We start from the raw sequence: 72,089 nt of genomic DNA on the forward strand, positions 1-72,089 counted from the left end.
ACTTTGAAATGTAGGGGAAATGTGAGACACCGCTGAGGAATTGTGGACGGTTAGCTCTGGAGAGTGAGACCGAGTTTCATCAATGGTTGTCTCCACTCAACCAGCAGTCAGGGAAGGTCGGGTGCGACAATGATGCAAACCAGTCTGCGACCCTTCTTCAGGGCAATGTGACACACGTGCCTTGTATGGCTCACGTGTTGAACCTGGTTGTCCAGCAATTTTTAAAACACTATCCCGGCCTACATGGCCTTCTGCAGAGGGCACGGTGTAACGCCTGCCTGGATCGACACACTCAGATGGGCTGTAAAGGATAGGCTAGAGGCAAGCCACTCACCAAGCTGGACACCCAGAACCCTGAAACCCTTTAACCCCTATACAGTGATTTGGAATTACACAGGGCCCAAGTTGATAAATACCTGTGGAAGGCTGCAGTTCCAGAGAATAGTAGTCATGCAGGGTCAAAAACATTAATTGAGGAAGAGGAACAGAATGGGATGGCCAGGACTTAATCAGAAAACAAGCAGAGGTGAAATGCGGATCGGCCAACGAGGTACATAAACAGCAAGCAGGAAACGTAGTCAGGTAACAAGCACACAAACTCATAAAACTGAACTGGGGGTAACAGTAACAAGAGGTTCATAGCTTTGTCTGGCAGTGGTCTGCAGACAGGAGGGGCCTAAAAAAGGGTGTGGTGTCTTCTCATTGGGACCAGAGTACAAATTGATTGAGTGGACTACGTTGGTGACTTAACAGCCGTGTGCGGCAATGATGCAAACCTGTCTGCGGCCCTTCATCAGGGCTATGTGACACACGGGCCTTGTATGGCTCACGTGTTGAATCTGATTCTCCAGCAATTTTTAAAATACCATCCCGGCCTACATGGCCTTGTGCAGCGGGCACGCTGCTATGTGCTCACTTTCATCCTTCGCACCCAGCAGCTCAACAACTTTCATCGCTCCGGACGTCTTAGGGTCTGGCAGTTAAACGCCGGAAATGCGATGTTCCGACACGCAGGAATTGGAATCTGCACATGTTGCAGCGTGTGTGGCAGCACCGCAGAGCCCTGCTGAAATACGGTATGACGTATACCCTGGGCTAACTTGATCCAGAGGTGGTGCAGATCACGCTGCTGGAGTTGTGTCAGATCAAGGACCTATGCACCCTTCTACACAGTTTACAAATGTCGACGAAGATGTTTAGCACTGGCAATGCCATTCTCATCGTGACAATTCTGGTCATCTACATGATGGAGCACACTGTAAGCATTATTCGGAGTAAGGTATTGGTCCAAGAGGAAGGTGAGGAAGTACAGGAGGAGTCATATGCAGAAGGGATAATAAGATCTACAAGGTCCATACGGTAAGCGGCACCTAGGCAGCAGTTATGGTGGGGGATAGGGATTAACAATAGTATCAGCAAAAAATGTTGAGGAAGGTGCAGGAACCATGAAGAAATGGAGGACGAACTTGCGATGGGCATGGAAGACTCAGCAGATGAGTGAGAGCTTGCTCACATTTCGGTTGTGCGAGGTTGGGGGGAGAGGGCAGAGGAAGGAGGCACGATCCTCACCTCTCTGCCACCAACACACCAAGGACTTGGTCCTCCTGGATGCACAAGACACATGAGCGTCTTCTTGCTGCACTACCTACAACATGACCCTCGGATTGTACGAATTCCAAGTCATGCTGACTACTGGGTTGCCACACTGTTAGATCCCTGGTACAACACAAAATTTTGCGAAATAACTCCTGCCATAGAAAGGGACGCACGTATGCAGGAGTATCAGCAGAAGGTGTTACGCAATCTTACATCTGCTTTTCCACTAAACACCAGGGTGCACAGAGTGAATCTCAATGCTTTTTCATCGATAGGAGGAAATTGTCTTACTTGTCCACATCTGAGGGACCAAGGGCTGGCTGCTGTGCTGAGACGGCGTTGAGTACGGTGTCTCTGCAGAGTTGCATTTTTGGTCATATACAAACTGAGTTGAAAAAGGACAGATGCTGGTGGAAAGGGGAACAGGTGTGTTGGAAAGGGGAAAAAAGTTTGTGTCCGTGGGTTTGGTGGTTAAGCAAAAGTAACATTTGCTGAAGAAACACCATCTGTTACGGTGGGACTGGCAGATTTGGATAAGGTGGTATATACTATGTTACCGCTATATAACAAAAATTAATAAGAAAAGAAAGAGAAAGGTATATATCCCCATCAGCAGTCAGTGTCCACCGTGCTCCCAGATGGAAAAGGAGAGGTTGGCAACTGGAAGGTTCGGTGGAGGATACAGAGCTGTGTGGCTATGAAACTAATAGTAGCCTGAACCAAGTTAGACGCCACTCGGATCTTGAGACTGGGAGCCCTGTTAGCGTCACAGGGTCCACACGCCCACCCAGCCCAGGAACTCCCTGTTAACATCACAGGGGCCATTCAGTATGCTGACCGTGTGCATTGGGGCCACACCTGTGGACAGCAGGCACATCAGTAGCAGCAGGCCTGTTAATGCCACTGGGCTGCACAAGCAGGACTTGTAGGACAGGAGCTGGTCTTAACCGTTCTGCGTTACCAACTGTGGTGGCGGCCTGCATCGACGCCCTATCCCTGCCTACCTCTGGCCTAAAGCCACAATGGGTTCAACACATGGAGGTGTGCTCTTTCGGAGCATAATAGAAGACTGCGCACCTCCTTGTTGGCTCCAGCCCCTTTTATAACCTGTGTCCGCCCCAAACCAGGGTGGACCACAATGCACCTCCTGGAGACAAAAGCAGAGTGATACGTCATGAGTGGCATAACTAGCGTCCTATTTGGAACCGCAACTTCAATGATGACCTCATGGCTGCCATGACCCAAACACCTCACCAGTCATCGTCTGACCATCAATAATGCGGTGACAAGTCATAGGGGCAGGCCTCTGCAAGCCATTTGGGAGTGGCCTGGCCACATTGTCAGGACACCTGATGCCCTGTGGTCTATATGGGACCACATCAGGGGCAGGGCCAAAGAGTTCATTACCGGACATAGTCTCTGATGCAGTAAGTGCCTGAGCATGCTCAGTAGCATGAAATACAGTGTCTGAAAAAAGACTATCAGCTTTATGGTGTCTAGGCACAACACAGGACCTAGACCCGGCACGGAGTGCAAGTACCTGTGCAAAGAGGCTTTTCGCACTAAGTGTGGGAGCATGCGCTGTATCCCGAAATGAAGACTTAGCCTCAGCAATGGCACAGTCAGGCTGAGCATACTCACTAGGCGAAACACTGTAGTTAGGCTGCGGCTGGGGTAAATCGGCACACACATGCGCACTAGCTGCCTCTCCACACTTAGACGTGGAGGAGAAAGCAGCCAGCTGGACAACCCAAGGCACAGCCCTAAATGGCAGCTGACGCCTGGGCGCAAATGAAATCGCAGCAGGCTTCAGGTTACAGGTTTTGTAACAACAAATACCATCCAAAAGAACAGGTGTACTTCTTCCCATGGATAATCTGATATGATCCCTTTTTTCATGGACACGACCATCGCTAACAAATGTAGATGAGGCCAAAACAGCAGCTGCTTCAATGGATCTGAAGTGCTCCATAAAGTGGCCTCTCCTCCACCCCAATTTCAAGATCCCAAATACTCCATTCCTCTGTGGTGTCAATCCAATCGCACTTGCTTCCTAACAGCTCTCAAGTTTCCACCAGCCCTGCTGAGTATGGGGTGACAGAGATGGTTGAGTTTGCATAGCTGTTCAGTCGCACTATAGCCTGGGAATCAGAGGTTTGCTCCAAAGCTGCAATGAGTACAGACAAGGAAGTTATTATTATTTTTATTATTATTGATTTATAGAGCACCATTGATTCCATGGTGCTGTACATGAGAAGGGGGTTACATACAGAATACATATGCAAGTAACTATAGACAGACTGGTACAGAGGGAAGAGGGCCCTGCCCTTGCGGGATTACATTCTAAAGGATTTTTGGGAGGAGACAGTAGGAGTGGTTTAGGTTGAGCGTCAAGTACGTATGGTGGTGGTGTCATTGAAGGTTATAGTCATTTCTGAACAGATGAGTTTTCAGATTCAGTTTGAAGCTTGCGGGTGTAGCAGATAATCTGATGTGTTGAGGTAGCGAGTTCTATGAGAAAGGGAAATGATCTGCGCAGATGGCCAGAAGCTTTGTGAGTGGGTTCCAGGCCCCGATGAAGAAGGTGCTGAGCCTAATCTACACCCTAATTTCCAAAAAGTAAATCCTCCTGGTGGAGACAATGGGGAACATGATGAGGAGCACAGATACCTGATTGGAATGACAACTTTACTCTTCGGTCAGGGCAGGAAGAGGTTGTCTCGGAGGACTCAGGACGAGGGGAATGAAAACACACAGGGTTATTGATGAGGTTGGAGACCACACTTACTGTTAAACCAAAGTCAGCCAGTCGATGAGGTCAGCAGAGGAGGTGGAGGAGGATGCTACTGACGACGAGGTTACGTTGCGTCTTCCTGGCCAGAGACAAAGTACTGGAAGCACGTCAACAACTGAATCCTGGACCACAACTTTGACTCTGAGCAGAAGTCGTGTTGGCTATGCAGGTCGCATGGGCTGTAAGCCTTGCCGAGCCTGTGAATTTTTGGACATTGCAAAGGATCACCCAAGTCATGGAATCTGTAAGATTTGTCAACAATCTGTAAGTAGAAGGCAAAAACTCACACTTTTGAGTACTTCCTCCATAAATTATAACGTGGATATGAATTGACAGCGTGAAGGTGTATTGCTCAGCTTTAGCAACTGTCAACGCAATATGCTTATTTGCCGTTCATTGCATGCATTGTTGCAGACTACACACAAGGGGCTGCTGTTTTTTTGGATCTGCCTTTGTTTGGTCACTATAGTAATATAAAATTGCTCTTCGGGTGTGGACTTGGAGATGCTGTCTATGAACAGAAGGAAAAGCTAAAGGTGTGTGTTACAGCAAGGAGCCACCGCGGAAACAGTTCATTCAATTGTGAGGGGAGTTGTGTTGTACTTTGATGATGAGCACTGTAACGTCAGTGAGCAGCATCCTGTGCCACAGACCAACATTCTTACGGTGCTGTCTATACTGTTTACCGTGAGAGGAGCGTAAAGTCTGTATTTCTGGCAACTGGACATCACAGTACCCGGGTACGGTAGGCTGTGCCCAGACAATAATGCGGGCACGCAACACTTTGTTTTATTAGCAAAACACATATCTGTTCTGGGTAGGCCGACTATATAGACAATAAGACTTGCTGCCTCTGCATTGTAAAATTGTCACGTACAGTTTAAATCATAGAGGGACAGCGATACATGTTTGCATTGACTGTTGCTTTTCAAGATTTCCATGACTGTGTTGCAGAGCTGTGTGGTTTGCATTCACACTGCTATCATCTGCCTTATCTGTGAGGCTTCAGCTAACAAGGGTATTCAGGGGGGGTAATGTGTTTTGTCTATGTTTAGGTAGATAACTTGGAAGCTCTTGTGATGCGACAGTGGTAAGTCGTGTTCGCACACACACACACACACACGCACAAACACACAATTACTGCTACACAGAGGGATTAGCAGGTAGTAGGCAACAGAATAGATTGTTCAATTATTTAAATTGTATGCATGGTTCTTATTGTTTGTTTTGGTAAAGTTAAACAATCATTTATCAACCCAACTGCCTAGAGTCCTTTTCCTGTTGCCTGGTTTTGCTGCATACTGGGGAGCCCACCCTGTACACGACTTAAAATGAAGCATAAGTCGCAATGTGAATTTCACTGTGCTACAATGCGGCCTAGCGTGCCTGTGCAACCACCGCCTGCCCCATCAAGTGCATCTGCGTGCTCTTCATCCTCTGTGACTGTGGGGACAGCAGTCACACATGGTTTTTCACACTGAACTTCCACTCCTTTACCCGCAACAGGGAGTGTGATTGGCAGGTCATCACTTGTTTTGGAAGTGGAAACAGAAGGTATTGTTGAGCTGTCAGACATCGAGAGAACCATCATTGGATGCAGGCTACATTATATCCACGCCTGCACCTTCGTCACAGATTGGCTGGACTACCTGCAGTTAATAATTGCATTCCAGAAATGGAAAGGAGTGTAGAATGCACATGTGTTGTACCTTGCTTGGCAGCAAAGGAACACTAACTTAGTATTCCAGACAATTTTAGGATGGCAGAAAAAGAGTCAGCTCTTTGGGCAAATTAAATAGCGTGGCAAAAGTGGACAGATGGGTACAGTGGCCGTGTTCTGTGGGTACCAGGACAGTAAAAGAAGCCTCACTTTCTATCACTCCTAATGACCAAATGCAGCAAGGAATTCCCTGAGTTTGCTATAAAATTAGCATAGCAAAATGTGCATGAGGGTAGAATGCAGAGGTGCTTGAGATTGCTTGGCACAAGTGGCACAATAAAGGAGTCCTACAGCCATTTTTTGTATGCCACTAAGTTGCAGTATTTTTTGCTATCATTATAGCTTATTAAAAACAGAGCAGGAGGGTGTCCTGCACAGGTGCTAGAAATAGCTTGGCACCAGTGGGACAATAATGAAATACAACAGCCAGTTCTTGTATGCCACCAAATGGCAGCATTTTTTTTGCTATCATTATAGCTTATTAAAAACAGAGCAGGAGGGTATCCTGCACAGGTGCTAGAAATAGCTTGGCACCAGTGGGACAATAATGAAATACAACAGCCAGTTCTTGTATGCCACCAAATGGCAGCATTTTTTTTGCTATCATTATAGCTTATTAAAAACAGAGCAGGAGGGTGTCCTGCAGAGGTGCTGCACATAGCTTGGCACCAGTGGGGCACTAATGGAGTACAACAGCCACTTCTTGTATGCCACTAAGTTTACTCAATTTTTGGTATTATAATGTATTAGTAACAATGAGTTTGAGTGTGCAATGCAGACAGACGTGCTGCAAATATCTTTGCACTAGTGGGACTATACAGAAGTCCAACAGCCACGTTTAGGATGCCACTAGGTTCACTGAGTGTTTGCTAGTATAATAGCTTAGTAACAATGAGTTTGAGTGTGCAATGCAGGCAGATGTGCTGCAAATATCTGTGCACTACTGGGACTATACAGGAGTCCAACAGCCACGTTTAGGATGCCACTAGGTTCACTGAGTGTTTGCTAGTATAATGGCTTAGTAACAATGAGTTTGAGTGTGCAATGCAGGCAGACGTGCTGCAAATATCTGTGCACTACTGGGACTATACAGAAGTCCAACAGCCACGTTTAGGATGCCACTAGGTTTCCTCAGTGTTTGCTAGTATAATGGCTTAGTAACAATGAGTTTGAGTGTGCAATGCAGGCAAAGGTGCTGCAAATATCTTTGCACTAGTGGGACTATACAGAAGTCCAATAGCCACGTTTAGGATGCCACTAAGTTCACTCAGTGTTTGCTAGTATAATGGCTTAGTAACAATGAGTTTGAGTGTGCAATGCAGGCAGACGTGCTGCAGATATCTGTGCACTACTGGGACTATACAGAAGTCCAACAGCCACGTTTAGGATGACACTAGGTACACTCAGTGTTTGCTAGTATAATGGCTTAGTTATAATGAGTTGGAGTGTGCAACGCAGGCAGACGTGCTGCAAATATCTGTGCACTACTGGGACTATACAGAAGTCCAATAGCCACGTTTAGGATGCCACTAAGTACACTCAGTGTTTGCTAGTATAATGGCTTAGTTATAATGAGTTGGAGTGTGCAGAGGACAGGATGGTACAGTGCCAGGATTGTGGGGCTCTGGGTAGAGGAATGGAAGCCTGCCTTTCTATTCCCTCCTAATGGGGAAAAGCAGCGAGGAAATCCCTGACCTTAGCTACACAGACGCTGTCGCTGTTTTCAGGACCTGTCACCTATGGCTCTGACCCTGCCGGTACGAGCCCTTAAAAGGACTGATAGAAAGTGCTCCAGCGCTGTGTATGGAGCGCATACAGCTGTATCGGCGATAGGACTCAGGATGGAGCTGCGACAGTTATGTCTGACACCAAGGACGCAGAAGGCAGATAATGGCGTGCTGGAGGAAAATGTCCGTTTTTATAATGCAGGGACATGTGACATGGACATCCTATCACACATGCCGTTGCTTCTCTGGCTAAAAGTCCACTTAGCTGTGTGTGTGTCTGGGATTGGCTGACATGTTGGCCCGCCCCACTACACGCGCGCGCTTAGGGAAGGAAGACAAGGAAAAAAACATTATACAAGCAGCAGTGATCTGAAGGCGCTGTTCACGCACACTATACACTGAAAATTCATAATAGTGTGAGTCACAGAGTGACTTACACTATTACAGCGGAAAGCCAGCTAGGAATTAGTTTTTTTGCTGCTAGAACCGTTCTCGAACGTTTCTAGAACTATCGAGCTTTTGCAAAAAGCTCAAGTTCTAGTTCGATCTAGAACAGGCCCCAAAATCACTCGAGCCTAGAACTGGAGAACCTCGAACCACGAACCACGCTCAACTCTAGTCAACTGATGCCAGTCAAGTGGGGTGTGTGTGGCCCAATTAGTGGCAACAAGGGAGACTGTGGTTGGAGTCCCCTCGCTGTGTTTCTAAAAGAACCAAGATGAACAAGTCATGGCTCTCAGAGGACTTTTCTTCCCCTGGGTCAGCCAGGGGACGGGAAAGGCACGCGTATTTTTGAGAGTGCTTCATGCAAAGCATCTTTTTCATCTTGAAAAGGGGGATCAAGTGATGCCAGTCAAGTGGGGTGTGTGTGGCCCAATTAGTAGAGATGAGCGAACCGGTCCCGGTTCGGCTCGAGGTCGGTTCGCCGAACGGAGGTCCCGTTCGAGTTCGGTTCGTCGAACGTTCGACGAACCGAACTCGAACCAATAGGCTATAATGGGAGGCAATCACAAACATATAAAAATGCATGATAAATGTACACAAACAGTTAATAAACATTGCCATAACACTTACCGGTCCCCGCGATCCCTTCTGCACTCTGTCTCCTGCCGCTATTCCATCCGATGATCGCTGAATCCTCCCGGCGACCGGCACTGCCAGCAGAGATGCAGGACCTATCGTGACGTCAAAATAGCCATGTGACCAGTCACGTGGCTATTATCTCATTGGCTACAGACTGGTCACATGACTATGACACGTCATGTAGGACCTGCGAGTGCATCTCTCCGGTACACGGTGCACATATGTGTATCACCGTGTACCGGCGACATGCTCTAGCACACGGTCGACTCTCCGTCCCGTTAGGGACCGGCTGACACAGCCGGTCATTAACGGAGATCACCGTTGCCATAGCAACGCAGTTAGCGGTGACGTCACCGCTAACCACGGCTCCGAGAGCACCGTTGCTATGGTAACGCATCTATCAGCGTTACCGCTGACAGCCAGCACTGATCACTCACGGAGTGAAGGCTGCACGCTGCTTCCCGATTGTAGTGAGGATTGTACTGAGGATGAGGTTCCCCAGCCCCAAGTGATGAGCTGGTGAACCTCATCCTCACTACAATCGTCACTACTACTACACTAGTGAGGATTGTAGTGAGGATTGTAGTGAGGATGAGGTTCCCCAGCCCCAAGTGATGAGCTGGTGCACATCATCCTCACTACAATCGTCACTACTACCACACTAGAAAGAAAGAAGACAGAAGAGCAGGATCGTGGAGGGCTGACAGGGGGTAATAAAGATGGAGTCTCTAATGTGTCTGTGTATTTATTTCTATTAAAGTAATTTTTTCTGTGTGGTGTTTTTTTTTAACCCTTTATTGGAGATTCTTAATGGCCGGGTCAAACGTGCCTGACATTAAGAATCTCTGGCTTAATACTGGCTAGTAAAACAAAGCCAGTATTAACTCATGATTACCCAACAAGCCACCCGGCTCCAGGGCTGTTGGAAGAGTTGGATACAGCGCCAGATGATGGCGCTTCTATGAGAGCGCCATTTTCTGGGACGGCTGCGGACTGAAATCCGCAGCAGAGGCGCCCAGAAACCTCGGGCTAACCTGTGCTGCGGATTCCAATCCCCAGCTGCCTAGTTGTACCCGGCTGGACACAAAAATGGGGCGAAGCCCACGTCATTTGTTTTTTAATTATTTCATGAAATAAGTGAAATAATTAAAAAAAAACGGGCTTCCCTATATTTTTGGTTCCCAGCCGGGTACAAATAGGCAACTGGGGGTTGGGGGCAGCCCGTGGCTGCCTGCTGTACCTGGCTAGCATACAAAAATATGGCGAAGCCCACGTCATTTTTTTGGTGGGCAAAAAAATTCTGCATACAGTCCTGGATGGAGTATGCTGAGCCTTGTAGTTCTGCAGCTGCTGTCTGCTCTTCTCCATACAGACAGACAGCAGCTGCAGAACTACAAGGCTCAGCATACTCCATCCAGGACTGTATGCAGAAGTTTTTTGCCCCCTGAAAAAATTATGTGGGCTTCGCCATATTTTTGTATGCTAGCCAGGTACAGCAGGCAGGTACGGCTGCCCCCAACCCCCAGTTGCCTATTTGTACCCGGCTGGGAACCAAAAATAAAGGGAAGCCCTTTTTTTATTATTTCATGAATTTCATGAAATAATTAGAAAACAAATGACGTAGGCTTCGCCCCATTTTTGTGTCCAGCCAGGTACAACTAGGCAGCTGGAGATTGGAATCTGCAGCACAGGTTGGCCTGAGCTTTCTGGGCCCCACTGCTGCAAATTGCAGTCTGCAGCCGCCTCAGAAAATGGCATTTTCATAGAAGCGCCATCTTCTGGCGCTGTATCCAACTCTTCCAGCTCTTCTCACCTAGCTAGCATACAAAAATATGGCGAAGCTCACGTCCTTTTTTTGTAGTTTTTTGGCAAAAAAAATAAAAAATGCTTCCCTGGATTTTCCATTGCCAGTGAAGGTAACACCAAGCAGTGGGGGTTAGCAGCCAGTAGCTGCTTGGATTACCCCTAGCTAGCAATACAAAAAATGCAGCGGGAGCCCATATATATTTTTTTTAATTATTTATTTAAATAGCTAAAAATAAAATGGGCTTCCCTGTATTTTGATTGCTGGACATCACAGTGCTGTAAAAATAAATCTTTAAAAAAATGACGTAGCGCTCCGCGGTATTTTTGATTCTCAGCGCAGATAAAGTAGACAGCTATGGGTTGCCACCCCCATCTGTCTGCCGTTACCTTGGTTGGCAATCAAAATACAGGGAAGCCCATTAATTTTTTCTATTTAAAAAATAGTTAAAAAAAAAATGACGTTGGGTCCCCCCATTTTTGATAGCCAGCTAGGGTAAAGCAGACGGCTGTAGCCTGAAAACCACAGCTGGCAGCTTTACCGTGGTTGGGGATCCAATGTGGAGGTCCCCTCAGGCTCTTTTTTATAATTATTTTATAATATTAATAATTACACAATAAAAGTAGGGTCCCCCCCAAATTGGATCACCAGCCAAGGTAAAGCGGACAGCTGTGGTCTGGTATTCTCAGGGTGGGAAGGTCCATAATTATTGGGCCTTCACAGCCTAAAAATAGCAGGCCGCAGGCACCCCAGACGTGGCGCATCCACTAGATGCGCCAATCCTGGCGCTTCACCCCAGCTCATCCCGTGCCCTGGTGCAGTGGCAAACGGGGTAATAAATCGGGTTGATACTAGCTGTAAAGTAACCTGAGATCAAGCCCAGCAGTTTGTGATGTCATGGCGTCTATTAGATACCCAACATCATAAACTGTCAGTACTAACAAAAAAAAAAAAAATCGACAAAAGAAATTTATTTGAAAAAACAGTCCCCAAAACATTTCCTCTTTCACCAATTTATTGTAAGAAAAAAAATAAAGGGGTCCCACGACGACTCTGGACCGTCTAGAATATGGGGGACACTCAGGGAACGTATCCCCCATTTTCTAGGAGTGCACACCCTTCATGTGAGGAGTGTGGGTGCAATGAATCTGCACTCACTCTTCTCAAGTCCACAGCAGCAGAGTCCATGTCGTAATGGTTGCTACCAAAGCTGCAATGCCCTGCTCATGAGGTAAGGGCATGCCTAATCAGGAGAACTACTGTAGAGGAAACTCTGCTCACTGGTATATAGGTGCTCAGAGGTAATAATAGATAAAATTAGTGAGTAACCTCGGCAGTCTAAATCTCCCAGACTAAGTCAGTAAGTCACAACGGATAGTAATGCAAAATCACTCTTTATTGGTCCGTATTAAGAAAAAAAAAATTTCATAAGCATATATGTTTTTGTCCAAAACAAATTACAAATGACGTTTCGGCCTGAGCCTTCGTCAGATTGGACTTATCTGCATGTAATCATGAAAAATGACAATAATCAGCATCACATAAGAGTGAGAGAACAATAACATAAACTCGAACAATGTAGAGGTACAATTGGGATGCAGCAAAAAAATTGCAACACAGCAAGAAATGAAACACATGATACAAATGTCATAATACAGTACAAGGACAATATAGTAATGACAAATATGGGGTCAGAGTAGGCTTAGACAGCTCTGGTACGAAAGAGATGTCAATCATAAAGTAACATGTGCAGTAGGTGTAGAGCTACAGTATGCATGGCAGAGCTAATGGGTAGACCGACCATAGAAAAAGAACGGAGAAAAAGTGGAGAAAAAATGGAGAAAAAAATGGAGAAAAAGTGGAGAAAAAGTGGAGAAAAAAATGGAGAAAAAGTGGAGAAAAAGTGGAGAAAAAGTGGAGAAAAAGTGGAGAAAAAAATGGAGAAAAAGTGGAGAAAAAGTGGAGAAAAAGTGTAGAAAAAAATGGAGAAAAAGTGGAGAAAAAGTGGAGAAAAAGTGGAGAAAAAGTGGAGAAAAAAATGGAGAAAAAGTGGAGAAAAAAATGGAGAAAAAGTGGAGAAAAAGTGGAGAAAAAGTGGAGAAAAAGTAGAGAAAAAGTAGAGAAAAAAATGGAGAAAAAAATGGAGAAAAAATGGAGAAAAAGTGGAGAAAAAAATGGAGAAAAAGTGGAGAATAAGTGGAGAAAAAGTGGAGAAAAAGTGGAGAAAAAGTGGAGAAAAAGTAGAGAAAAAAATGGAGAAAAAGTGGAGAAAAAGTGGAGAAAAAGTGGAGAATAAGTGGAGAAAAAGTGGAGAAAAAAATGGAGAAAAAGTGGAGAAAAAAATGGAGAAAAAGTGGAAAAAAGTGGAGAAAAAAATGGAGAAAAAGTGGAGAAAAAGTGGAGAAAAAGTGGAGAAAAAAATGGAGAAAAAGTGGAGAAAAAGTGGAGAAAAAGTGGAGAATAAGTGGAGAAAAAATGGAGAAAAAATGGAGAAAAAGTGGAGAAAAAGTGGAGAAAAAAATGGAGAAAAAGTGGAGAATAAGTGGAGAAAAAATGGAGAAAAAAATGGAGAAAAAGTGGAGAAAAAGTGGAGAAAAAGTGGAGAAAAAGTGGAGAAAAAAATGGAGAAAAAGTGGAGAAAAAGTGGAGAAAAAGTCGAGAAAAAGTGGAGAAAAAATGTAGAAAAAGTGGAGAAAAAGTGGAGAATAAGTGGAGAAAAAGTGGAGAAAAAGTAGAGAAAAAGTAGAGAAAAAAATGGAAAAAAAGTGGAGAAAAAATGTAGAAAAAGTAGAGAAAAAATGGAGAAAAAATGGAGAAAAAGTGGAGAAAAAGTGGAGCACCCTTTGGTGCCTTTCATGTGGCACTAAGGGGTGCTTAGCTTTGTATTTAGCCAAAAAAATGAAAAAAAAAAATGACGTAGGGTTCCCCCTAGTTTTGTAGCCAGCTAGGGTAAAGCAGACGGCTGCAGCCTGCAGACCACAGCTGGCAACCTCACCTTGGCTGGTAATCCAAAACTGAGGGCACCCCACGCTGTTATTTTAAATTAAATAAATAATTAAAAAAAAAAAACACGTAGGGGTCCCCCAAAATTGGATCACCAGCCAAGGTAAAGCAGACAGCTGGGGCCTGATATTCTCAGACTAGGGAGGTCCATGGTTATTGGACTCTAACCAGCCTAAAAATAGCAGGCCGCAGCCGCCCCAGAAGTGGCGCATCCATTAGATGCGCCAATCCTGGTGCTTCGCCCCAGCTCATCCCGCGCCCTGGTGCGGTGGCAAACGGGGTAATATATGGGGTTAATACCAGATGTGTAATGTCACCTGGCATCAAGCCCTGGGGTTGGTGAGGTCAGGCGTCTATCAGATACCCGACATCACCAACCCAGTCAGTAATAAAAAAAAATAGACGACAAACACATTTTTATTTGAAAAAACACTCCCCAAAACATTCCCTCTTTAACCAATTTATTAGAATGAAAAACAAATCCAGGTCTGGTGTAATCCAAGGGGTTGCCATGACGATCCACACTGTCCCAGTCAATGAAGAGCAGGATGTTCCCCATTGGCTGGGAGAGCAGTGCAGTGACCTGAGCTAACATCAATGGGTCAGCCCAGGTCACTGCAGGGCATGACAAGTACTGCTGTCAGCGAGGTACATTACCTGCGCTGATCTCCTGCACACTGACAGCCCCTGTCACTGAGTTCAATGACCGCCGCCTTCACACCAAGTATCGCGAGAGGCCCGTGACGTCACCGCTAGTCAGTCTCGGGTCGGAAGCGAGAGAAGGTGATGTGACAAGCGGCGGCCATGGAGGACAGTGACAGCGCTAAGGTCGGGATGGCGGGACTTCATCACCGCAGGTAAGCCGAGCGGGACCATGTGTGTGTGTGTGTTTGTGTGTGTGTGTGTGTGTGTGTGTGTGTGTGTGTGTGTATGTAAGTGTACATGCCGCGGGCAGGAGGGGGCGGAGCGATCTGAGCGGGGAAGTGTGGGCTTCCTGCACGTAACTAGGATAAACATCGGGTTACTAACCAAAGCGCTTTGGTTGGATACCCGATGTTTATCTTGGTTACCAGCTTGTGGCAGGCTGCCAGCGATGGCTCCTGCACACTGTAGCTGTAAAAAGCCCTGCTTTTTGCTGCTAAAACCGTTCTCGAACGTATCTAGAACTATCGAGCTTTTGCAAAAAGCTTGAGTTCTAGTTCGATCTCGAACAGCCCCCAAAATCACTCGAGCCTAGAACTGGAGAACCTCGAACCTAGAACCGCGCTCAACTCTACCAATTAGTGGAAACGAGGGAGACTGTGGTTGGAGTCCCCTCGCTGTGTTTTTAAAAGAACCAAAATGAACAAATCATGGCTCTCAGAGGACTTTTCTTCCCCTGGGTCAGCCAGGGGAGGTGAAAGGCACGTGTATTTTTGAGAGTGCTTCATGCAAAGCATCTTTTTCATCTTGAAATGGGGGATCAAGTGATGCCAGTCAAGTGGGATGTGTGTGGCCCAATTAGTGGAAACGAGGGAGACTGTGGTTGGAGTCCCCTCGCTGTGTTTCTAAAAGAACCAAGATGAACAAGTCATGGCTCTGAGAGGACTTGTCTTCCCCTGGGTCAGCCAGGGGACGGGAAAGGCACGCGTATTTTTGAGAGTGCTTCATGCAAAGCATCTTTTTCATCTTGAAAAGGGGGGTCAACTGATGCCAGTCAAGTGGGGTGTGTGTGGCCCAATTAGTGGAAACGAGGGAGACTGTAGTTGGAGTCCCCTCGCTGTGTTTCTAAAAGAACCAAAATGAACAAATCATGGCTCTCAGAGGACTTTTCTTCCCCTGGGTCAGCCAGAGGACGGGAAAGGCACGCGTATTTTTGAGAGTGCTTCATGCAAAGCATCTTTTTCATCTTGAAAAGGGGGGTCAACTGATGCCAGTCAAGTGGGGTGTGTGTGGCCCAGTTAGTGGAAACGAGGGAGACTGTGGTTGGAGTCCCCTCGCTGTGTTTTACATGCTTTTAGAAGGGCATGACATGGCTTGGAGGTTGACTTTCAGCATCTGCAAACTGTTGGCTACCAAAATGCTGCCTTTCCAACCTTTTTAACCGAGGATTTTCGAGACCTTATGCCCATCGCAGTGCCCCAAGAGCCGATGCCAAGGCGCCACTCCTTCTCCAACAAAGGCGTGCACGCGCTACACCAGCATGTCGCACTAAACATCACTGATTCCTTGAGAAACTCTGTGTGACAGGGTGCATTTCACCACAGATAATTGGCCCAGTAAGCATGGACAGGGGCGTTACATGTCGCTGACTGGGCAATGGGTTACTGTGGGGAGAGATGGAGAAGGGTCTGCTGTACAAGTCTTGCCGTCCACACGAGTTGTGTCAATCCTTCTTCTGTATGTAGAAGTTAATACACTGCTTCTGCCTCTTCAACCTCATGTGGGTCCTCCACCTTGGCCCAAACCCTGTGTGGTCAGGCCACCCTTCCTTGTAACTGCGCACAAGGAATACCACACACCTCCTTACTATGCTGGCAGCAGAGCTCAATGCCATCAGGCGGTCAAAGGTTTACTTTGAAATGTATGGGAAATGTGAGTCACACCGCTGAGAAGTTGTGGACGGTTAGCTCTGGAGACTGAGTTTCATCAATGGTTGTCTCCACTCAACCAGCAGCCAGGGAAGGCCGGGTGCGACAATGATGCAAACATGGGTGCGGCCCTTCGCTGTGACAATGTGACACACGTGCCTTGTGTGGCTCACGTGTTGAACCTGGTTGTCCAGCAATTTTTAAAGCACTATCCTGGCCCACATGGCCTTCTGCAGAGAGCACGGTGTAACGCCTTCCTTGATCCACACACTCAGATGGGCTGTAAATGATAGGCTAGAGGGAAGCCACTCACCAAGCAGGACCCCTAGAACCCTGAAACCCTTTAACCCCTATACAGGGATTAGGAATTACACAGGGCCCAAGGTGATCAATACCTGTGGAAGGCTGCAGTTCCAGAGAATAGTAGTCAGGCAGGGTCAAAACATTAATTGAGGAACAGGAACAGAATGGGACGGCCAGGACTTAATCAGAAAACAAGCAGAGGTGAAATGCGGATCGGCCAACAAGGTACATAAACAGCAAGCAGGAAAAGTAGTCAGGTAACAAGCACACAAAATCATAAAACTGAACTGGGGGTAAAAGTAACCAGAGGTTCATAGCTATGTCTGGCAGTGGTCTGCAGACAGGATGGGCATAAGAAAGGGTGTGGTGTCTTCCCATTGGTTGTAGCTGAATAATGGTACTTCATCTGTGAGATACCCACCAGCTACATTCAGCCAGAGATTCTGCATCTGTCAAGGTAATGCAGCCCAGTGTGAGCATCACCTGCGTCCACCTGCGCCGCTGGCATCGACTCCTCTCCCATCATCAGCACTATGCATGAAAGGAACACGTTGTCACCTGGCGACCGGAGTACAAATTGACGGAGCGGACTCCGTTGGTGACTTAACAGCAGTGTGCGGCAATGATGCAAACCTGGCTGCGGCCCATCATCAGGGCAATGTGACACACATGACTTGTATGGCTCACGTGTTGAACCTAATTCTCCAGCAATTTTTAAAACACCATCCCGGCCTACATGGCCTTGTGCAGCGGGCACGCTCGCTATGTGCTCACTTCCATCGTGCGCACACAGCAGCTCAACAACTTTCGTCGCTACAGAAGTCTTTAGGTCTGGTGGTTAAACGCCTGAAATGCGATGTGCCGACACGCAGGAATTTGAATCTGCACATGTTGCAGCGTTTGTGGCAGCACCGCCGAATCCTGCTGCAATACGTTATGACATATAGCCTGGGATAACTTGATCCAGAGGTGGTGCAGATCACGCTGCTGGAGTGGTGTCAGATCAAGGACCTATGCACCCTTCTACACAGTTTACAAATGTCGACGAATATGTTTAGCACTGGCAATGCCATTCTCAGCGTGACAATTCTGGTCATCTACATGATGGAGCACACTGTAATTATTATTCGGAGTCAGGTGTTGGGACAAGAGGAAGGGGAGGAAGTACAGGAGGAGTCATATGCAGAAGGGATAACAAGATCTACGAAGTCCAGATGGTCAGTGGCACCTAGGCGGCAGTCATGGTGAGGGAGAAGGATTAACAAGGGCGCATAGTATCAGCAAAAAGTGTTGAGGAAGGTGCAGGAGCCCATGAAGAAATGGAGGACGAACTGGCGATGGGCATGGAAGACTCAGCAGATGAGTGAGAGCTTGCTCACATTTAGGTTGTGCGAGGTTGTGGGGAGAGGGCAGAGGAAGGAGGCACGATTCTCACCTCACTGCCACCAACACACCAAGGACTTGGTCCTCCTGGATGCACAAGACATATGAGCGCCTTCTTGCTGCACTACCTACAACATGACCCTCGGATTGTACGAATTCGAAGTAATCCAGACTACTGGGTTGCCACACTGTTAGATCCCCAGTACAAGACAAAATTTGGCGAAATAATTCCTGCCATAGAAATGGACGCACGTATACAGGAGTATCTGCAGAAGGTGGTACGCAATATTAGATCTGCTTTTTCACTAAACACCAGTGCTGCACAGAGTGAATCTCAACGCTTTGTCATGGATAGGAGGAAATGGTCTTTTACTTGTCCACATCTGAGGGACCGAGGGCTGGCTGCTGTGCTGAGATGGCATTGAGTACGGTGTCCCTGCAGAGTTGCACTTTTGGTCATATACCAAAATGAGTTGAAAAAGGACAGCTGCTGGTGGAAAGGGGAACAGGTGTGTTGGAAAGGGGAAAAAAGTTTGTGTCCGTGGGTTTGGTGGTTAAGCAAAAGTAACATTTGATGAAGAAACACCATCTGTTACGGTGGGACTGGCAGATTTGGATAGGGTGGTATATACTATGTTACCGCTATATAAAGAAAATTAATAAGAAAAGAAAGAGAAAGGTATATATCCCCATCAGCAGTCAGTGTCCACCGTGCTCCCAGATGGAAAAGGAGAGGTTGGCAACTGGAAGGTGAGGTGGAGGATGCAGAGCTGTGTGGCTATGAAACTAATAGTAGCCTGAACCGAGTTAGACGCCATTCGGATCTGGAGACTGGGAGCCCTGTTAGCGTCACAGGGTCCACATGCCCACCCAGCCCAGGAGCTCCCTGTTAACAACACAGGGGCCATTGAGTACGCTGACCGTTTGTGTAGGGGCCACACCTGTGGACAGCAGGCGCATCAGCAGCAGCAGGCCTGTTAATGCCACTGGGCTGCACAAGCAGGACTGGTAGGACAGGAGCCGGTCTTAACCGTTCTGCGTTACCAACTGTGGTGGTGGCCTGCATCGACACCCTATCCCTGCCTACCTCTGGCCTAAAGCCGCAATGGGTTCAACACATGGAGGTGTGCTCTTTCGGAGCATAATAGAAGACTGCGCACCTCCTTGTTGGCTCCAGCCCCTTTTATAACCTGGGTCCGCCACAAACCAGGGTGAACCACAATGCACCTCCTGGAGACAAAAGCAGAGTGACACGTCATGAGTGGCATAACTAGCGTCCTATTTGGAACCGCAACTTCAATGATGACCTCATGGCTGCCATGACCCAAACACCTCACCAGTCATCGTCTGACCATCAATAATGCGGTGACAAGTCATAGGGGCGGGCCTCTGCAAGCCATTTGGGAGTGGCCTGGCCTGGCCCCATCAGGGGCAGGGCCAAAGAGTTCATTACCGGACCTAGTCTCTGATGCAGTAAGTGCATGAGCATGCTCAGTAGCATAAAATACAGTCTCTGAAAAAAGACTATCAGCTTTAGCATGGTGTCTAGGCACAAAACAGGACTTAGACCCGGCACGGAATGCAAGTACCTGTGCATAGAGGCTTTTCGCACTAAGTGTGGGAGCATGCGCTGTATCCCGAAATTAAGACTTAGCCTCAGCAATGACACAGTCAGGCAGAGCATACTCACTAGGCGAAACACTGTAGTTAGGCTGCGGCTGGGGTAAATCGGCACACGCATGCGCACTAGCTGCCTCTCCACACTTAGACTTGGAGGAGAAAGTAGCCAGCTGGACAACCCAAGGCACAGCCCTAAATGGCAGCTGACGCCTGGGCGCAAATGAAACCGCAGCAGGCTTTAGGTTACAGGTTTTGTAACAACAAATACCATCCAAAAGAACAGGTGTACTTCTTCCCATGGATAATCTGATATGATCCTTTTTTTCACGGACACAACCATCGCTAACAAATGTAGATGAGGCCAAAACAGCAGCTGCTTCAATGGATCTCAAGTGCTCCATAAAGTGGCCTCTCCTCCACCCCAATTTCAAGATCACAAATACTCCATTCCTCTGTGGTGTCAATCCAATCGCACTTGCTTCCTAACAGCTCTCAAGTTTCCACCAGCCCTGCTGAGTATGGGGTAACAGAGATGGTTGAGTTTGCATAGCTGTTCAGTCGCACTATAGCCTGGGAATCAGAGGTTTGCTCCAAAGCTGCAATGAGTACAGACAAGGAAGTTATTATTATTTTTATTATTATTGATTTATAGAGCACCATTGATTCCATGGTGCTGTACATGAGAAGGGGATTACATACAGAATAAATATACAAGTAACTATAGACAGACTGGTACAGAGGGAAGAGGGCCCTGCCCTTGCGGGATTACATTCTAAAGGATTTTTGGGAGGAGACAGTAGGAGTGGTGTAGGTTGAGCATCAAGTACGTATGGTGGTGGTGTCATTGAAGGTTATAGTCATTTCTGAACAGATGAGTTTTCAGATTCAGTTTGAAGCTTGCGGGTGTATCCAGGCCCCGATGAAGAAGGTGCTGAGCCTAATCTACACCCTCATTTCCAAAAAGTAAATCCTCCTGGTGGAGACAATGGGGAACATGATGAGGAGCACAGATACCTGATTGGAAGGACAACTTTACTATTCGGTCAGGGCAGGAAGAGGTTGTCTCGGAGGACTCAGGACGAGGGGAATGAAAACACACAGGGTTATTGATGAGGTTGGAGACCACACTTACTGTCAAACCAAAGTCAGCCAGTCGATGAGGTCAGCAGAGGAGGTGGAGGAGGATGCTACTGACGTCGAGGTTACGTTGCGTCTTCCTGGCCAAAGACAAAGTACTGGAAGCACGTCAACAACTGAATCCTGGACCACAACTTTGACTCTGAGCAGAAGTCGTGTTGGCTATGCAGGTCGCATGGGCTGTAAGCCTTGCCTAGCCTGTGAATTTTTGGACCTCGCAAATGATCACCCAAGTCATGGAATCTGTAAGATTTGTCAACAATCTGTAAGTAGAAGGCAAAAACTCACACCTTTGAGTAGTTCCTCCATGAAGTGTCACATGGATATGAATTGATAGCGTGAAGGTGTATTGCTCAGCTTTAGCCACTGTCAATGCAACATGCTAATTTGCCATTGCATGCATTGTTGCAGACTACACACAAGGGGCTGCTGTTATTTTGGATCTGCCTTTGTTTGGTCACTATAGCAATATCAAATTGCTCTTCGGGTGTGGACTTGGAGATGCAGTCTATGAACAGAAGGAAAAGCTAAAGGTGTGTGTTACAGCAAAGAGCCACCGCGGAAACACTTCGTTCAATTGTGAGGGGAGTCATGTTGTACTTTGATGATCAGCCCCGTAATGACAGTGAGCAGCATCCTGTGCCACAGACCAACATTCTTACAGTGCTGTCTATACTGTTTACCATGAGAGGAGTGTAAAGTCTGTATTTCTGGCAACTGGACATCAGAGTACCCGGGTACGGTAGGCTGTGCCCAGACAATAATGCGGGCACGCAACACTTTGTTTTATTAGCAAAACACATATCTGTTCTGGGTAGGCCGACTATATAGACAATAAGACTTACTGCCTCTGCACTGTCAAATTATCACGTACAGTTTAAATCATAGAGGGACAGCAACACATGTTTGCATTGAATGTTGCTTTTCAAGATTTCCATGACTGTGTTGCAGAGCTGTGTGGTTTGCATTCACACTGTTATCATCTGCATTATCTGTGAGGCTTCAGCTAACAAGGGTATTCAGGGGGGGTAATGTGTTTTGTCTATGTTTAGGTAGGTAACTTGGAAGCTCTTGTGATGCGCCACTGGTAAGTCGTGTTCGCACACACACGCACAAACACACAATTACTGCTACACAGAGGGATTAGCAGGTAGTAGGCAACAGAATAGATTGTTCAATTATTTAAATTGTATGCATGGTTCTTATTGTTTGTTTTGGTAAAGTTAAACAATCATTTATCAACCCAACTGCCTAGAGTCCTTTTCCTGTTGCCTGGTTTTGCTGTATACTGGGGAGCCCACCCTGTACACGACTTAAAATGAAGCATAAGTCACAATGTGAATTTCACTGTGCTACAATGCGGCCTAGCGTGCCTGTGCAACCACCGCCTGCCCCATCAAGTGCATCTGCGTGCTCTTCATCCTCTGTGACTGTGGGGACAGCAGTCACACATGGTTTTTCACACTGAACTTCCACTCTTTTACCCGCAACAGGGAGTGTGATTGGCAGGTCATCACTTGTTTTGGAAATGGAAACAGAAGGTATTGTTGAGCTGTCAGACATCGAGAGAACCATCATTGGATGCAGGCTACATTATATCCACGCCTGCACCTTCGTCACAGATTGGCTGGACTACCTGCAGTTAATAATTGCATTCCAGAAATGGGAAGGAGTGTAGAATGCACATGTGTTGTACCTTGCTTGGCAGCAAAGGAACACTAACTTAGTATTCCAGACAATTTTAGGATGGCAGAAAAAGAGTCAGCTCTTTGGGCAAATTAAATAGCGTGGCAAAAGTGGAGAGATGGGTACAGGGGCCGTGTTCTGTGGGTACCAGGACAGTAAAAGAAGCCTCACTTTCTATCCCTCCTAATGATCAAATGCAGCAAGGAATTCCCTGAGTTTGCTATAAAATTAGCATAGCTAAATGTGCATGAGGGTAGAATGCAGAGGTGCTTGAGATTGCTTGGCACAAGTGGCACAATAAAAGGAGTCCAACAGCCAGTCCTATGATGCCACTAAAAGGCAGTATTTTTTGCTATAATTATAGCTTATTAAAAACAGAGCAGGAGGGTGTCCTGCACAGGTGCTGCACATAGCTTGGCACCAGTGGGGCACTAATGGAGTACAACAGCCACTTCTTGTATGCCACTAAGTTTAGTCAATTTTTGGTATTATAATGTCTTAGTAAGTAAAAATGAGTTTGAGTGTGCAATGCAGGCAGACGTGCTGCAAATATCTTTGCGCTAGTGGGACAATACAGAAGTCCAACAGCTACGTTTAGGATGACACTAAGTTCACTCAGTGTTTGCTAGTATAATGGCTTAGTAACAATGAGTTTGAGTGTGCAATGCAGGCAGACGTGCTGCAAATATCTTTGCGCTAGTGGGACAATACAGAAGTCCAACAGCTACGTTTAGGATGACACTAAGTTCACTCAGTGTTTGCTAGTATAATGGCTTAGTAACAATGAGTTTGAGTGTGCAATGCAGGCAGACGTGCTGCAAATATCTTTGCGTGAATAAAACAATAAAGGACAAAATGTGGAATCATTGCTTATTCCAGTAGACTAAACCCAATAAACAATCATATTAACCAGGAGAGAGCTGGGAATCATAGTCTACACATATGGTAATAAAGTATCAAAAAAATCTTGCATTTAAAAAAGTTTTTTTATTTTACCAAAAAGTATTATTAGCAAGATTGTGAATACATTACATTAAATAGTGGTTATATCACATACAGGTTAATACAGGAGGGGATCCTGACAAAATGCACTGTGGTCCAACACCAAAACATGGCAAATTCCAATATCCTAAAATGTTCATAAAAGAAGGCCTCACATATGTTACAGTCATCAAAGACATATATTATGATATTAAAGACATAAATGCATTGTGGGCATTCAAAGAGTCAATAAGGATTAATATGCAGGCTGCCGTAAGAGAAGGGGAACATCAAATGGTCATTATAGTGACAAAGTCACGAAGTCACAGAGTAAACAAGTTTTTCCCCGACTAAACATGCAGCCATACAGGATTAAACATAATTACCCATATTCAGGTGGATGCCAGTGTGGAAAACGTGCCCCGACGCGCACGTTTCGTTAGCTTCCTCGGGGGGCCGTGGTGCTTTGCGCTAGTGGGATAATACAGAAGTCCAATAGCCACGTTTAGGATGCCACTAAGTTCACTCAGTGTTTGCTAGTATAATGGCTTAGTAACAATGAGTTTGAGTGTGCAATGCAGGCAGACGTGCTGCAAATATCTTTGCGCTAGTGGGACAATACAGAAGTCCAACAGCCACTTTTATGATGCCACTAAGTTCACTCAGTGTTTGCTAGTATAATGGCTTAGTAACAATGAGTTTGAGTGTGCAATGCAGGCAGACGTGCTGCAAATATCTTTGCGCTAGTGGGACAATACAGAAGTCCAACAGCTACGTTTAGGATGCCACTAAGTTCACTCAGTGTTTGCTAGTATAATGGCTTAGTTATAATGAGTTGGAGTGTGCAATGCAGGCAGAGTTGCTGCAAATATCTTTGCACTAGTGGGACAATACAGAAGTCCAACAGCCACGTTTAGGATGCCACTAAGTTCACTCAGTGTTTGCTAGTATAATGGCTTAGTTATAATGAGTCTGAGTGTGCAGAGGACAGGAGGGTACAGTGCCAGGGTTGTGGGGCTCTGGGTAGAGGAATGGAAGCCTGCCTTTCTATTCCCTCCTAATGGGGAAATGCAGCGAGGAAATCCCTGACCTTAGCTACACAGACGCTGTCTCTGTTTTCAGGACCTGTCACCTATGGCTCTGACCCTGCCGGTACGAGCCCTTAAAAGGACTGATAGAAAGTGCTCTCCCTAAGCTGTCCAGCGCTGTGTATGTAGCGCATACAGCAGTATCGGCGATAGGACTCAGGACAGAGCTGCGCCAGTGATGTCTGACACCAAGGATGCAGAAGGCAGATAATGGCGTGCTGGAGGAAAATGTCCGGTTTTATAATGCAGGGACATGTGACATGGACATCCTATCACACATGCCGTTGCTTCTCTGGCTAAAAGTCCACTTAGCTGTGTGTGTGTCTGGGATTGGCTGACATGCTGGCCCTCCCCACTACACGCGCGCGCTTAGGGAAGGAAGACAAGGAAAAAAAAAAAAAAAATGGCGATTGCCATTATCCATACAGCAGTGATCTGAATGCGCTGTTCCCGCACACTATACACTGAAATTTCATAATAGTTTGAGTCACAGAGTGACTTACACTATTACAGCGGAAAGCCAGCTAGGAATTAGCTGTTTTTTTGCTGCTAGAACCGTTCTCGAACGTATCTAGAACTATCGAGCTTTTGCAAAAAAGCTCGAGTTCTATTTCGATCTAGAACAGCCCCCAAAATCACTCGAGCCGCGAACTGGAGAACCACGAACCTAGAACCGCGCTCAACTCTAGTGCTGACAGATAAGCGCATGCGTCTATCCAATGACAATGTGGACAGACTAACGTTCATCAAAATGAACAAGTCATGGATCTGCAAGGACTTTACTACCCCTGTGTCATCCTGGGGAGAGTAAATGCTTGTGGATTTGGAATGTGCTTGATGCAAATGTACCTGTCAAGTTTGCAACTGGGGCACAAGTGCTGCCACTGAAGTGGTGTCTGTGGCCCAATTTTTGGAAAAAAGGGAGACTCTGCTTGGAGTCCCCTTGCTGTGTTTTTAAAAAGGAGACAAGATTAACAAGTCATGGTTCAGCAAAGACTTTGCTACCTACCCCGGTGTCATCCTGGGGATAGTTAAGGCTGGCGTATTTTGGGATGTGCTTGATGCAAATCAACCTGTCCAGTTTGCAACTGTGGCACAAGTGATGCCACTTAAGTGGTGTCTGTGGGGCACAAATTTTGGGAAAAAAGGGAGACTCTGCTTGGAGTCTCCTTGCTGTGTTTTACATGATTTTAGAAGGGCATGCCATGCCTATATCTGTGTCTCCTCCTCTTTTTCCTCATCCAGCTGTTTAGTTTTCGCATGGGTATTTGTCCTTGTCACTTTCCCATGTGTTTGTGTTGTCTTGGGAGTTGTTTGGCACCTTTTGGACAACTTTGAGAGTGTTTTCCAGGTGTTTCTAGGTGTTTGTGATTGCCTCCCATTGTTTTCAATGGGGTTCGAGAGGTTCGTCGAATGGCTCATCGAACGGCTCGTCGAACGGGCCACTGTTCGACGAACCGAACTCGAACTCTAGGGGGGTGGCTCCTCTCTAGTTTCGACACAGTTGGAGAAGTAAATACTCTAACAGAGAGAAATGTAGAAAAGCTAATCTGCGTCGGAGTAGTCCCCAAAGATATAGAAAGCCCCCCACATGTAAAGATTATGGTGATATAGGAAAACACAATACGTAGCTAGAGAACAGAGTCAGCAAAGATGAGGCCCAAAACTATCTGCATAGGAAAGAATAGGAAAGAGCACTGACTGCCGCCGTAAAAACCCTAATAAATACCAGCACACCTGACATGGAAAAATACTGAGCCTGAACATGCTCTCCCCCGCTATATCAGTACTCTGGTGTTACTGGGATCCAAGAAAAATGTTGATAGAAAGAGGGGACTGAATATTGTAGCAAGCATGACAAAACACAATACGTAACAGAACATGGAGCAAGGTACACAGATACTCCCAGTAGGGAATAATCCAATTCCACCAGGAACTCCACACAGGCAAAATCACGAGAAAGTTAAAAACCATAAGCAAAGGTACAAGACCAACTTATCTGAGAGGAGTTCTGGTAGACACAGAACAGGGCTGGTTTCAGGAAGTCCTTAAAACACAGGAAATACAATTGAGCACCGGCAAGGAACAAATGGAAGCTACATAGTTATATAGGCCCAAACCAAATGGCTTGATTGCAAATCCTACTCAGCTGTCCAGTTCCCACTCAGTTGCATTACCAGCATTGACCACAAGAGGGAGCCCCAAACTGGAATCTAATTCAAATGTATTCACAACAGGTGGTACTGTTAAAGAAAATTCAGTTGGGGTACTACTAAAAAAGGCTAAGTGGGATATTCCTAAAAAGGCTCTGTTGGGATACTCTGAAGAAGGCTCTGTGTGGGCACCCTTCAACAGACTCTCTCAGTGTTCTCTTCAAAAGACTTTATGGGGCTATTCTTAAAAAGCCTCTAGGGGTACTTTTAAAAAAAGCTTTGTGGGAGTACTTCTGAAAAAGGCTCTGTAGGAGAAAACATAAAAAGGCTCTGTGTGGGGGGTGTGGCCTGGCCTGAGATGTGAGAGGAAGCTAAGAGGAGAGCTCCTGGAACTGCCGATTATCCTGACTTCCACTGGGCCGTGGAGAGGACAAAAATCATCCGTGCAGCAACCAGAGACCACCCTGCACTTACTGCACAGCTTGGACGGAGGTTACATGGCTGGGGGACGAGCAGGAGGCAGAAGGAGGTGGCGGCAGGAATGGAAGGTACTGCACAAAATGGTGGTGGGACACAGACACCAGCCTCCAAAGTAGGGAGAGCTGCAGCCATGCATGCTGCTGAAAAGCTGTTTGAGTATGCCAGGGGCACAGAATGCAAGGCTCCCATGGTACACAGGGATGAAGGAGCTGAACTGGGGAGCTCCAGGCAGCACAGCCCTCACAATGCAGTGGAGGAGGAAGGAGGAAATAGTGGAGACTCATTATTATTATAGCAAGGCTTGCAAAACAAGCTGGAGCTCCCTGCAACCATGCATAATAAATGTCCCCCTGAGCCTGCCACAGCTTTGCAGGATGCTGAGCCCACTCTGAAAGACGTGCTTGCATCTATAGCTCAAAATGGCTCCACAATGACATCCCTCAGCTTCCAGATGGGCCAAATCATGGAGGAGTTATCAAGTGTGAAACAGAGCCTCCAAAAAGTGAACGACCGCATGACGGCGTCAGAGGGGAGAATCAGTGACTTAGAGGACAAAATGCCCCAGGTTACCCGTGACTCCCGCAGGCATGATCAGCAACTGGCATTTCTACTTAACAAGACAGATGATTTAGAAAATAGATTGAGGAGAAACAATGTGCGGCTGATAGGGGTTCCAGAAAAAATAGAGGGCACAAATCCGTCAGAATTCTTTGAGAGATGGCTGCAAAAAGTATTTGGCGCAGAGGTCCTATCCCCCCTGTATGCTGTAGAGAGAGCCCACAGAGTGCCCACCAGACCCCTGCCTCTGGGAGGTCCTCCAAGACCTGTCCTGGTGAATCTACTACATTATAGAGACCGGGATGGGATCCTAAGAGCGGCTAGAAACAAAGGGTCCATAACGGTGGATGGCCACAAAATATCCTTCTTTCCTGATTATTCAGTTGAAATTTCAAAAAGAAGAGCTCAATTCACAGATGTCAAACGATGCCTGAGAAATGCACAAGTCTCGTACTCCATGCTGTACCCAGCGAAGCTCAGGGTGGCTGCACTGCAAGAGACATTCTTTTTTGAAAATCCCAAAGATGCTCTCAGATGGCTCGACATGAATGAGCAACGGTTCAGGCAAAATCCACAACATTGATATGTAACCCTTTAAGGACTTTATGGATGATGAATACTCGACTGTCTGCTGCGATTACATAGGATTGGCCCAGTGGATAAAATTATTATGATACCCATTGATTGGTTCCAGCAGAACTCCCTGGAAGAGGAGTTTGGGTTTCCTTTCTTTCCCTTTTTCACTTCCAGAGACGGTTCTTGTTTTTCTCACTTCCCTGCATTTTTCATTGTTCTCAGGTTTGTTTGTTTTTTTCTTGCCTTAAACCATTTTGGGAAGCGGGAATTTTGTCTCTCTTGTTTCGGCTTCAGGATGGACTGGTGCCTCAGTTTCAACGTTTATGTTGCGGGACAACTGTTAGATGCGGGGGGAGGGGGAGTGGTTGGAGGGGGGGAATGTTTCTGCAGCTTTAATGATGCTTTTATATTTATGTCTACTAATGGTTCCCATGTGGTTCAGGAAGGTGGAGGAGGGTTGGAACTCTTTGCCGGGTGTGACTGCTTGCACTACATACGCTCTTGGAATGTCCGTGGCTTGGGGGACCCCACAAAAAGGGTAGCAGTAATGGAACAGGTCAAATCCCACTTTCCAGCAATCATCTGCCTACAAGAGACACATTTGGAGGGCGACAAAATAGCATACATGAATCGCTCATGGGTGGGCCATTGTTTCCACTCAACCTACACAGCTCATTCCAGAGGTGTCAGTATCTTAGGGGTACTTTGCACTCTGCGACATCGCAGGCCGATGCTGCGATGCCGAGCGCGATAGTCCCCGCCCCCTTCGCAGCTGCCATAACCTTGTGATAACTGCCGTAGCGAACATTATCGCTACGGCAGCTTCACATGGACTCACCTGTCCTGGGACGTCGCTCTGGCCGGCGACCCACCTCCTTATTAAGGGGGCGGGTCATGCGGCGTCACTGCGACGTCACACGGCAGGCGGCCAATAGGAGCGGAGCGGCGGAGATGAGCGGGATGTAAACATCCCGCCCACCTCCTTCCTTCCGCATATCCTACGGAAGCCGCAGTGACGCCGGTAGGAGATGTTCCTCGCTCCTGCGGCTTCACACACAGCGATGTGTGCTGCCGCAGTAGCGAGGAACAACATCGGACCGTCGCATCAGCGTAATTATGGATTACGCCGACGCTGCACCGATGGTACGATTACGACGCTTTTGCGCTCATTAATCGTATCATCGAGCCTTTACACACTACGATGTCGCATGCGATGCCGGAAGTACGTCATTTTCAATTTGACCCCACCGACATCGCACCTGCGATGTCGTAGTGTGCAAAGCCCGCCTTAGTCCACAGAGCAATCCCATTTGAGATCATTTCATCCACAGTAGATCAGGAAGGTAGATTCATTTGTGTGCACTGTAAAATATTTAACAAGGAGCTCCTTCTGATAACAGTTTATATACCGCCTCCATATAATAATACTGTTATGAACAAAATTGCGGAAATAATTAGCAAGACCCCCAATGTACAGGGGGTGTGCACGGGGGATTTCAACATTATCATTCACCCATATTGGGACAAACACAATGTGGGTACTCACTTAGAACACTATCCTAACTCCAAATTTGGGGACATGGTGGCTGAACTGGCACTTTCAGATCTATGGCGAATCAGAAACCCTGGAATCAAGTGATTCTCGTGCTATTCCAAAACACACAACACTCTGTCCAGAATAGACCTGATCTTGGGCTTGGAGGGTATACTGCCAATGGTGGAAAACACAGAATACCTTCCTAGAGGTTTATCAAACCATTCCCCACTGTTGACACGACTTAATATTTTACCCGGGCTTGATCCTATCCATAGCTTGTGGTCCTTCAATCCTTTTTGGCTACAGATTATAGATGTGGGCCCGGTTGAACTAGCCCTTGAATACTATTTTCAGGACAACTGTACGGGGGAGATGTCGCTTAACACTGTTTGGGATACTATGAAGGACTGTCTGAGGGGGTCACTGATACAGGGGGTCAGTAGATCTAAAATTAAGTTGGCACAATTTGAAATTTTTCTTAAAGAACGGGTCCAGACGACAGAAGAACAGAAATACATACTGTCAGGGGATACACGGGATTTACTGGAATGGAGGGAGGCACAAGAAGCATATGATTCTCACATTAAGAAACGGGCCACTAACAAAAGACTTTACACAACAGAGATTCTTTGAAGAGGGCGAAAAAGCGGGTCATTTATTAGCAGTGATTGCTAAAGCACAAAGGGGAAACACATTTGTGGGGGCACTAAGGGACAAAACTGGGACCATAGTCAAACAACCTGACCAAATTTTGGCTACCTTCTCTGAATTCTACGAACAACTTTACAGTACTAAACTGCAATATGATAGGGAACAGATAGCTTCTTACCTGAAAGACATCCCCTTGCCCTCACTTTCAGATGAGGACAGAGTATACCTAAACAGTCTACTCACACTGGAAGAGTTGCATTTAGCAGTGTCCTCCATGCCAAATAATAAGTCACCGGGTTCAGATGGGATCCCCACAGAGATTTACAAAAAGTTTGGAGACATCCTGCTCCCCCAGCTGCTGTCGACCTTCCAGCAAGCAGCCAAAAATGGATCCTTGCCCCAATCGATGCGTGAAGCAGTGATAGTTCGGATTTATAGAATAAGGGGGCACCTTTCCCCTATTGGGATCACCATCAGCAAAATTGGGGCAAATTAAGACAGGAGAAAAAGAGTTGCTGTATATAGGGATCAACCAATGCGTTTTTGTTCAATTCAAAAAATTTTATTGGTACAAAAATTTGTGCATACATAGAATCCACACAAGACAGTGAAAGGGTTAAAAACATTTAAAATATGTAAAATTAACGAACACCCCAATACAAGGTTCCATGTCAGGAACCTGACGCCGAAATTCCAAATACCACTATACTAGATGTACCATACAATAATAAATCCAGGTTTGATACAGATCATAAATGTCATCAGTTACTGCAATCATATACCCAATAGTACATAAAAGTATAGCATACTATCTGACACCACCATTGTTAAATACAATGTAATAATTATAGACCACCAGCAGGACAAATAAAGAGACCTTATATAAAGGAAATCCGCGTACAACAGACACTGATTTAAGTAAGGTAAAACACCAGCTAACCAAAGGCGTTCGAGATGAAACACCAGGTTATATTACCACCTGCTGAGGTCCAGATTTAAAGCAGTGCAAGGTCCCAGGATCGGTGTGGGTATGGGGTGTTGCCCCACGCGTATCGCCACAGAGAATGTGGCTTCCTCAAGGGCCAAAAAATAAATGATACCATCACTGATCGTAGTGCAATTTATGCCCTGAGCTGAGCACTTACCAGCTGTATCTAATCCTGCTGGAATGCCATGTGAGGCATTACATCAGGGTCCAGAAGCAACCAGGTCAGTAAAGCAAGCTGAATTAGCACCTGTCCCCACACATATAATAGAGCATGCACGATGGTAGGAGATTGGCGGTGGAAATGTCAACTTACTCACAAGAAATCGTATATGCCAGAGAAGTAGTAAATCAAATCTCATATTTGCCCACCAAAATACAATGTTAACCAAGAGTAAATACAAATAGTTTTCAAAGTGACTCCAGCCCTCAGTGGACTGCCAGTAGTACGCGTGTCTGGTAACCCAGCAACGCAGGTAAACAGGCAACGATCCATACATGCATTATCACAGCGAACCGATCAGCGCATATGTATGTATCATTTGGAAAATGCCTCATATCATAAAACCAGCAGATAATCCCAGCTAATAAGCATATAAGATGGACTTAAACAAATGTAGAGTGATTTTGCGCATGGTAGGACAAGAATAATCATATTGTAACAGTTAAATTAACCTGTAAAACAGATTTGGTTTGAAAAGCGCAGGTTGTCCAGGTACATCACATATACATCCCAATATATTTGCTCAACACTAATACCCTGTGGAGCAAGTTCAATATTCACTGATGAAAGCAAATATAACTTTATAATATTATACATATACTGATGGCTGGCAATACAGATATCTAAAAGCCTGGTAGCATAAATGCACAGATCTATATCACAGCGCATACTGACACAATACATCGTACAAATCCTAGAGAACCAGCCCGCTTATACACTTATCAGATGAAAAATTCTTTATATTAAAGTATTTGAACCAAATACCCACTCATGAATATAGGAGAAAAAAAAACAAAAAAAACAAACAAAAAAACAAACAGAGCCAGTTTGTTCATAGGGAGAAATAATGACTGTAAAGCAAGTTCAATGTCCACCAGAATTAAGTATATTGTTGTAAACTTATACTCGCAGTAAATTGTCGTCAAATTATTATATCTGGTCACCTGGTAGCGTAAATAAACAGGTCAGAGTCAAACCACACACTGCCATACATCATACAATTCTTGAGGACCAGACAATGTGTGCATAAATCGGATGGAAATTTATCTATATTATGGTCTCTACAAAAAAATACCTACTTGTGAATAAATAAGATTGTATGTGGATTACATGAAGAAAAATATCAGCTGTAGAACAGATTCGGAAAGTCACTAGATAAAACATTTTTTTTTTATTTTTTTTTCCTCCCCTTTCCCTTTTCTTCCTTCTCCCTTCCCTTCCTTTCCTTTCCCCTTTCTTCTTCCCTTTTTGTGTTATTTTATCTATCACCAATACCAGTTCATGGATAAAAAGGATTGTATATAGAATAAGTTTGATCATGTAGAAAAGTATCAGTGTTGCAAGTATCCAATACTAAACCAACACACCTATCAAACGTCAATTGCAAACACAAGTTGTTGGGATAATATAACATGCGCAAATCAAGACCTTTTCCCCTGGGGAAGAAATCCAACCCCATCTTGGGACCTTTCACTGCAGAAAAAAAAAAAAAAAAAGAAAATGGGCACTGCGCAATAATGCCAGATTAATGGTGGGCTACAGATGTCCATACAACATAGCTTACAGTGCATTTTAATCAGAAAAGTACATGTAGGTTTAAGATATCATTAATTTAAGTTATTAATTCCAGATAAAAAAAAAAATTCTCCCCTCTTTATATTATATTGGTATCAATACCCAATATGGTATACAATGGTGGTGACAGATGACAATAGAGCCCGTTTGTAAAATACATTCAAGAGAGTTCATTGAATTGACTAATCAAGGTGTCTCAAGATTTCGCAGTTCGGTCTCAAATTCCATAATTGATAGTTCCTGTTAAATCAGATATATTAAAAAGGATCATTGATTTGCCGTATTCGGATGTTTCAAACTTCCACAATCAGATCTCCAATTCCAATCCAGTACTGATAATGTCACCTCAGGAACTACAAAGAAGAAAAAGGGCATAAGTTCATATGTTCACATTGTCTTGTCGAAACCGGTATACAAAAGTTCTTCATTAAGTCCCTGCGGTACCAGACTCCGTAATTCAAAAATATGTTTGGACTCCCGGCACAGTAGTTCCTTGCTGACATCACCCCCTCGAATATTTGGGCTCACGGAGTCAATCACAATGACTCTTAGTGCCCCGGGGCGTGCTGAATGATGTTCCAAAAAATGTGAGGCTACTGATGAGATGCTCTTACCCTTTTCTCTGTCTGCTCTGGCTGTGCCTATGTTCAAGAGATGTTGCTGCAGTCTTCTGCGTAGTTCTTGCGTTGTCTGTCCTACGTACAATTTTGGACAAGCACATATCAAAACATAAACAACATTCCGTGAGCGACAATTGTGGTAACTCTTAGCCTTAATGTTTCTGGGGAAAATAGATAATTCCACATTATCACTGGCCGCCATAAAAGGACACACATTACATGACCCACATGGGTACGTACCCTTCAGCCTGGTACCCGAGCCCGTTCTAGTCACTGGTCTCCTAAAATGGCTTTTTGTCAAAAGGCTCTTCAAATTTTCAGCAATCAACGTGGGTCGTAAAAATTTTATTGGTACAAAAATTTGTGCATACATAGAATCCACACAAGACAGTGACACATATTTTAAATGTTTTTAACCCTTTCACTGTCTTGTGTGGATTCTATGTATGCACAAATTTTTGTACCAATAAAATGTTTTGAATTGAACAAAAACGCATTGGTTGATCCCTATATACAGCAACTCTTTTTCTCCTGTCTTAATTTGCCCCAATTTTGCTGATGGTGATCCCAATAGGGGAAAGGTGCCCCCTTATTCTATAAATCCTGACATTTCAGTGGTTTCCACTTCTTTTTTGGGGTTGGCACGCCCCCTTGTTTGAATGTCCACGATCTTTTGGACTAAATTATTTAGTATTGGTGATTATTTGTGCAGGTTTTTCCTTGAGCTTTGAGAAACTTTACTGTAACAGCTATTGATTGTGCGGATATTAGAAAATCAGGGGATAGATTTGGATGCCAGAGAAGCAGCTTGGCGTAATAATTCTGGTGATGTCTTTGACATAGGGGACAGTTTGACTCCTTCAACCTCGGTACCGACAGAGGAGGTGGAGATTAGGCGAATATCAAACGAATTGACTAATTTGCATAAGAAATTGACTAAAACTTATTGGAATTGTAAGAGTTTGGAGGAATATGAGAGATTGAGGATTATACCCAGGGGACTCCGGGTCCAGATCTTTCCGGCCTGGGAGGCTGATCAGGATTTTAAAGCTAAGTGGGAACAAGGTCTAGCCAAATGTTCATCCATATTGATTGATTTATTATCTATTTTCCCCAGAAACATTAAGGCTAAGAGGTACCACAATTGTCGCTCACGGAATGTTGTTTATGTTTTGATATGTGCTTGTCCAAAATTGTACGTAGGACAGACAACGCAGGAACTATGCAGAAGACTGCAGCAACATCTCTCGAACATCGGCACAGCCAGAGCAGACAGAGAAAAGGGTAAGAGCATCTCATCAGTAGCTTCACATTTTTTGGAACATCATCCAGCACTAAGAGTCATTGTGATTGACTCCGTGAGCCCAAATATTCGAGGGGGTGATGTCAGCAAGGAACTACTGTGCCGGGAGTCCAAACATATTTTTGAATTACGGAGTCTGGTACCGCAGGGACTTAATGAAGAACTTTTGTATACCGGCTTCTACAAGACAATGTGAACATATGAACTTATGCCCTTTTTCTTCTTTGTAGTTCCTGAGGTGACATTATCAGTACTGGATTGGAATTGGAGATCTGATTGTGGAAGTTTGAAACATCCGAATACGGCAAATCAATGATCCTTTTTAATATATCTGATTTAACAGGAACTATCAATTATGGAATTTGAGACCGAACTGCGAAATCTTGAGACACCTTGATTAGTCAATTCAATGAACTCTCTTGAATGTATTTTACAAACGGGCTCTATTGTCATCTGTCACCATCATTGTATACCATATTGGGTATTGATACCAATATAATATAAAGAGGGGAGAATTTATTTATTTATTTTTTTTTTATCTGGAATTAATAACTTAAATTAATGATATCTTAAACCTACATGTACTTTTCTGATTAAAATGCACTGTAAGCTATGTTGTATGGACATCTGTAGCCCACCATTAATCTGGCATTATTGAGCAGTGCCCATTTTCTTTTTTTTTTTTTTTTTCTGCAGTGAAAGGTCCCAAGATGGGGTTGGATTTCTTCCCCAGGGGAAAAGGTCTTGATTTGCGCATGTTATATTATCCCAACAACTTGTGTTTGCAGTTGACGTTTGATAGGTGTGTTGGTTTAGTATTGGATACTTGCAACACTGATACTTTTCTACATGATCAAACTTATTCTATATACAATCCTTTTTATCCATGAACTGGTATTGGTGATAGATAAAATAACACAAAAAGGGAAGAAGAAAGGGGAAAGGAAAGGAAGGGAAGGGAGAAGGAAAAAAAGGGAAAGGGAAGGGAGAAGGAAAAAAAGGGAAAGGGGAGGAAAAAAAAAAAAAAAATGTTTTATCTAGTGACTTTCCGAATCTGTTCTACAGCTGATATTTTTCTTCATGTAATCCACATACAATCTTATTTATTCACAAGTAGGTATTTTTTGTAGAGACCATAATATAGATAAATTTCCATCCGATTTATGCACACATTGTCTGGTCCTCAAGAATTGTATGATGTATGGCAGTGTGTGGTTTGACTCTGACCTGTTTATTTACGCTACCAGGTGACCAGATATAATAATTTGACGACAATATACTGCGAGTATAAGTTTACAACAATATACTTACTTCTGGTGGACATTGAACTTGCTTTACAGTCATTATTTCTCCCTATGAACAAACTGGCTCTGTTTGTTTTTTTTGTTTGTTTTTTTTTTGTTTTTTTTTCTCCTATATTCATGAGTGGGTATTTGGTTCAAATACTTTAATATAAAGAATTTTTCATCTGATAAGTGTATAAGCGGGCTGGTTCTCTAGGATTTGTACGATGTATTGTGTCAGTATGCGCTGTGATATAGATCTGTGCATTTATGCTACCAGGCTTTTAGATATCTGTATTGCCAGCCATCAGTATATGTATAATATTATAAAGTTATATTTGCTTTCATCAGTGAATATTGAACTTGCTCCACAGGGTATTAGTGTTGAGCAAATATATTGGGATGTATATGTGATGTACCTGGACAACCTGCGTTTTCAAACCAAATCTGTTTTACAGGTTAATTTAACTGTTACAATATGATTATTCTTGTCCTATCATGCGCAAAATCACTCTACATTTGTTTAAGTCCATCTTATATGCTTATTAGCTGGGATTATCTGCTGGTTTTATAATATGAGGCATTTTCCAATCGATACATACTGTCACGGCCGGGCGGTCGGGCCGACCCAGGAGGTGGATCCACTGGACCGAACTCTTAAGATGGTGGTAGGGAGTCCGGCAGCTGAAGCACTGATGGGCAGCAGAACAGTCCGTGCAAGTGAAGGCAGCGGAGGAGTCCCTGGGACCACGGTGTCACAGATGGTAGTCCTGGTGACGTAGCTCAGGTTCGGAAGCCGAGATGATATCAGGCGGGGTCCGGAACCTCAGGAGCGAGATGATGGGTCACCGCAGGGATCCGAGATTGTACGGACTGTCAGATGGCAGACGGACAGTGTGCGGGGTTCAGGATACGGCAGACGGGATGGCGAGGCAGGTACGGCTCTACAAAGAGAGATAGGTGAGTACAGGCACATAAACACCAGGAGACCTGACTCCTAGCTCAGGGAACACGAAGATCAGGCCCCGCCCCCTTGGACACTAACCCCCTTTATACCCAGTACCTGTTCAACCTCATTTCCTGTTCATGGACGCTGGCCCTTTAAGAAAGGGTCAGTGACCGCGCGCGCGCCCTAACGCGCATGCGCGCCGCCCGGGTGCCAGAAGCCAGGGAAGGAGGCTGAGGGGAGGACGCAGGGGAGCCGGCCAGGTCCTGGGAAGCCGTCGGGCGCCGGGATCGGGGACCAGGGGGCCTGGGACGGACGGAATCCGGGGGCTGAGGAGCGGGCAGCGTGGCAGGTGAGCCGGGGAGCGGGGGTGAGGACCCGGGGAGCGTGACAGTACCCCCCCCCCCCACGCCCCCCACCCCGCAACCGGGACATGAAGGCACGGATAAGAGGAGTGCCCACGTTCTCCCTGGGCTCCCAAGACCTATCCTCAGGACCATACCCCTCCCAGTCCACCAGGAAGAACTGCCGACCTCGTACGGTCTTCATGGCCACGATATCCCTTACCGCATAGATGTCGTCATCGGCAATAGGTGGAGGGGCCGGACTGGCAGCATTGGAGAAGGGACCAAGGACAACCGGCTTGAGCAGGGAGACGTGGAATGAGTTGGGTATCCTCATCGTGGCCGGGAGCTGTAGCTTGTAGGAAACCTCATTGATCTTGCTGAGGACTTTAAACGGCCCAATGTAGCGAGGACCCAGCTTGTATGACGGTATCTTCAGGCGGACGTACTGGGAAGCAAGCCAGACGAGGTCTCCAGGAGAGAAACACGGAGGGTCTAGACGCCTTTTGTCGGCGTGTTTCTTCATCCGCTGGGAAGCGCGTCCAAGGGACGCCTTGACAGAGTCCCAAATGGTAGCGAAGTCACGGGCTACAGTATCAGCCGCAGGGACATCCGAAGAAGGGGATATAGGCAATGGAACGGAGGGCTGAAGTCCGTAAACGACATGGAAGGGAGATTTGGAGGACGACTCACTGATGTGGTGGTTATGTGAGAACTCAGCCCAAGGCAGAAGTGTGGACCAGTCGTCGTGATGGGTGTTGACATAGTGACGTAAGAAGGATGTCAAGATTTGATTGACCCTCTCCACTTGGCCATTAGACTGAGGATGGTATGCGGAAGAAAAGTCCAGAGTTACTCCCAGGTGTTTGCAGAGCGCCCTCCAGAAGCGGGAGGTGAACTGAGTTCCTCTGTCGGACACGATGTGGGATGGAAAGCCATGCAAGCGGAAGATGTGATGGATATAGGCTTCCGCGAGTTCCTGAGCAGAGGGCAGTCCAGCCATGGGGATGAAGTGGGCCATTTTGGAGAACCGGTCCACCACGACCCATATGACTGTGTGTCCAGAGGATAATGGCAAGTCCGTAATAAAGTCCATCGCAATGTGTTGCCAGGGAACTGAGGGTATCGGTAGAGGCAGAAGACGGCCATAGGGCAGGTGTTTGGGCGTCTTGTTCCTGGCACAAGAGGAGCAGGCAGAGACAAAGGCGGCGACGTCAGTGCGAAGGGATGGCCACCAGTAATGGCGTACAATCGCACCCCATGTTCTCTTCTGGCCTGCATGGCCGGCTGTTTTTGAGGCATGACCCCAGTGTAACACTTTTTGCCTGTCGGTCTCCGAGACATAGGTCTTCCCGGGTGGTATTTGGGCCAGAGTGACGGGAGCCACCGGAACAATCTTGCTAGGAGGGATGATAGGTTGGGTAGTCTCTTCCTCCTGCTCCATGGACATGAGGGACCTAGACAAGGCATCGGCGCGTACATTCTTGTCCGCGGGTCGGAAGTGGAGCTGGAAGTCAAACCTGGCAAAGAATAAGGACCACCTGGCTTGCCGCGGGTTCAGTCGCTGAGCGGACCGCAGGTATTCCAGGTTCTTGTGGTCCGTGTAGATGGTTACGGGGTACACTGCTCCTTCCAGGAGGTAGCGCCACTCCTCCAGAGCTAGTTTGACCGCCAATAATTCTCGGTCACCGATGGTGTAATTCCGTTCTGGTGCTGAGAAGCTCTTAGAAAAGAAACCGCAAGTCACCATCTTCCCGGAGGAGGATTTTTGCATGAGCACTGCTCCGGCTCCTGAGGAGGAGGCATCCACCTCCAAGGTGAACTGGCGGTTTAACTCCGGTCGGTGGAGTACAGGAGAGGAGGCGAAAGCTCGCTTCAAAGAGCAAAACGCGGCGTCGGCCGCAGGTGACCAGTCCTTTGGTTTAGCCTCCTTTTTGGTCAAAGCGGAGAGAGGGGCAGTCAGGGCGGAGAAGTGCGGGATAAACTGGCGGTAGTAGTTGGCGAATCCCAGGAACCGTTGGATTGCCTTCAGTCCCGAAGGAGGAGGCCAGTTGAGTATGGAGGAGACCTTCTTTGGATCCATCTGCAACCCAGTACCCGAGATGATGTATCCCAGGAAAGGGAGAGAAGACTGCTCAAAGACGCACTTCTCATATTTGGCGTAGAGACGATTCTCTCTCAGTCTTTGTAGGACCAGCTTTACGTTCTCTCTGTGGGTCTGGAGGTCCGGAGAGAAGACAAGGATGTCATCCAGATAAACTACTACACAGAGGTAGAGGAGGTCCCGGAATATGTCGTTCACCAGTTCTTGGAATACGGCCGGAGCGTTACACAGACCGAAGGGCATCACGCAGTATTCGTAGTGCCCGTCGCGAGTATTAAATGCGGTCTTCCATTCGTCCCCAGAGCGGATACGAACTAGGTTGTAGGCACCCCGAAGATCCAGTTTGGTGAACACACGGGCTCCTCTGAGCCGGTCGAACAATTCGGGGATGAGCGGTAAGGGGTACTTGTTTTTTATGGTGATCTGATTCAAGCCCCGGTAGTCAATGCATGGGCGTAGGTCACCCTCTTTCTTCTTGACGAAGAAGAAGCCTGCTCCCGCAGGAGAGGAGGATCTCCGGATGAATCCCTTTGCCAGGCTTTCCGTGATGTATGTGGACATGGCCCTGGTTTCCGCTGGAGACAACGGATATATCCGTCCTCGAGGTGGTGTTGTTCCTGGGAGCAGGTCGATGGCGCAATCGTAGGGACGGTGTGGCGGAAGTACCTCAGACTCCTTCTTGTCAAAAACGTCCGCGAAGGACCAATAGGCCGAGGGCAGTTCCGGTAGGTTCTCTGGAGCCGGGGGACGTCGGATTGGTTGTAGGGACTTTAGACATCTCTCATGACAGGCAGAGCCCCAACGAGTGATTTCGCCAGTACCCCAGCTGACTGATGGTTCGTGTGTCCGCAACCAAGGAAGTCCCAGCAGGATTTGATGGGACATGTGTGGAAGGACGTAGAGAGCGATGTTCTCGGTGTGCAGAGCACCTATACGCAATTCCACCGGCTTGGTGATCCAGGAGATGGTATCAGAGAGGGGTCTCCCATCCACCGAGGCAATCATTAGGGGCTTATCGAGTGGAGTAACAGGCAGCTGGTACTTGTCCACCGTGGCCTGCTGGATAAAATTGCCTGCTGCTCCGGAGTCGAGGTATGCCTCAGCCGTGAAGCGCGTCTCTCCTGTTGACACTTGTACCGTCCACATAACTGGGTCTGAGAGAGTCCCAGCACCTAGGGTGGCCTCTCCTACCAACCCTAGGCTTTGGAGTTTCCCGGCCTTTCCGGACAGGAGCGTAAGAGATGTGTGCCCTCTCCGCAGTAAAAGCAGAGGCCTTTGGCGAGCCGCTCTGCTCTACGTTGGTCAGACTGTCGTACTCGGTCAACCTGCATGGGCTCGTGGACAGGAATCCCAGCTGTTGAAGAGTGAGGCACAGAGGACTTCTGTGGAGGAGGGGAGTGCCGTACTGCACGTCTCTCACGATACAGCTCTTTGGAGCGTTCCTGGAAACGAATGTCCACTCGAGTGGCTAGGGCAATCAGGGCATCTAGGGTGGAGGGCACGTCACGACCCGCCAACTCATCCTTGATGCGACTCGAGAGTCCTTCCCAGAAGGCGGCTGTCAGGGCCTCATTATTCCACCCGAGTTCAGAAGCCAAAGTACGGAAACGGATGGCATATTGACCCACCGTCAGTGTTCCTTGACGTAGGCGGAGGAGGGATGAAGCAGACGCAGAAGCGCGTCCCGGCTCGTCGAAGGTGCTGCGAAAGGCCTGCAGGAACTCTTGAAGGTTCTTGGTCATGGGGTCCTCCTTCTCCCACAAGGGGTTCATCCATGCCAGCGCCTCGCCCTCCAGATGAGACATTATAAAGGCGACCTTGGCTTGGTCAGAGGCGAACAGATGTGGCAGCTGCGTGAAATGAAGGGAACACTGGTTTATGAAGCCCCTGCAGGTCTTGGGATCTCCAGCATAACGAGGTGGTGACGCCAAACGGAGACGGGAAGCATCTGAAGAGGCTGCCACTGGTGCGGGAGCCATGGCTTGCATAGCTGGGGACCTGGGTGCCGCAGGCGTCATTGATGCTTGTAACGTGTACAGGCGGGTGTCCACGGAGGTCATAAATTGCAACATGCGGGTCTGGACTTCATGCTGACGTCGGAGTTCCTCTTGCAAGGCCGCTAGTGCTGCAGCGGGATCCATGGCCTGATCTTACTGTCACGGCCGGGCGGTCGGGCCGACCCAGGAGGTGGATCCACTGGACCGAACTCTTAAGATGGTGGTAGGGAGTCCGGCAGCTGAAGCACTGATGGGCAGCAGAACAGTCCGTGCAAGTGAAGGCAGCGGAGGAGTCCCTGGGACCACGGTGTCACAGATGGTAGTCCTGGTGACGTAGCTCAGGTTCGGAAGCCGAGATGATATCAGGCGGGGTCCGGAACCTCAGGAGCGAGATGATGGGTCACCGCAGGGATCCGAGATGGTACGGACTGTCAGATGGCAGACGGACAGTGTGCGGGGTTCAGGATACGGCAGACGGGATGGCGAGGCAGGTACGGCTCTACAAAGAGAGATAGGTGAGTACAGGCACATAAACACCAGGAGACCTGACTCCTAGCTCAGGGAACACGAAGATCAGGCCCCGCCCCCTTGGACACTAACCCCCTTTATACCCAGTACCTGTTCAACCTCATTTCCTGTTCATGGACGCTGGCCCTTTAAGAAAGGGTCAGTGACCGCGCGCGCGCCCTAACGCGCATGCGCGCCGCCCGGGTGCCAGAAGCCAGGGAAGGAGGCTGAGGGGAGGACGCAGGGGAGCCGGCCAGGTCCTGGGAAGCCGTCGGGCGCCGGGATCGGGGACCAGGGGGCCTGGGACGGACGGAATCCGGGGGCTGAGGAGCGGGCAGCGTGGCAGGTGAGCCGGGGAGCGGGGGTGAGGACCCGGGGAGCGTGACACATACATATGCGCTGATCGGTTCGCTGTGATAATGCATGTATGGATCGTTGCCTGTTTACCTGCGTTGCTGGGTTACCAGACACGCGTACTACTGGCAGTCCACTGAGGGCTGGAGTCACTTTGAAAACTATATGTATTTACTCTTGGTTAACATTGTATTTTGGTGGGCAAATATGAGATTTGATTTACTACTTCTCTGGCATATACGATTTCTTGTGAGTAAGTTGACATTTCCACCGCCAATCTCCTACCATCGTGCATGCTCTATTATATGTGTGGGGACAGGTGCTAATTCAGCTTGCTTTACTGACCTGGTTGCTTCTGGACCCTGATGTAATGCCTCACATGGCATTCCAGCAGGATTAGATACACCTGGTAAGTGCTCAGCTCAGGAGATAAATTGCACTACGATCAGTGATGGTATCATTTATTTTTTGGCCCTTGAGGAAGCCACATTCTCTGTGGCGATACGCGTGGGGCAACACCCCATACCCACACCGATCCTGGGACCTTGCACTGCTTTAAATCTGGACCTCAGCAGGTGGTAATATAGCCTGGTGTTTCATCTCGGACACCTTTGGTTAGCTGGTGTTTTACCTTACTTAAATCGGTGTCTGTTGTACGCGGATTTCCTTTATATAAGGTCTCTTTATTTGTCCTGCTGGTGGTCTATAATTATTACATTGTATTTAACAATGGTGGTGTCAGATAGTATGCTATACTTTTATGTACTATTGGGTATATGATTACAGTAACTGATGACATTTATGATCTGTATCAAACGTGGATTTATTATTGTATGGTACATCTAGTATAGTGGTATTTGAAATTTCGGCGTCAGGTTCCTGACATGGAACCTTGTATTGGGGTGTTCGTTAATTATACATATTTTAAATGTTTTTAACCCTTTCACTGTCTTGTGTGGATTCTATGTATGCACAAATTTTTGTACCAATAAAATTTTTTTGAATTGAACAAAACCGCATTGGTTGATCCCTATATACAGCAACTCTTTTTTTCTCCTGTCTTAAGCAGGGATAGTTGTCATACCTAAACCTGGCAAGGACCCCCTCATCCCTGAATCTTATAGACCTATCTCTCTGTTACCTACAGATATCAAAATAATAGCTAAAGTACTAGCTTCCAGACTTAATAAGGTTATACTTTCAATAATCCATTTGGACCAGTTGGGGTTCATGCCTTCCAGATCAACGGCAGTGAATGTACAATGGTTACACCTCAACCTATAATTGCCAGTTGATAACTCAGGGGATAGAGTAATTTGCTCCCTAGACGCCGCTAAGGCTTTCGACTCTATTGAGTGGGAGTTTTTCTGGGCAGTACTTGACAGATTTGGACTGGGGAGGGATTTTATTTCCTGGGTAAGACTTCTATATAATAACCCTACTGCTAGGATCAAAGTTAATGGATGCCTTACTTCTCCTTTCCACCTAGGCAGGGGCACCCGCCAGGGATGTCCGCTATCCCCCTTACTATTTGCTCTGGCCATTGAGCCTATGGAGGCAATGGTTAGATCCAATCCAGACATAACAGGGTTCAGGAGGGGTGGTCAGGAGGAAAAAATAGCGTTGTACGCAGATGACACACTCCTTTTTCTGGCCAATGCAACATCATCACTGCCAAGGGCAATGGGGGTTATACAAGAATTTGGGAAGTACTCAGGTCTATTAATCAACTGGGAAAAGTCTGTATTACTTCCGGTGGATGGAACCACAAACTCACCTAATTACGTAGACTCGGGCCTACAGGTTGTTGCCCAGTTTAAATATTTGGGGATAATGGTCACCACTCGTGTTGAGGATTATGAGAGTCTCAACCTAACCCCTATTCTGTCGAAATTTAAGGATAAGAAGGAAGTCTGGTCTTGCCTGCCCTTCTCAGCAGTTGTCCGCACTAACCTGATTAAAATGATCTGGATTCCCCAACTACTATACAAGCTACACAACTCTCCACAATGGATCCCACAAAGATTTTTCCATAAGGTAAACGCATTATTCCGGGAATTGATCTGGGGCGGACAGATGCCACACATTGGGCTCGAGACCCTGCAGAGGGATAAGAATCCATGGGTTTACTATCTGGCGGCTCAGCTTCAGCACATTCGGTGATGGGAGGACCCTGGAGGGGGGGGCACAGTATACGATTCTACAACAATATTTTCACTCCACTAGTCTATACGAGGTTCTAGAGGCAGGAGGCTTCGGAGCTGCTGCTAATAGTTGCCCAACCCTACTACTAATCCAAAAATTTTGGGATAAAACTACAAGACATTCAGGGAATCTCACAATATACCTCTATATGGAGAACTCCATGGTTACCTAACTTGCATTGTTTAGAGGGGTTTGGGAGCTGGGCTTTGAGAGGGATGAATAGATTCACACATTTTGTGGAGGAGGGCCAACTCATAGGCATCCCTCAGTTGCAAGCGGTGTTTGGGATCCAGAATTCGCAGTTTTATAAGTACTTGCAACTGAGACATGCCTATCAGGCAGAAACCTCTATTACGGGTAGAGCATTGGAGCAGAACAAAGTCATGCAACGCATAGCAACCTCTAGAGGCTCAGCGGGAGTGATATCTTGTTTATATTGGGATCTATTATATCTGGTGCACCGGAATTGTCCAGTAAATGCAAAAGAAAAATGGGAACGAGCTATAGGACCTATTGAGGACAACCAATGGGTAGAAATTTTAGAAAGAATTCCTAGTCTATCATTGGGGGAGGCATACAGACTGTCACACCTGTATGTTATTCACCAAGTATATCGCACTCCTAGATTCCTGTTTGATATTGGAGTTAGAACTGACCCCTTCTGCCTGTGATGCAAAATATGTTCCGCAGATCTATTACATATGATGTGGTCGTGTCCTGATATTGAACATTACTGGAGAGAGGTGACAGAAATAATCGATAGAGTATACACGATAGAGACAAGCTTAACTCCCTTTGTATGTATTCTGGGATACGTGGAGGATTTACCTTTGGAGGAGGAAGGCAAAGTGGCCGTATCCAGACTATTATATATTGTCAGGAAACTAATCGCTCAACACTGGATCTTGGACCACAGTCCTACAATATCTGAATATGTCAAAAAAGTTAATTGGGTGATAAATGTGGCGAAAAGTATATATCGGGAAAGAAATGGCGTAATCAAATTTGAAAAAATATTGGCACGATGGATAGATGGGTCAGGGTTGGCTTCGAGGGAATTGACTAGGTTTACATTGGGCTTACTCTAAATTAATAACAAAGGGAAAAGGGCGAGAACTTTCTGCAGAACTTATCTATAATGATGACGGAGGTTTGGGGAGAAGAGTAGCATGGGAACAGGTTAGATTCTTCATCAAAAATGACATTTAAATGAGAAAAAAGCCAAACAAAGCAAAAACTCAAAGAAAAACAAAAGTCTAATTGGATTAATTGATAAATGTAATAATGGTACTTAAGAACTTGTGTCTAGGAATGTGTGGAGCTGCAGATTTGACATTATCTCTCCTTTCTACAAGACTGTTTAATGTTTGTTGGGGAGAGTTGGGAGGGGGGTAGAGGCTGGGTAGCCTCCAATGTTTATTTGGTTGTAACTTGTAAAACTTTAATAAAAACATTTAATTAATAAAAAAAGGCTCTGTGTGGTTTCTCTTACAAAAGGATCTGTGGGAGTACTCTGGAAAAAAGGTTTTGGGTGGTACTCTTAAAAAAGCTCAGTAGGATATTCTGAAAAATGACTACCAGGGGGTACTCTGCACCAGGCTCTGAGGGAGGGAACTCTTAAAAAAGGCTTTGTGGGGGTATTCCTAAAAAGGGTTTCTTGTGGGGGAACTCTTAAAAAAGTCCCAGTGGGATATTCTTAAAAAAGTTCTATTGGGGTACTCTTAAAAAAGCTCTTTGGGGATACTCTTACAAAAGGCTCTGTGGGGATACTCTGAAAAAAAGACTGAGTGGGGCCATTCTGCACCAGGCACTAGGGATACTCTGGAAAATAAAAACTCCATGGGGATGCTCTGAAAAAAGGATCTGTAGGGGTACTTTTAAAAAAGGATCTGTGGAGGTACTCTTAAAAAAGCTTTGTGGGGGTACTCCTAAAAACGGTCTCTGTGGTACACTTAAAAAGGTTCTGTGGGGGTTCTCTTACAAAAGGATCTGTGAGGGTACTCTGGAAAAATTCTTTGTTGAGGTTGTATTAAAAAAGTCTCAGTAGGATGCTCTGAAAAAAGTCTCTGTAAAACCACTCTGCACCAGACACTGTGGGAGTATATTGCACCAGGCTCTGTGGGGGTATTCTTAAATAAAAGCACTCTGTGGGGGAGTTCTTAAAAATATCTCTATAGGGGTACTCTTACAAAAGGCTCTGTGGGAGGTTGGGATACTCTAAAAAAGGCTCTGTGGGAATATTCTTAAAAAAGGATCAGTGGGTATACTCTTAAAAAAGAATCTCTGGGGGTACTCTTAAAAATAATCTGTGACATACTATTGAAAAAGGCTCTGTGGGGATATTCTTAAAAAAAACTCTCTGGGGATACTCTTAAAGTCTCTGTGGGGATACTCCTAAAAATGGTTCAGTGGAATACTCTTAAAAAAAGGCTCTGTAGGGGTACTCTTAAAAAAGCCTTGTGGGGGTACTCATGGGGCTACACCTAAAAAGGCTGTGTTAGGGTTCCCTTGCAATAGGCTCTGTGGGGGTACTCTTAAAAAAAAGCTAAGTGGGATGCTTTGAAAAAAGTCTCTGTAAGACCACTCTGCATCAGACTTTGTGGGGATACTCTGCACCAAGCTCTCAGGTAGTAACTCTTAAAAATGACTGTGGGGGTATTTGTAAAAAGGCTGTCTGTGAGAAAACTCTTAAAAAAGTCCCAGTGGGATATTCTTAAATGTCTCTGTGGGGATACTATTAAAAAAGGCTCTGTGAGGATATTCTTAGAAAAGGCTCTGTAAGGGTACTCTTACAAAAGGCTTTGTGGGAGTACTCTGAAAAAATGCTCTGTGGGGCCACTTTGGCAGAGGGGCTTACTCTGAAAAAAGACTGTGGTGGTACTCTGAAAAAAGGTTCTGTTGGAGAACTCTTAAAAAAGCTCTGTTGAGTAGAGATGAGCAAAGCTTTCAAACTTTGGTTTGTGGATGTAACATTATATCCCCCCAGCCTGTACCATATTGTAATCAGGCTCAAGCAGTAGCTATTGTCCATGATTTGGTGCTGGGTTTCATGTATATAGTTCTCCTCTGCAGGGGGCTTCCCTAATACACCATCCCTGGAGACTGTGTTCTAGAAACTTCTTTATGTGATGCCCTGGCAAAATCAGGTAGTCACACATAGGCCCCCCGCATAACACCTTCCCTCACTTAGGTGACATACAGCCAACGTGAAACCATAGTCACCCCCCCTTAGGACAAGACAGGCACACCAGTGGGCGGGACCAGGTGGTAAGGAAATGCCCACCTAGGGGTCTAGACAGCCCAGGGTGGAAAAACAGTTAGTTAAGCAAACAGTTGAGATTGGAGGTCAAGTGGTGAGGAGTGTGGGCTGGAACTAGGTGCAGCTCCAGCAGAGGAAGTTCAAGTTGAACGGTGCCAGGGTCGGAGCCCTGGTACCTTGGCTAGGTGGCAGATGGTGGTCTCCGTCAGCAGGAGACGGGAAGATGGCTTGGCAGTAGAGTTGAGTGCGGTTCGCGGTTCTCCAGTTCACGGCTCGAGTGATTTTGGGGGCTGTTCTAGATCGAACTAGAACTCGAGCTTTTTGCTAAAGCTCGATAGTTTTAGATACGTTCGAGAACGGTTCTAGCAGCAAAAAGACAAGCCAATTACTAGCTGGCTTTCCGCTGTAATAGTGTAAGTCACTCTGTGACTCACACTAATATGAAATTTCAGCGTAAAGTGTGCGGGAACAGCGCTTTTTTTTTTTTCCTTGTCTTCCTTCCCTAAGCGCGCGCGTGTAGTGGGGCAGGCCAGCATGTCAGCCAATCCCAGACACAGACACAGCTAAGTGGACTTTTAGCCAGAGAAGCAACGGCATGTGTGATAGGATGTCCATGTCACATGTCCCTGCATTATAAAAACGGACATTTTCCTCCAGCACGCCATTATCTGCCTTCTGCGTCTTGGTGTCAGTCACCGCTGGCGTAGCTCCTGTCTCCGATACTGCTGTGTACGCTCTATACACAGCGCTATACAGAAAAGGGATAGAAGTTTCTATTAGTCCTTTTAAGGGCTAATACCGGCAGGGTCAGAGCCATAGGTGACAGTCAGGTCCGTGAAAACAGATTTTAACAGCTACACAAGATGACAGCGTCTGTGTAGCTAAGGTCAGGGATTTCCTCGCTGCATTTCCCCATTAGGATGGATAGAAAGGCAGGCTTCCTTTCCTCTACCCAGACCCACAACGCTGCCACTGTACCCTCCTGCCCTTTGCACACTCAAGCTCATTGTTACTAAGCCATTATACTAGCAAACACTGAGTAAACTTAGTGGCATCCTAAAAGTGGCTGTTGGACTTCCATTAGTGTCCCACTGGTGCAAATCTATGTGCAGCACCTCTGCATTGCACACTCAAACTCATTGTTACAAAGCCATTATAGTAGCAAACACTGAGTAAACTTACTGGCATCCTAAAATTGGCTGTTGGACTTCCATTAGTGTCCCACTGGTACAAATCTATGTGCATCACCTCTGCATTGCACACTCAAACTCATTGTTACTAAGCCATTATACTAGCAAACACTGAGTAAACTTAGTGGCATCCGAAAAGTGTCTGTTGGACTTCCATTAGTGTCCCACTGGTGCAAATCTATGTGCATCACCTCTGCATTGCACACTCAAACTCATTGTTACTAAGCCATTATACTAGCAAACACTGAGTAAACTTAGTGGCATCCTAAAAGTGGCTGTTGGACTTCCATTAATGTCCCACTGGTGCAAACCTATGTGCAGCACCTCTGCATTGCACACTCAAACTCATTGTTACTAAGCCATTATACTAGCAAACACTGAGTAAACTTAGTGGCATCCTAAAAGTGGCTGTTGCACTTCCATTAGTGCCCCACTGGTGCAAATCTATGTGCATCACCTCTGCATTGCACACTCAAACTCATTGTTACTAAGCCATTATACTAGCAAACACTGAGTAAACTTAGTGGCATCATAAAAGTGACTGTTGGACTTCCATTAGTGTCCCACTGGTGCAAATCTATGTGCAGCACCTCTGCATTGCACACTCAAACTCATTGTTGCTAAGCCATTATGCTAGCAAATTGTGCTGCCAGTTTAAGGGCCGTAGTTGCATTGTCAGGGATAGTTATTGTTGTTTATTCTGCTGTTAATAAAGATAGACCACCGCTGTAATCTACACTACCTCTCAATTTTTACTACCACATTTTAAGTGCACAATCTTGTCGCAATCAAAATGAGTGGCAAAATGACAGATGCTGGTGGAAAGGGGAAGAGGCGTGTTGGAAAAGGAAAAAAAGGGTTTGTCCGTGGGGAAGGTGGCAAAGCTCCATTAACATCTGCTGAAGATAGACCATCTTCCAGCAAAAGTAAGATGTCTACTACTTACCGTGGACAATCCGATGTGCTCCCTTTTTTACGGACATGAACAACTGGAACAAAGGTAGATAATGGCCAAAAAGGAAAATGCTTGAATGGATCTCAAGTGGTCTAACAAGTGCCCTCTCCGCCACCTCAACTACCGCATCCAAAAAACACCAGTCCTCTGAGTTGTCATCCCAATCAAACTTGCTTTCTCCCAGCTCTGAAGTCTCCATCCGCCCTGCACAGTATGATGGAACTGAGATGGCTGAGTCTGCAGAGCTGTTCAGTCACACTATAGCCTGGGAATCAAAGGTCTGCTCCCAAGCTACAGTGAGTACAGACCAGGAAATGGTCTGCAGTGATGCCCAGAACCTTTGTGACTCTGATTCAGAACGTGAGGACCAAGTTTCTGAGCATAATGTTGACCCTTTTTCACAAGCTGTAACACCTGTTGTTATAGACAATGAGGAACATACTGATGACCATGAAACGCAGATACCAGATTGGGATGACAACTTAAATATTCGGTCAGGGCAGGAAGAGGCTCGGTCTGAGGGTGAGGGGAGTGCAAACACAACAATTGATGAGGAAGTTCTAGATCCCACCTACTGTCAATCCAGAGTCAGGCCCTCGAGAAGGTCAACAGAGACGGTGGAGGAGGATGCAACTGACGACGAAGTTACCTTGTGCCTTCCTGGATAGAGTCGGAGTACTGGTAACACGTCTACAACTGCATCCTCAGCCACCACTGTGCCTCTGAGCACTAGTCGGGGTGGATCAGCAGGTCGCATGCCCTCTAAGCCTTGCCTAGCCTGGTCCTTTTTTGACATAGCAAAAGATCGCCCAGATTATGTGATCTGTAAAATTTGTCGTGATTCTGTTGGTAGAGGGCAAAACCTCAGCAGTTTGACAACTTCTTCCATGAATCGTCACATGAATAAATATGATATGTCCCAGTGGGAAGCTCACCGTGCTGCAATGCGGCCTAGCGGAACGAACCATCCACTGCCTGCCCCTTCCAGTGCATCCGCGCGCTCTTCATCTTCTAGGACTGTGGGGACAGCTGTCACACCTGGTTTTCCACGCACACCTTCCACCACTGTAACCGCAACAGGAAGTTTGCTTGGTAGGTCGTCAGTTGGTTTGGAAGGGGAAACAAGTGCGTGTGTATAGCTCTCTCAGACATCGATAGCACCAACGTTGGATGAAGGCAACATCATGTCTACGCCTGCACTTTCCTCACAAACCTGCATTTTTCCAGGGACACCCTACTCACCACCGTCTACACACAGCAGCCAGATCTCTGTCCCTCAGATGTGGACAAATAAAAGGCCATTTCCTGCGACCCATGACAAAGCTAAGAGGTTGACTTTAACCCTCTGTAAGCTCTTGGCTACCGAAATGCTGCCTATCCGCCTGGTGAACACACAGGATTTTAGAGACCTTATGTCTGTCGCTGTGCCCCAGTACCAGATGCCCAGTCGCCACTACTTCTCTAAGAAAGGTGTGCCCGCGCTACACCAGCATGTCGCACACAACATCACCGCTTCCTTGAGAAACTCTGTGTGTCAACGGGTGCATTTCACCACCGATACTTGGACCAGTAAGCATGGACAGGGACGTTACATGTCGCTGACTGGGCACTGGTTAACTATGGTGATAGATGGTGAAGGGTCAGCTGCACAAGTCTTGCCGTCCCCACGACTTGTGTGTCAATCCTCTGTCTGTCCAAGTTCCGCCACTGCTTCTGCCTCCTCCACCTCATCTGGGTCCTCCACCTCCGCCCCAAGCCTGCCTGGTCAGGCCAGCAGCGTTCTCACTGCGCAGAAGGAATCACGCACCCCTCATTACTATGCTGGCAGCAGAGCGCAACGGCATCAGGCGGTCTTTAGCTTGACATGTCTTGGAAATAGGAGTCACACAGCGGCTGAGTTGTGGGCAGCTCTGGAGACTGAGTTTAATAAATGGTTGTCTCCACTCAACCTGCAGGGTGGTAAGGCCGTGTGCGACAATGCTGCAAACCTGGGTGCGGCCCTTCGCCTGGGCAAGGTGACACACGTGCCTTGTATGGCTCACGTGTTGAACCTTGTTGTCCAGCAATTTTTAACACACTATCCCGGCCTAGATGGCCTTCTGACCAGGGCACGAAAACTGTCTGCTCACTTCCGCCGTTCAACCGCCGCAGCTGAGCGACTTGCATCGCTCCAGAAGTCTTTCGGCCTGCCGGTTCATCGCCTGAAATGCGATGTGGCGACACGCTGGAATTCGACTCTCCACATGTTACAGCGACTGTGGCAGCACCGCCGAGCCCTGGTGCAATACGTCATGACGTATAGCCTTGGCCAACGAGATGCTGAGGTGGGGCAGATTACCCTGATGGAGTGGTCTCAGATCAAGGACCTATGCACCCTTCTGCACAGTTTCGACATGGCGACGAATATGTTTAGCGCTGACAATGCTATTATCAGCATGACAATTCCAGTCATTTACATGCTGGAGCACACGCTAAACACTATTCGGAGTCAGGGGGTGGGACAACAGGAAGGGGAGGAACTACTGGAGGATTCATATGCGCAAGACACAACAACATCACCAAGGTCCAGACGTTCATCATCACCAACGCGGCAGGCATGGGACCATGGGGGACAGGGATCAACAAGGGCGCATGGTAGCAGGCGAAATGTTGAGGAAGGTGCAGGAGAACATGAAGATATGGAGGACGAACTGTCCATGGACATGGAAGACTCAGCGGATGAGGGAGACCTTGGTCAAATTTCAGTTGAAAGAGGTTGGGGGGAGATGTCAGAGGAAGAAAGAACGGTTAGCACCTCTATGCCACAAACACAGCGTGGACTTGGTCCGCATGGCTGCGCAAGACACATGAGTGCCTTCTTGCTGCACTACCTCCAACATGACCCTCGTATTGTCAAAATTAGAAGTGATGATGACTACTGGCTTGCCACACTATTAGATCCCCGGTACAAGTCCAAATTTTGTGACATAATTCCAGCCATAGAAAGGGACGCACGTATGTAGGAGTATCAGCAGAAGCTGTTACTCGATCTTAGCTCGGCTTTTCCACCAAACAACCGTGCTGGTGCAGGGAGTGAATCTCCCAGTTGTAACTTGACAAACATGGGACGGTCTCGTCATCTTCAACAGTCTACCCGTACCAGTAGCACCGTATCTGGTGCTGGTAACAGCAATTTTATGGAATCTTTTCAGAATTTTTTTAGACCCTCCTTTGCAAGGCCACCAGAGACAACAAGTCTGACACATAGTCAACGGCTGGAGAGGATGATACAGGAGTATCTCCAAATGAACATCGATGCCATGACTTTGCAAATGGAGCCTTGCTCATTTTGGGCTTGAAATCTTGAAAAATGGCCAGAGCTCTCCACTTACGCCTTGGAGATTTTGTCGTGTCCAGCTGCCAGCGTTGTCTCTGAACGTGTCTTCAGTGCTGCTGGGTGTGTGCTGACAGATAAGCGCACGCGTCTGTCCAGTGACAATGTGGACAGACTAACGTTCATCAAATTAACAAGTCATGGATCCACAAGGAATTTACTACCCCTGTGTCATCCTGGGGAGAGTAAATGCTTGTGTATTTTGAATGTGCTTGATGCAAATCTAGCTGTGAAGTGTACAACTGGGGCACTTGTGCTGCCACTGAATGGGTGTGTGTGTGTGGGGCCCAATTTTTGGAAAAAATGGGAGACTCCACTTGGAGTAACCCTTGCTTACATTGTTTTTAAAAATGATCCAAGATGCACAGAGCTGGGATCAGGAAAAACTTTGCTACCTACCCCGGTGTCATCCTGGGGACGGTTAAGTATGGCGTATTTTTGAATGTGCTTGATGCAAATCTAGCTGTGAAGTGTACAACTGGGGCACAAGTGCTGCCACTGAATGGGTGGGTGTGTGTGGGGCCCAATTTTTGGAAAAAAAGGGAGACTCCGCTTGGAGTAACCCTTGCTTGCTGTGTTTTTTAAAAGGAGCCAAAATGAACAAGTCATGGTTCAGCAAAGACTTTGCTACTCACCTCGGGGTCGTCCTGGGGACGGTTAAGTATGGCGTATTTTTGAATGTGCTTGATGCAAATCTAGCTGTGAAGTGTACAACTGGGGCACAAGTGCAGCCACTGAAGGGGTGGGTGTGTGTGGGGCCCAATTTTTGGAAAAAAGGGAGACTCCGCTTGGAGTAACCCTTGCTTTCATTGGTTTTAAAAATGATCCAAGATGCACAGAGCTGGGATCAGGAAAGACTTTGCTATCAACCCCGGTGTCATCCTGGGGATGGTTAAGTATGGCATATTTTTGAATGTGCTTGATGCAAATCTAGCTGTGAAGTGTACAACTGGGGCACAAGTGCTGCCACTGAATGGGTGGGTGTGTGTGGGGCCCAATTTTTGGAAAAAAGGGAGACTCCGCTTGGAGTAACCCTTGCTTACATTGGTTTTAAAAATGATCCAAGATGCACAGAGCTGGGATCAGGAAAGACGTTGCTACGTACCCCAGTGTCATCCTGGGGACGGTTAAGTATGGCGTATTTTTGAATGTGCTTGATGCAAATCTAGCTGTGAAGTGTACAACTGGGGCACAAGTGCTGCCAATGAAGGGGTGGGTGTGATTGTGTGGCCCAATTTTTGGAAAAAAGGGAGACTCTGCTTAGAGTAACCCTTGCTTGCTGTGTTTTTTAAAAGGAGCCAAGATGAACAGGTCATGGTTCAGCAAAGACTTTGCTACCTACCCCGGGGTCATCCTGGGGACGGTTAAGTATGGCGTATTTTTGAATGTGCTTGATGCAAATCTAGCTGTGAAGTGTACAACTGGGGCACAAGTGCTGCCACTGAAGGGGTGGGTGTGTGTGTGGCCCAATTTTTGGAAAAAAGGGAGACTCCGCTTGGAGTAACCCTTGCTTACATTGTTTTAAAAATGATCCAAGCTGCACAATGCTAAGATCAAGAAAGACTTTGCTACCTACCCTGGTGTCATCCTGGGGACGGTTAAGTATGACGTATTTTTGAATGTGCTTGATGCAAATCTAGCTGTGAAGTATACAACTGGGGCACAAGTGCAGCCACTGAAAAGGTGGGTGTGTGTGGGGCCCAATTTTTGGAAAAAAGGGAGTCTCCGCTTGGAGTAACCATTGCTTACATTGCTTTTAAAAATGATCCAAGATGCACAGAGCTGGGATCAGGAAAGACTTTGCTACCTACCCCGGTGTCATCCTGGGGAGGGTTAAGTATGGCATATTTTTGAATGTGCTTGATGCAAATCTAGCTGTGAAGTGTACAACTGGGGCACAAGTGCAGCCACTGAAGGGGTGGGTGTGTGTGGGGCCCAATTGTTGGAAAAAAGGGAGACTCCGCTTGGAGTAACCCTTGCTTACATTGTTTTTAAAAATGATCCAAGATGCACAGAGCTGGGATCAGGAAAGACTTTGCTACCTACCCCGGTGTCATCCTGTGGACGGTAAAGTATGGCGTATTTTTGAATGTGCTTGATGCAAATCTAGCTGTGAAGTGTACAACTGGGGCACAAGTGCTGCCACTGAAGGGGTGGGTGTGTGTGTGGCCCAATTTTTGGAAAAAAGGGAGACTCCGCTTGGAGTAACCCTTGCTTGCTGTGTTTTTTAAAAGGAGCCAAGATGAACAAGTCATGGTTCAGCAAAGACTTTGCTACCTACCCCGGTGTCATCCTAGAGACGGTTAGGTATGGCGTATTTTTGAATGTGCTTGATGCAAATCTAGCTGTGAAGTGTACAACTTGGGCACAAGTGCTGCCACTGAAGGGGTGGGTGTGTGTGTGGCCCAATTCTTGGAAAAAAGGGAGACTCCGCTTGGGGTAACCCTTGCTTACATTGTTTTTAAAAATGATCCAAGATGCACAGAGCTGGGATCAGGAAAGACTTTGCTACCTACCCCGGTGTCATCCTGGGGACGGTTAAGTATGGCGAATTTTTGAATGTGCTTGATGCAAATCTAGCTGTGAAGTGTGCAACTGGGGCACAAGTGCTGCCACTGAATGGGTGGGTGTGTGTGGGGCCCAATTTTTGGAAAAAAAGGGAGACTCTGCTTGGAGTAACCCTTGCTTACATTGTTTTTAAAAATGATCCAAGATACACAGAGCTGGGATCAGGAAAGACTTTGCTACCTACCCCGGTGTCATCCTGGGGACGGTTAAGTATGGCATATTTTTGAATGTGCTTGATGCAAATCTAGCTGTGAAGTGTACAACTGGGACACAAGTGCTGCCACTGAAGGGGTGGATGTGTGTGTGGCCCAATTTTTGGAAAAAAGGGAAACTCCGCTTGGAGTAACCCTTGCTTGCTGTGTTTTTTAAAAGGAGCAAAGACGAACAAGTCATGGTTCAGCAAAGACTTTGCTACCTACCCCGGTGTCATCCTGTGGACGGTTAAGTATGGCGTATTTTTGAATGTGCTTGATGCAAATCTAGCTGTGAAGTGTACAACTGGGGCACAAGTGCAGCCACTGAAAAAGTGGGTGTGTTAAGCCCAATTTTTGGAAAAAAGGGAGACTCCGCTTGAAGTAACCCTTGCTTACATTGTTTTTGAAAATGATCCAGGATGCACAGAGCTGGGATCAGGAAAGACTTTGCTACCTACCCCAGTGTCATCCTGGGGACGGTTAAGTATGGCGTATTTTTGAATGTGCTTGATGCAAATCTAGCTGTGAAGTGTACAACTGGGGCACAAGTGCAGCCACTGAAGGGGTGGGTGTGTGTGGAGCCCAATTGTTGGAAAAAAGGGAGACTCCGCTTGGAGTAACCCTTGCTTACATTGTTTTTAAAAATGATCCAAGATGCACAGAGCTGGGATCAGGAAAGACTTTGCTACCTATCCCAGTGTCATCCTGGGGACGGTTAAGTATGGCGTATTTTTGAATGTGCTTGATGCAAATCTAGCTGTGAAGTGTACAACTGGGGCACAAGTGCTGCCACTGAAGGGGTGGGTGTGTGTGGGGCCCAATTTTTGGAAAAAAGGGAGACTCCGCTTGGAGTAACCCTTGCTTACATTGGTTTTAAAAATGATCCAAGATGCACAGAGCTGGGATCAGGAAAGACTTTGCTATCTACCCCGGTGTCATCCTGGGGATGGTTAAGTATGGCGTATTTTTGAATGTGCTTGATGCAAATCTAGCTGTGAAGTGTACAACTGGGGCACAAGTTCTGCCACTGAATGGGTGGGTGTGTGTGGGGCCCAATTTTTGGAAAAAAATAGGGAGACTCCACTTGGAGTAACCCTTGCTTACATTGTTTTTAAAAATGATCCAAGATGCACAGAGCTGGGATCAGGAAAGACTTTGCTACGTACCCCGGTGTCATCCTTGGGACGGTTAAGTATGGCGTATTTTTGAATGTGCTTGATGCAAATCTAGCTGTGAAGTGTACAACTGGGGCACAAGTACTGCCAATGAAGGGGTGGGTGTGTATGTGGCCCAATTTTTGGAAAAAAGGGATACTCCGCTTAGAGTAACCCTTGCTTGCTGTGTTTTTTAAAAGGAGCCAAGATGAACAGGTCATGGTTCAGCAAAGACTTTGCTACCTACCCCGGTGTCATCCTGGGGACGGTTAAGTATGGCGTAATTTTGAATGTGCTTGATGCAAATCTAGCGGTGAAGTGTACAACTGGGGCACAAGTGCTGCCACTGAAGGGGTGGATGTCTGTGTGGCCCAATTTTTGGAAAAAAGGGAAACTCCGCTTGGAGTAACCCTTGCTTGCTGTGTTTTTTAAAAGGAGCCAAGATGAACAAGTCATGGTTCAGCAAAGACTTTGCTACCTACCCCGGGGTCATCCTGGGGACGGTTAAGTATGGCGTATTTTTGAATGTGCTTGATGCAAATCTAGCTGTGAAGTGTACAACTGGGGCACAAGTGCAGCCACTTAAGGGGTGGGTGTGTGTGGGGCCCAATTGTTGGAAAAAAGGGAGACTCTGCTTGGAGTAACCCTTGCTTACATTGTTTTTAAAAATGATCCAAGATGCACAGAGCTGGGATCAGGAAAGACTTTGCTACCTACCCCGGTGTCATCCTGGGGACGGTTAAGTATGGCGTATTTTTGAATGTGCTTGATGAAAATCTAGCTGTGAAGTGTACAACTGGGGCACAAGTGCAGCCACTGAAGGGGTGGGTGTGTGTGGGGCCCAATTGTTGGAAAAAAGGGAGACTCCGCTTGGAGTAACCCTTGCTTACATAGTTTTTAAAAATGATCCAAGATGCACAGAGCTAAGATCAGGAAAGACTTTGCTACCTACCCCGGTGTCATCCTATGGACGGTTAAGTATGGCGTATTTTTGAATGTGCTTGATGCAAATCTAGCTGTGAAGTGTACAACTGGGGCACAAGTGCTGCCACTGAAAGGGTGGGTGTGTGTGTGGCCCAATTTTTGGAAAAAAGGGAGACTCCGCTTGGAGTAACCCTTGCTTACATTGTTTTTAAAAATGATCCAAGATGCACAGAGCTGGGATCAGGAAAGACTTTGCTACCTACCCCGGTGTCATCCTGTGGACGGTTAAGTATGGCGTATTTTTGAATGTGCTTGATGCAAATCTAGCTGTGAAGTGTACAACTGGGGCACAAGTGCAGCCACTGAAAAAGTGGGTGTGTTGGGCCCAATTTTTGGAATAAAGGGAGACTCCGCTTGGAGTAACCCTTGCTTACATTGTTTTTAAAAATGATACAGGATGCACAGAGCTGGGATCAGGAAAGTCTTTGCTACCTACCCCAGTGTCATCCTGGGGACGGTTAAGTATGGCGTATTTTTGAATGTGCTTGATGCAAATCTAGCTGTGAAGTGTACAACTGGGGCACAAGTGCAGCCACTGAAGGGGTGGGTGTGTGTGGAGCCCAATTGTTGGAAAAAAGGGAGACTCCGCTTGGAGTAACCCTTGCTTACATTGTTTTTAAAAATGATCCAAGATGCACAGAACTGGGATCAGGAAAGACTTTGCTATCTACCCCGGTGTCATCCTGGGGATGGTTAAGTATGGCGTATTTTTGAATGTGCTTGATGCAAATCTAGCTGTGAAGTGTACAACTGGGGCACAAGTGCTGCCACTGAATGGGTGGGTGTGTGTGGGGCCCAATTTTTGGAAAAAAAGGGAGACTCCGCTTGGAGTAACCCTTGCTTACATTGTTTTTAAAAATGATCCAAGATGCACAGAGCTGGGATCAGGAAAGACTTTGCTACGTACCCCGGTGTCATCCTTGGGACGGTTAAGTATGGCGTATTTTTGAATGTGCTTGATGCAAATCTAGCTGTGAAGTGTACAACTGGGGCACAAGTGCTGCCAATGAAGGGGTGGGTGTGTATGTGGCCCAATTTTTGGAAAAAAGGGAGACTCCGCTTAGAGTAACCCTTGCTTGCTGTGTTTTTTAAAAGGAGCCAAGATGAACAGGTCATGGTTCAGCAAAGACTTTGCTACCTACCCCGGGGTCATCCTGGGGATGGTTAAGTATGGCGTATTTTTGAATGTGCTTGATGCAAATCTAGCTGTGAAGTGTACAACTGGGGCACAAGTGCAGCCACTGAAGGGGTGGATGTGTGTGTGGCCCAATTTTTGGAAAAAAAGGGAAACTCCGCTTGGAGTAACCCTTGCTTGCTGTGTTTTTTAAAAGGAGCAAAGACGAACAAGTCATGGTTCAGCAAAGACTTTGCTACCTACCCCGGTGTCATCCTGGGGACGGTTAAGTATGGCGTTTTTTTGAATGTGCTTGATGCAAATCTAGCTGTGAAGTGTACAACTGGGGCACAAGTGCTGCCACTGAAGGGGTGGATGTCTGTGTGGCCCAATTTTTGGAAAAAAGGGAAACTCCGCTTGGAGTAACCCTTGCTTGCTGTGTTTTTTAAAAGGAGACAAGATGAACAAGTCATGGTTCAGCAAAGACATTGCTACCTACCCCGGGGTCATCCTGGGGATGGTTAAGTATGGCGTATTTTTGAATGTGCTTGATGCAAATCTAGCTGTGAAGTGTACAACTGGGGCACAAGTGCAGCCACTGAAGGGGTGGGTGTGTGTGGGGCCCAATTGTTGGAAAAAAGGGAGACTCTGCTTGGAGTAACCCTTGCTTACATTGTTTTTAAAAATGATCCAAGATGCACAGAGCTGGTATCAGGAAAGACTTTGCTACCTACCCCGGTGTCATCCTGGGGACGGTTAAGTATGGCGTATTTTTGAATGTGCTTGATGCAAATCTAGCTGTGAAGTGTACAACTGGGGCACAAGTGCAGCCACTGAAGGGGTGGGTGTGTGTGGGGCCCAATTGTTGGAAAAAAGGGAGACTCCGCTTGGAGTAACCCTTGCTTACATTGTTTTTAAAAATGATCCAAGATGCACAGAGCTGGGATCAGGAAAGACTTTGCTACCTACCCCGGTGTCATCCTATGGACGGTTAAGTATGGCGTATTTTTGAATGTGCTTGATGCAAATCTAGCTGTGAAGTGAACAACTGGGGCACAAGTGCTGCCTGTTACGGGGGGCTGTCTGATAACCTAAAGGAGTAACAAACAGTCAGGGTCCACCGTGCAAAGACTCTGCTGCAGACTATGGCAGAGTGCAATACCTCTGTTAACTCACAGAAGGATATAATAAGTAAGTAAAGCAATTCCTCCCTTACTTGGAGGGTGTGTGGAATGATCTTTGTTAATAATCACAGAGACAAAGGCAATGTGTGCGAAATGGCACCTACCTAGGTCCGCTCTTCTAGTGGTGCAAAAGAGACGAACAGCAGCGTAAGCCGCACAAAGCTCCTACCTGCGTTCGCTCCACTAGTGTGCGAGGACACGAACCACTAGATATGGCACCTGCCTAGGTCCGCTCTTCTAGTGGTGCAAAAGAGACGAACAGCAGCATAAGCCGCACAAAGCTCCTACCTCTGTTCGCTCCCCTAGTGTGCGAGGATACGAACAACTGCCAGACGCAGTATAAGGAACGTTACCCTAGCGGCAACGTCCACCTACGAGTCGAACCACAAGGCCCAGCCAGACCATGTGCCTCAGGCACCTGCCTATGTCCGCTCCCCTAAGAGGTAAGGATACGGACAGCAGCCGAAGCTGTAAGGTATAAGAACGCTACCCTGCCGGTAGCGCTCACCTAGCATAGACAGAGGAATGCCTAGAGGAACGCGCACAGAGCGTCTACTCTTATGCATGAACCAAGAGGACTGAGCGCCATGCGGCATGTGTCAGGGTCTTATATAGACTCTGTGCCTCATCCAAGATGGAGGACACCAGAGCCAATCCGCTGCCAGAACGACAGGAGTGACGTCATGCTGGCCTATCACCGAGCAAGGCATCACAAGCACATGACCAGCGACCAATCGGCATAGAAGGTGTCAGAGACATGTGACCTCGTGTCAGCGATGATGTCACCCGCACATGTGCAATGGCTCCAAGATAGGACTTAGTCTCCGGCGCTCGCACATGTGCAGTAGCAAGAAATCTGGACTTAGTCTCCAGCGCTCGCACATGTGCAGTAGTAAGAAATCTGGACTTAGTCTCCAGTGCTCGCAGCAACCGTAACAGTACCTCCCCCTCAAGGGCCCCCCTCCCGGCGACGCAGGTAATCGGCAACTAAGTCGGGAGCATGGACAGCCTCCTCAGGCTCCCAAGAGCGATGTTCCGGGCCGTAACCCTCCCAATCTATCAAGAAGAACCTGCGCCCTCTAACCATCTTAGAACCAACTATGGCTCGTACCTCATAGCTAGAGCGAGAGGAATCAGAGGCAGGAGAGTGCACTTCACGAGCGTGAGGTAAAATAGCCGGCTTTAGCAGTGAGACATGGAATTTGTCATGAATCTTAAGATGGACGGGTAACTTCAATTGGTAGACTACAGGATTTACCTGTCGAAGAACCTCATAAGGACCCAGGAAGCGAGGAGCAAATTTGACAGAGCTCACTCTAAGTCTCACGTGTTTTGCAGAGAGCCACACAAAGTCCCCTGGAGAAAAGACAGGAGCCGGGCGACGAAACCGATCGGACACCGTCTTCATACGGTCCTTAGCTGCTTGGATCGACTCTTGAGTCCGATCCCAAACCTCTCTGGCATTAGTTGCCCAGTCGGCCACAAGAGGAGGAGGTGCAGCAGCGGGAAACGGTACCGGTACCCTAGGGTGTTGCCCATTATTGAGTACGAACGGTGTCTGCCCAGTGGCCTCAGCCAGCGAATTGTTAAGGGCAAATTCTGCCCAGGGTAGGAGGGAGGACCAGTTATCGTGGTTCTCAGCAACAAAGTGTCGAAGGTATATAATCATAGATTGATTGGTACGCTCAACCAAACCATTGGTCTCCGGATGGTATGCCGAAGAGAGATTCAACTCAATTTGCAGAAGGCTACAAAGATCTCGCCAGAAACGGGAAGTAAATTGCGGGCCTCTATCACAAATGATATGATCTGGCATCGCGTGAAGCCTAAAGACATGCTTGAGGAATAGTTTGGCTAGTACCCTGGAAGATGGGATTCTCGATAACGGTACGAGATGAACCATCCGGGAGAAATGGTCCGTAATGACCCACACAAATCTATGTCCCTGTGAACATGGAAGATCACCCACAAAGTCCATGCCTACCACCTCCCATGGTCTATCTGGCACTGGTAAAGGATGCAAGAGTCCAGCCGGTCTCTGCCGTAATGGACGGTTGCGAGCACACGAGTAGCAGGAACCGACATATCTCTTGACATGGCTGGCTAAGTGTGGCCACCAATACCACCTCTCCAGTAACTCTCGTGTTCGCCTAATACCAAAATGCCCACCCACCTTTGAGGTGTGGGCCCATGACAGTATATCATTCTGTCGATCAGGTGGAACAAAGGTCTTGCCCGGTGGGATTTGGTCTAACGTCACAGGGGAGAGCGTATGAAAAACCCTGGAGGGAAGGATAAGACGAGGTTTGTCAATCTCCTCCTGGGTAGAAAGCATAGAGCGAGACAGGGCGTCTGCCTTGTTATTCTTACTCCCAGACAGATAGTTGATGGAGAAGTGAAAGCGGGAGAAAAACAAGGACCAGCGGGCTTGGCGAGGATTCAGACGCTGAGCGGTTTGTAAGTACGTCAGATTCTTATGGTCTGTATAGACCTGGAAAGGATGTTTCGCTCCTTCCAGCAAGTGATGCCACTCCTCCAAGGCTAATCTCAAGGCGAGCAGTTCCCTATCCCCAATGGCATACTTTCTCTCTGCTGGTGAAAAGGTTTTCGCAAAGAAGAAACACGGCCTTTTTCTACCTGCACCGTTCTTTTGATACAAGACCGCACCAGCACCCACTGAAGAGGCATCAACCTCTAAGAGGAAGGGCTTACTCTCATCGGGTCTTTGAAGAACGGGAGCAGTTGAAAAGTGTCTTTTTACTGCCTCAAAAGCCTGAGATGTCTCAGTAGACCAGGCTTTGGGATTAGCATCTTTCTTAGTCAAGGCCACCAAAGGGTCCACCAAAGTAGAAAAATGGGGTATGAACTGCCTGTAATAATTTATGAATCCTAAGAAGCGTTGCACCGCCTTCAAGGAATGAGGTTCGGACCATTGCAGGACAGCAGAGAGCTTCGCAGGATCCATAGCCAGGCCCTCTTGTGAGATAATGTAACCCAAAAAAGGCAATGAGGACTGCTCGAATACACATTTCTCGAGTTTAGCAAACAATGAGTGCTCCCTTAAACGGGAAAGGACACGAACGACATCCTGACGATGAGTCTCCAGATCAGGTGAAAAAATCAGGATGTCGTCCAGATACACCACTACTGAGGATAACAGTAAATCCCTGAACACATCGTTTACGAAGTCCTGAAATACTACGGGTGCATTACATAACCCAAAAGGCATGACGAGGTATTCATAGTGACCGTCTCGGGTGTTAAAAGCGGTCTTCCATTCGTCACCCTTTCGAATTCGTACCAAGTTATACGCACCCCGCAGATCCAACTTTGTAAAAACTTGAGCTCCTCTCAATCTGTCAAAGAGCTCCGAAATTAAAGGTAATGGGTATTTGTTCTTTATTGTGATTGCGTTGAGACCCCTGTAATCTATGCAGGGACGCAAATCACCCTCTTTCTTCCGAACAAAGAAAAACCCAGCTCCCGCGGGAGAGACAGACTTACGAATGAACCCCTTCTCTAAACTCTCTCTTATATAGGTCGACATGGCCTCCGACTCAGGTATCGACAGGGGGTAAACCCTGCCTTTAGGTGGAACCGAACCTGGGATAAGGTCTATGGCACAGTCATACGGCCTATGGGGTGGAAGAACCTCAGCACCCTGTTTGGAGAACACGTCAGCGAAATCCAGATAGGGTGTAGGTATGGGAGAGAGATCAGTAGATGCAACCGCAATGACCTTAGGTGGTAAGGGAAGACATCGGGACTGACATTTCGAACCCCAACTAATAATGCTGTCAGACTCCCAGTCAATGTGAGGAGCATGAGTCCGAAGCCATGGGAGACCCAGAAGGATGTCGTCTATACCCTCAGGCAAAACAAGAAAAGAAATCTCCTCTATGTGACCCTGAGACAGGGAAAGGCGCAAGGGAACTGTCCTCAATGTAATGGAGTCAGACAACATAGTTCCATTAACAACACTTAGAGGGTGCAGAAGACGTCTCTAGTAACCCCCCTCTAATGGTTACTAGGCCAGGGAGTTTCCCTGACGACTAGGACACTTGTTGGCATAGTGCCCAGCCTGACGACATACGTAACATATAGGAGGACCAGACTTGCGTAGTCTGGAAGACGTATGACCTAACTCCATAGGAGTGGGAGATGTTTCAGATGCTGAGGAAGATGGTAGTGGACCCTCAACAACTGGAATAGCCCGATGCTTAGGGCGTGAGGAAGAGACCTCGAGTCTACGTTCCTTATGGCGTACATCGATACTCGTTGCTACTGTGATCAAGTCCTCCAGAGAAGCAGGGACCTCACGAGTAGCAAGAGCATCCTTGACATAGCCTGCCAACCCTCTCCAGAAGATAGGAATCAACACCTTCTCTGGCCAATCTAGTTCTGCCACCAGAGTTCTAAAAGCAATGGCATAAGAACTAGTGGATAACGAACCCTGAGATAGATCTAACAGTCTCAGGGCCGCATCATGGGTAACCTGCGGACCCATGAATACCGCCTTAAGAGCATCAAGAAAGTCTTGATGTCTCAGAGTAACCACATCAGAGCGCTCCCATAGGGGAGTCGCCCATTCTAAGGCTTTGTCCTGAAGTAAGGAGATGATAAAGCCTACTCTGGACCTCTCCGTAGAGAAGCGGGAAGAGTTGACCTCTAGGTGTATCTGACACTGACTAATGAAACCACGACATGATCTGGCATCGCCAGAATATCTGTTTGGCAGAGCAAGTCGAGGATCATGTGCAGATGTCACCATGGTCTGAGGTTTATCCTCTATACTCTTGAGCCGTGACTCAAGTACTTGTATGTAACGGTATAACTGCTGATATTCTGCCATAACTGCCAGACCCTTGGCTCAGTCCTAATGTTACGGGGGGCTGTCTGATAACCTAAAGGAGTATCAGACAGTCAGGGTCCACCGTGCAAAGACTCTGCTGCAGACTATGGCAGAGTGCAATACCTCTGTTAACTCACAGAAGGATATAATAAGTAAGTAAAGCAATTCCTCCCTTACTTGGAGGGTGTGTGGAATGATCTCTGTTAATAATCACAGAGACAAAGGCAATGTGTGCGAAATGGCACCTACCTAGGTCCGCTCTTCTAGTGGTGCAAAAGAGACGAACAGCAGCGTAAGCGGCACAAAGCTCCTACCTGCGTTCGCTCCACTAGTGTGCGAGGACACGAACCACTAGATATGGCACCTGCCTAGGTCCGCTCTTCTAGTGGTGCAAAAGAGACGAACAGCAGCGTAAGCCGCACAAAGCTCCTACCTCTGTTCGCTCCCCTAGTGTGCGAGGATACGAACAACTGCCAGACGCAGTATAAGGAACGTTACCCTAGCGGCAACGTCCACCTACGAGTCGAACCACAAGGCCCAGCCAGACCATGTGCCTCAGGCACCTGCCTATGTCCGCTCCCCTAAGAGGTAAGGATACGGACAGCAGCCGAAGCTGTAAGGTATAAGAACGCTACCCTGCCGGTAGCGCTCACCTAGCATAGACAGAGGAATGCCTAGAGGAACGCGCACAGAGCGTCTACTCTTATGCATGAACCAAGAGGACTGAGCGCCATGCGGCATGTGTCAGGGTCTTATATAGACTCTGTGCCTCATCCAAGATGGAGGACACCAGAGCCAATCCGCTGCCAGAACGACAGGAGTGACGTCATGCTGGCCTATCACCGAGCAAGGCATCACAAGCACATGACCAGCGACCAATCGGCATAGAAGGTGTCAGAGACATGTGACCTCGTGTCAGCGATGATGTCACCCGCACATGTGCAATGGCTCCAAGATAGGACTTAGTCTCCGGCGCTCGCACATGTGCAGTAGCAAGAAATCTGGACTTAGTCTCCAGCGCTCGCACATGTGCAGTAGCAAGAAATCTGGACTTAGTCTCCAGCGCTCGCACATGTGCAGTAGTAAGAAATCTGGACTTAGTCTCCAGTGCTCGCAGCAACCGTAATACTGCCACTGAAGGGGTGGGTGTGTGTGTGGCCCAATTTTTGGAAAAAAGGGAGACTCCGCTTGGAGTAACCCTTGCTTACTTTGATTTTAAAAATGATCCAAGATGCACAGAGCTGGGATCAGGAAAGACTTTGCTACCTACCCCGGTGTCATCCTGTGGACGGTTAAGTATGGCGTATTTTTGAATGTGCTTGATGCAAATCTAGCTGTGAAGTGTACAACTGGGGCACAAGTGCAGCCACTGAAATAGTGGGTGTGTTGGGCCCAATTGTTGGAAAAAAGGGAGACTCCGCTTGGAGTAACCCTTGCTTACATTGTTTTTAAAAATGATCCAAGATGCACAGAGCTTGGATCAGGAAAGACTTTGCTATCTACCCCGGTGTCATCCTGGGGATGGTTAAGTATGGCGTATTTTTGAATGTGCTTGATGCAAATCTAGCTGTGAAGTGTACAACTGGGGCACAAGTGCTGCCACTGAATGGGTGGGTGTGTGTGGGGCCCAATTTTTGGAAAAAAAGGGAGACTCCGCTTGGAGTAACCCTTGCTTACATTGTTTTTAAAAATGATCCAAGATGAACAGAGCTGGGATCAGGAAAGACTTTGCTACCTACCCCGGTGTCATCCTTGGGACGGTTAAGTATGGCGTATTTTTGAATGTGCTTGATGCAAATCTAGCTGTGAAGTGTACAACTGGGGCACAAGTGCTGCCAATGAAGGGGTGGGTGTGTATGTGGCCCAATTTTTGGAAAAAAGGGAGACTCCGCTTAGAGTAACCCTTGCTTGCTGTGTTTTTTAAAAGGAGCCAAGATGAACAGGTCATGGTTCAGCAAAGACTTTGCTACCTACCCCGGGGTCATCCTGGGGACGGTTAAGTATGGCGTATTTTTGAATGTGCTTGATGCAAATCTAGCTGTGAAGTGTACAACTGGGTCACAAGTGCTGCCACTGAAGGGGTGGATGTGTGTGTGGCCCAATTTTTGGAAAAAAGGGAAACTCCGCTTGGAGTAACCCTTGCTTGCTGTGTTTTTTAAAAGGAGCAAAGACGAACAAGTCATGGTTCAGCAAAGACTTTGCTACCTACCCCGGGGTCATCCTGGGGACGGTTAAGTATGGCGTATTTTTGAATGTGCTTGATGCAAATCTAGCTGTGAAGTGTACAACTGGGTCACAAGTGCTGCCACTGAAGGGGTGGGTGTGTGTGTGGCCCAATTTTTGGAAAAAAGGGAGACTCCGCTTGGAGTAACCCTTGCTTACATTGTTTTTAAAAATGATCCAAGATGCACAGAGCTGGGATCAGGAAAGACTTTGCTACCTACCCCGGTGTCATCCTGTGGACGGTTAAGTATGGCGTATTTTTGAATGTGCTTGATGCAAATCTAGCTGTGAAGTGTACAACTGGGGCACAAGTGCAGCCACTGAAAAAGTGGGTGTGTTGGGCCCAATTTTTGGAAAAAAGGGAGACTCCGCTTGGAGTAACCCTTGCTTACATTGTTTTTAAAAATGATACAGGATGCACAGAGCTGGGATCAGGAAAGTCTTTGCTACCTACCCCAGTGTCATCCTGGGGACGGTTAAGTATGGCGTATTTTTGAATGTGCTTGATGCAAATCTAGCTGTGAAGTGTACAACTGGGGCACAAGTGCAGCCACTGAAGGGGTGGGTGTGTGTGGAGCCCAATTGTTGGAAAAAAGGGAGACTCCGCTTGGAGTAACCCTTGCTTACATTGTTTTTAAAAATGATCCAAGATGCACAGAGCTGGGATCAGGAAAGACTTTGCTACCTACCCCGGTGTCATCCTGTGGACGGTTAAGTATGGCGTATTTTTGAATGTGCTTGATGAAAATCTAGCTGTGAAGTGTACAACTGGGGCACAAGTGCTGCCACTGAAGGGGTGGGTGTGTGTGGGGCCCAATTTTTGGAAAATGGGAGACTCCGCTTGGAGTAACCCTTGCTTACATTGGTTTTAAAAATGATCCAAGATGCACAGAGCTGGGATCAGGAAAGACTTTGCTATCTACCCCGGTGTCATCCTGGGGATGGTCAAGTATGGCGTATTTTTGAATGTGCTTGATGCAAATCTAGCTGTGAAGTGTACAACTGGGGCACAAGTGCTGCCACTGAAGGGGTGGGTGTGTGTGTGGCCCAATTTTTGGAAAAAAGGGAGACTCCGCTTGGAGTAACCCTTGCTTGCTGTGTTTTTTAAAAGGAGCCAAGATGAACAAGTCATGGTTCAGCAAAGACTTTGCTACCTGCCCCGGTGTCAATCTAGGAACGGTTAAGTATGGCGTATTTTTGAATGTGCTTGATCCAAATCTAGCTGTGAAGTGTACAAGTTGGGCACAAGTGCTGCCACTGAAGGGGTGGGTGTGTGTGTGGCCCAATTTTTGGAAAAAAGGGAGACTCCGCTTGGAGTAATCCTTGCTTGCTGTGTTTTTTAAAAGGAGCCAAGATGAACAAATTATGGTTCAGCAAAGACTTTGCTACCTACCCCGGGGTCATCCTGGGGACGGTTAAGTATGGCGTATTTTTGAATGTGCTTGATGCAAATCTAGCTGTGAAGTGTACAACTTGGGCACAAGTGCTGCCAATGAAGGAGTGGGTGTGTGTGTGGCCCAATTTTTGGAAAAAAAGGGAGACTCCGCTTGGAGTAACCCTTGCTTACATTGTTTTTAAAAATGATCCAAGATGCACAGAGCTGGGATCAGGAAAGACTTTGCTACCTACCCCGGTGTCATCCTGTGGACGGTTAAGTATGGCGTATTTTTGAATATGCTTGATGCAAATCTAGCTGTGAAGTGTACAACTGGGGCACAAGTCAAAGCACTGAAGGGGTGGGTGTGTGAGGGGCCCAATTTTTGGAAAAAAGGGAGACTCCGCTTGGAGTAACCCTTGCTTACATTGCTTTTAAAAATGATCCAAGATGCACAGAGCTGGGATCAGGAAAGACTTTGCTACCTACCCCGGTGTCATCCTGGGGACGGTTAAGTATGGCGTATTTTTGAATGTGCTTGATGCAAATCTAGCTGTGAAGTGTACAACTGGGGCACAAGTGCAGCCACTGAATGGGTGGGTGTGTGTGGGGCCCAATTTTTGGAAAAAAAGGGAGACTCCGCTTGGAGTAACCCTTGCTTACATTGTTTTTAAAAATGATCCAAGATGAACAGAGCTGGGATCAGGAAAGACTTTGCTACGTACCCCGGTGTCATCCTTGGGACGGTTAAGTATGGCGTATTTTTGAATGTGCTTGACGCAAATCTAGCTGTGAAGTGTACAACTGGGGCACAAGTGCTGCCACTGAAGGGGTGGGTGTGTGTGTGGCCCAATTTTTCGAAAAAAGGGAGACTCCGCTTGGAGTAACCCTTGCTTGCTGTGTTTTTTAAAATGATCCAAGATGCACAGAGCTGGGATCAGGAAAGACTTTGCTACCTACCCCGGTGTCATCCTGTGGACGGTTAAGTATGGCGTATTTTTGAATGTGCTTGATGAAAATCTAGCTGTGAAGTGTACAACTGGGGCACAAGTGCTGCCACTGAAGGGGTGGGTGTGTGTGGGGCCCAATTTTTGGAAAATGGGAGACTCCCCTTGGAGTAACCCTTGCTTACATTGGTTTTAAAAATGATCCAAGATGCACAGAGCTGGGATCAGGAAAGACTTTGCTATCTACCCCGGTGTCATCCTGGGGATGGTCAAGTATGGCGTATTTTTGAATGTGCTTGATGCAAATCTAGCTGTGAAGTGTACAACTGGGGCACAAGTGCTGCCACTGAATGGGTGGGTGTGTGTGGGGCCCAATTTTTGGAAAAAAAGGGAGACTCCGCTTGGAGTAACCCTTGCTTACATTGTTTTTAAAAATGATCCAAGATGAACAGAGCTGGGATCAGGAAAGACTTTGCTACGTACCCCGGTGTCATCCTTGGGACGGTTAAGTATGGCGTATTTTTGAATGTGCTTGACGCAAATCTAGCTGTGAAGTGTACAACTGGGGCACAAGTGCTGCCACTGAAGGGGTGGGTGTGTGTGTGGCCCAATTTTTGGAAAAAAGGGAGACTCCGCTTGGAGTAACCCTTGCTTGCTGTGTTTTTTAAAAGGAGCCAAGATGAACAAGTCATGGTTCAGCAAAGACTTTGCTACCTACCCCGGTGTCAATCTAGGGACGGTTAAGTATGGCGTATTTTTGAATGTGCTTGATGCAAATCTAGCTGTGAAGTGTACAAGTTGGGCACAAGTGCTGCCACTGAAGGGGTGGGTGTGTGTGTGGCCCAATTTTTGGAAAAAAGGGAGACTCCGCTTGGAGTAATCCTTGCTTGCTGTGTTTTTTAAAAGGAGCCAAGATGAACAAGTTATGGTTCAGCAAAGACTTTGCTACCTACCCCGGGGTCATCCTGGGGACGGTTAAGTATGGCGTATTTTTGAATGTGCTTGATGCAAATCTAGCTGTGAAGTGTACAACTTGGGCACAAGTGCTGCCAATGAAGGGGTGGGTGTGTGTGTGGCCCAATTTTTGGAAAAAAAGGGAGACTCCGCTTGGAGTAACCCTTGCTTACATTGTTTTTAAAAATGATCCAAGATGCACAGAGCTGGGATCAGGAAAGACTTTGCTACCTACCCCGGTGTCATCCTATGGACGGTTAAGTATGGCGTATTTTTGAATATGCTTGATGCAAATCTAGCTGTGAAGTGTACAACTGGGGCACAAGTCAAAGCACTGAAGGGGTGGGTGTGTGAGGGGCCCGATTTTTGGAAAAAAAGGGAGACTCCGCTTGGAGTAACCCTTGCTTACATTGTTTTTAAAAATGATCCAGGATGCACAGAGCTGGGATCAGGAAAGACTTTGCTACCTACCCCGGTGTCATCCTGGGGACGGTTAAGTATGGCGTATTTTTGAATGTGCTTGATGCATATCTAGCTGTGAAGTGTACAACTGGGGCACAAGTGCAGCCACTGAAGGGGTGGGTGTGTGTGGGGCCCAATTTTTGGAAAAAAGGGAGACTCCGCTTGGAGTAACCCTTGCTTACATTGCTTTTAAAAATGATCCAAGATGCACAGAGCTGGGATCAGGAAAGACTTTGCTACCTACCCCGGTGTCATCCTGGGGACGGTTAAGTATGGCGTTTTTTTTAATGTGCTTGATGCAAATCTAGCTGTGAATTGTACAACTGGGGCACAAGTGCAGCCACTGAAAGGGTGGGTGTGTGTGGGGCCCAATTTTTGGAAAAAAGGGAGACTCCGCTTGGAGTA

The sequence above is a fragment of the Anomaloglossus baeobatrachus genome, chromosome 5 (genome assembly GCF_048569485.1).
Source record: "Anomaloglossus baeobatrachus isolate aAnoBae1 chromosome 5, aAnoBae1.hap1, whole genome shotgun sequence".
Lineage (NCBI taxonomy): Eukaryota > Metazoa > Chordata > Amphibia > Anura > Aromobatidae > Anomaloglossus > Anomaloglossus baeobatrachus.